We start from the raw sequence: 72,089 nt of genomic DNA on the forward strand, positions 1-72,089 counted from the left end.
ATCTTTCTCTTACATGAAGGTAACAGTCGTCCCTGTGCCAGTAACCTGGCAGTGGCCTGAAGGTCCTGAAGGTTGTTGAGAATAACTGCTGTGTGCTGTGATACACAGATATCATAATATTCATAACAAGCCTCCCAGTTCACATTTGTCTTTGAGCCAGGAGAAAGTAGAACATGACAGGGACAGAGATACCTGAATACTAGTTTGGTGAGGGTAAGATTGTGTGGTCTTGATTTCAAATGCATGAAACCAAATGTAAGCTCATCAAAACACCAGGATTGTTTTGACTACCTGAAAAGATAATATCCACTTCTAGAATGATGATATTTATTTTCTATCTACAAATAGTGGCAAATTGTATCTGTATTATAAGTAACTGTGCAACTTCATGGGTAGCTTTTCTTAAATTCCAAAGTGTTTGCTTCTTATATTATAGGAAGGTCATGTAGATAAGCTGCTGCCAGCACTTTTCCCCCAGTTCAGCAGATACAATCTTGTTTCCTAAATTCTAATATGAGCACGTTTCTACCAGGCTCATCACTTCGACCATACAACCTCTGCTTGTGTGTCTCTGCATTATTTTCTTCTTTCTATCATGCTATAAATACCACTTGATTTGGTCCTGTGCTGGCCAAGATCTACTCTATCTGTATTTTCTTACATCCTTTCAGTCTTCATCTCTGTGGCCTCTGCTATGTCAGGGGACATCATATATTATTGACCATTACACATTCTTGTTTTATCTTTTGATACTCAGTGGCATCAAGGCTTCCCTCCCAAACCATCCTACCCCCCACCCCCTCCAAAAAAAAAAAGCCACTAAATTAATTTATTCCACATCCTTCCTTAAAGCCTCTCTCTCTCCCTGAGGAAATATGAATAGTTTGCTAGTAAGCAGGCAATTAGGTGCTGTTATTTGTATCATAATCACCTGTCCATTTCATACTTTCCTTAGAGGTACTTAGTACTTTCCCTGACTAGATGTCTCTTAACTTTTTGCATACTGAAGCCGAAAAAGGCCAAACAAAACTGTTTAGAGACAGAGTTTGAGTCTTTAAACAGCAAAGGTATTTATTTTCGGATCCGGGGAACCCCCCAGCTTGCGCCGGACAAAGAGTTCCAAAGGGTTAAGGGAAAAGGGGTTAGGGTATTTATACAGTAAAAGGGGGAGGTTACAACATTACTACATTCTTAGTTCTTGCTGACTTCATTAGGTTGTTACAAAGCAATATTGTTACAAGACCCCAGCCATAATTTCTTCTTATCCCTTGGTGATGATATCTTTATAGTCTTCTTGTGCGGATGTTCACATCCCTTACTGTCCAGCTGGCCTTGGCAGTACCTTGCTTTTAGAACAAGACTTGTTTTAAGAAAAGAGTTACAGAAGAAAAGACTTACACTTTAATTATTTGCTAGCTAGAAATTAATCCCGTTAGGACCTTGTATTGGTTACATTGTTCTAGTAGAAAAATGACATGTCTCAGCTGCTTTGTATGGGAAAGTGAAATGTCTCGGCTGCTTTGTTAGCTTCTTTCTCAGTTTAACCCTGAATTACTAGTAGTTATGAACACAAATTCATTAGCATATATTACAAGTCTTAATTTTTCATTAAGTAATTCACATAAACAGTTTGGCCTGATCCACTCTCTTCTTCAATACATTGACTAAATTGCATTGTTATACCTTGGGTTGTTTTTTGGCTTGTTGTTTTTTGTTTTGTTTTTTTTACCTAAGCGGTCAGTTTGAAATATCCTCTCCATAGTTCTGTTCAAGACTAAAAATACTTGGAGGATAGTTTTAAAAAAAACAAAACAAAGGTTAGTTAATAGACCATCCTACCTCACTCCCTCTGCTAAGATACTACCCCCCACCCTCCAGCCACCTAAATTTATGCCAGGCAAAAACAGCAGGAAAAAAAAACCAGGGTAGTTCTCCTTCCTCCCCTTTTTCTGGTCACTGCAGTTCATCCTGAAGCTGCTGAGCTGAAAGCTTTCATTTGGTGAATTTCCAACCAGTAGAATGAAGTAACTGAGGTGTGGATACATCTGGTATTTTGCTGCTTCTCCTATAGGAATAGTAATCTCCAATGGGAGGTGTGAGGTGGAGTGGGGAGAGGAATCTGGAATAGTACCATCTTAAATGACTACAAAAAAATAAGCTTGGCGGCTACATCCATAAGAAGAGCCTGAAAATCAATAATGTTTGACCTGGCATCAGGTTATAATGCCATATCAATTACCATTCAAGGAATATTACTTTGTGGTAAAATTAAAGTGCCTTATCTTCACTGGGAAAGTATCTTGAAATAGCTCGTTCATTATGACAATTTAATTGTGTACCTTTAGGAGCATTAAAAGGAAACTAGCTTCAGACAACAGAGTACACACAATCCTTGGGCACAGATCAGCATTTAATTATGCATACTTAGTGAAATAGAGTCATAATTAATGACTGGAGACTTTAGGACGGACAATAGGATACATATTTTTAACAGTCTTTTAAGAGCAGATTTATCTAGACTGACAATCACTTCAGCTGATGTAATAATCCCAGCCACATGGCCATCCTTGCCTTTTTGCAAAAAATGATCCTGTGATCATGCCACGATGACAGAACCACAGAATAATTTAGGTTGGAAAAGACCCTTAAGATCATTGAGTCCAACCATTAACCTAACACTGCCAAGCCCACCACAACACCACGTCCCTAATCACCAGATCTACATATCTCTTTAAAACCTCCAGGGCTGGTGACTCCGCCACTGCCCTGGGCAGCCTTTTCCAGTACCTGAAAACACTTTGGGTGAAAAAAAATTTCCTAATATCCAATCTAAACCTCATCTGTCACAACTTGAGGCCATTTCCTCTTGTTCTATTGCTCGTTACTTGGGAGACTTACACCTCCTTTCAGGTAGCTGTGGAGAGCAGTAGCATCCCAGAGTCATGGTCTGGATGGTGGGTGCAGATGGCTCCTACCAGTGGGGGAGTTTTGGCAGCTGGGGGCTGGGGAAGCTGCAGCTTTCAGAGGGGAAACTCTGACCTTTCTGAGCTCGACAGGAGCTGGGCCCTTTGTTCCAGGGTGCCAAGATTTCTCTTGCAGCCTCTACTGCAGGTGAAGTATCCATAACTTTCATCGATACGGGCTGTCTCAAGGTTTCACAAGGCAGCTGACCTGATCTAAAAGTTTGCTTCCTGCCGCTGAAAGAGGAAGGCTGGAGCCCCATCTGTCCTGGGCTGATGCATCTTTCCTTCCTCTTAAATTGTGGGATTTGACTGATCCCATCACCCCAGTGGCTGCAAGGCATTGAGCGCTGCCCCGGCAGAGCAGGGAGAGCACGGGGGAGGGGAAGGGAAGGGCCGGGACTGTGGCTTCTGAAGTCGCTGCAGACCCAGCACCAGCCTTTGCCTCCCCGTACTGTAAACAGATCTCTGAACTTTCGGTGTGAGGTCATAAAATGCATTAACTTGTCCTAGGAAATCGACGTAGCACCTATAACATTCCTTGCACTTCAGCATTTTCTGCACCAAGGGGTGGGACAAAGTGTTTTGCCAAGAGCAAGTTATTGATTTTAGTTTTTCATACCATCCTTTTCAGACAAGCAAATATTTAATTATACAATTATTCAGATGAAACAACATCAACAAACAGATGAAGCAAATTGCCCAGCGATTTCAACAAACAGCAAAACTAACTCTGAGTGTCTTGCACCCCCACTCTCCTCTGCATGTCATGAACTCCTGAATACATTTTGCCCCTCCTCCTGGATAGTTTCACTAATTAATGAAAGATTAAAACATAATTCAGGATGACATCCACCACTGAAATCTGTCTTAATGAGAGACAAAGAGCTGAAACCATGGAGGAACAGGAAAAATGCCCTCAGAACAAAACGAATTACAGAATTTGAAATGCAATTTCATTTCTTTGTAGAGGACTACTTGCCAGTGTTCCCAAACATACACAATTCTGCAATAAGCAGCACTTGAAATAAGCAGTGGCATTATTATAACTTGCCATTGGGTTAGCAGTATTAGGCTTCCAGTTAGGGGCTACTTCTACTGGGCAAATACTGGGAGGTCATTTAAAACAGGTTTCACTGTAAATAGTTACACAAGACATGACAAAGGTTGTTATCAGTAAAAATGTGAACTCCTTCCACTGTCAGCACTTTTTCCTGAGCTAATGCAATTAAAAAGCACTACTGAAACCAACCCAACCTGTTTATACAGTAGAAAGGAAAATTACATGACCCTACCTAAAACAAAAACAAAACAACAAAAAAACCCAACAAAAACCAAAACAAACCACAATCAGAAAAAAGAAAAACAAAAAAACCCCACACCTCCACACACACACACACAAAAACGTTACCAAGTGAAGTTTTTACTGATTTTATGGCAGTATGATATTAAATGCATCCATGTCTACTTGGAACACAAACTGTAACACTCCCTTATGACAGGACACTGTTTAAATGCACTGATCTGGGAAAAAAAATCTCCCTAAAGACACCTGCACCTCTGAGGGGGCCTTCTTCAGGTCAGTGAAAAATGTCCATTGCTATCTCAAGCAGCCACATCATAAACTCCCTTCCAGAAATGGGTAAAGTTCTGCACTGAAAGCTGTTAGACCTTTATTTTTGACTCTGTGGGGGAAGGCTCCTCCACAACTTCCAGAGTCAGTAATCAAAAACTTGCTTCTGTAAAAAAAAAAAAAAAAAAAAAAAATTGATTTCATGGGCCAAAGGCCCTGCTGTACCCAGAGGGTGTGGCTATGATGAGGGAAGCAGTGAAGGGTGTTTCAGGTCACACTTGCCAATGTATCTTCTGGTTGTGCAGAACCCCTTGATGCACAACACTATTTAGAGCAGGGACATCTATAAGGGACTCACAATAGCTATTTCAGCATTCTCAAGCTTCTAGGCACTGCTAGACACATTTTCAGGTTTTAGGGTTTGTCGTAGTTAAACCTATTCTGTATGCATGTCCACTTGAGAAAAAGTGGAACTTAAGGAAAGGAACCTGATGAAGCAAAGTTGAGGATTAATCAGAAGCAGGAGTCAAGGGGAAATGAGGAGGAGGAGGAGGTGGTATCCACCTCAGAAAGTGCAAGGAAACTTTATTATGTACTCCTGCAAACAAAAACTTTTTTGTTTGTAAATCCCTTCCCTTCACACCTCCAAAGACTAAGGCTGCATTAAAAAAAAAATAATCAAAAGCCTTATTGAAAAAAACAAAACCAAAGAGTATTTTTGTGTACATGAGTGATTTCTGCAGGTCTTCTTCCCAACAAGCAGATGCAAACAGGAGTTTGGATATTTGTTAATTTTGATGGAAGTCGAAGTTTTCATGGCAGCAGGAGCTGATGCCTTAAAAGAAAAGACTGAGTAGCATGAGGCTTCAAACAAATTTGAGAAAATTTTCATTCTTCAATCATATCATGTCTGGCAACAATAGATATTAGATGGAGGTACCACCAAAGTCTTTATAACTGCAAGTCCCAACACACAGACCCTCAGTGTCAACTATTCTGATGGCAACAAGAGCAGTTAACACTGACATACCTGTGAAGACCCTGGCTTTGAGAATAGTTGCAGTTGCCCTGAAACACCTGAGCTCCTGTGACAAGCAGCTTTTACAGTCCTGAGCTAACCAACCAGGCTCCCCTGGGGAAGGGGAATATCAGCCACCTGTGCAAGAAATACTGTGCTTAGCCAGCTGAGTAGAGTATCTAACATGGGTAAAGAGTGAAAGGTGAAATGTGGGACAGTGAGTAAAGCGTGTGGCATCTAAAGAAACTGACTTTGTATAACCACACCTAATGGACCTGAAATGGCACCTACCTACTTACCTACCTCATCTTGAGATCTTCAGGTATGAGCTCCTCCCTTACTCAGCATCAAAGATTGGTTTGCAAGTACCAGATGAAACACTTTGTTTTCCCATCCTGTACTTGCACTCCTTATCTCTTATTTTTACCCTGTTATTTTATTCCTTCTGTTCTCTTTTGTGCTGACACTCTGTCCTTCCATCTACCCTGGGCTTGTACCCAGCCCTTCAGACACGTGAGCTGGCAAGCCACAGATGTTAGGAGTGATCAGAGCATGCCTGTGGGATCTGGTCTCATTGGCAGAATAGGCAAATGAATGTTAGATGAAGTGGGTGTTACATGCAGTTATCTCCTGTCTTAAAGCACCAGCTTGCTACTTACACTGTCTAATGGTTGTATCACAAGGCTGTTGTTAAGGCAGTCATTCCTGATACTGCATAGCAGGCTTGTGCAGTCCAGGTCGCAGGTTGTCCCTCCTGCCACTTCACACATAGGCTTCAAGCTTATTATGAACAAGTAGCTTCCCCTGGATATGGAGAATCTTGCCTCAGGAGTTCTGGGATTTCATCTCAGGAAAGGGCTATGAGCATCTTGCTAGTGACTGAGCAACATGACAGCAGTGATAACCAGGAGAAACTGGGCTACCTAGTAAGACAGTGGCAGCTGAGTAGCAGTTCAGAAATTATCACTGGTGTCTTAAGTGGTATATACAGACACCAAAGAGGCTGGAGTGCTAAACTGCCATTTATAAATGCCTTGCACAAACAAAGTAATCTGTAAATTCATGACACAGTCCAAGCAGCCATCAGCTGCTAGCTCTTCACTACCAACACTGACCTGGATTTGAAGATTAGGTATGAAATGCCATTGCCTCTGCCATATCTGTGATTATTGTCCTATTCAATTGTATCCACTGAATGGCTGGAGAAACCCCTTCCTGCTACTCTTAGCTCACAACTGCCCTTGGTTTTCAGGTATAGTTTCTCCTTTCTCTCCTTTGGAAAAGTGGATCCTTTTCCTAGCCTTGCCTGTTTGATTCTCAGCAGACAATCCTTTTTTTCTAGGCACTAGAAAAACATACTGCAAACACCCTCTCTCCTTCCACAGATGCCAACTTCTGCACCTGTCAGCCTTATTCATGGATGGCTTCTGTAATTCCCTTGCCCTTTTAGCTCTATAATGATCACTTCCATCCCAGCCACGCAAGAATCTCCTCTGTACTGTGCGGCTCCAGCTGGAGAATACAACCCAGATTCATGCTAACATTGCAAGGAAGCACATAACTGCTTTCCTTTTCTGTCTGTAATTTTAAGGATCCATGTTAAGAATATAGCCCCTGGATGGATGCTGGGTGTTGATGATGAGTTCCCCTTCACAAGGAGCCAGTTGTAGGAGTGAGAATGCAGCACTTCTTTGTAGGGCAATGGAACTGCCCTATGATACAGCTAATTCCACTCTAAGGGCCAAATTTAATGAGACAGCTGAGAAAATCTAGTTACTGCTACAACCAACAAGCATGGGCCTGTTCTTCCAGTCCTTTCTCACAGCCTCACCTCCTTCTCCTTGCTTGAGTAGCTTTTCTAACACCAGCAATGGTCAGTAATCTATTCTGCAGGTAAACCAAGCTGATAAAAAAGCAGAGAGGAGTAATTATTTGCTCATCTGGTGAGCTAAATTAGTTCACTAAGTTGTCAGATGACTATCAAAGCTGGCACAAGGGAATGTCTGGTGACTGCAGAGATGAAAGGGAGGAGAGGGGAACTGAGATTGTTCTTTCTGTGAAATGCTGTTGCTGGCTCATACAGCCATCAGCAAATACAATAGCTGAAATTCAGTGCAAAGAGAGAGAAAATGGAGAGGAATGTGAATGTCACCTCTTTTGGAGATGATCAGCTACTAAAAAGAAGCACTTCCTCATCATTTCAGGAAATCACATCTATTTTTCCTCTTAAAGGAAGTTTACTTCAATCAACACATAACTGGAATGAGTATTAGCTCAGAAAAATAGTTTGCTACAGGACAGATCTGTATTGTCAATCTGATAATGTTCCAGCCAACATTGTTCTTTTACTGCCATTTGCATGTACAATCAGAGTTTGAATAGATACACACCTCCAATATATAAATAATCAGAAATGTATAGCATAAATACTTTTGTAAAAATCTATCACACCATGCAGTCCTCTTCTGGACTTTAAACAAATCAAATCTATCTTGTATGTCTGAGATTTTGCTTCCCTTCTACAGCATAAATATGTAGCCTTAAGTTTGGGTCAACTGTCACTGCCATCAGTTGGAAATAGCGCTCCTTTTTTCTTCTTTCTGCTTTTGTTTTTGTGTCTAGGTGATGTAAACATTCTAGTAACCTCTGAAAGAAAACTATTTGAGGTAAATTGTATTTCTAAGCTCAAGTATCACAGGGACACAAAGATGTGCATTACTGCCCTCTTAAAACATCTTTGCTAAAAATTGTCTCTCCAAAAGAGGAGCTCAGGAAGGTGTGAAATTTACCCTGATAGCAACTGTCATTTGACTTAAGTGCTAAATGTGAAAGCTGTTAAATTGTAACACTGAACAAGACAGTCTTTGAAAATCATTAACCTGAATTAAGGATATTAAACCCAAGCTATTGTTAGCTATTTTTTCCTTTATTCCTTCTTCTTTTCCTCAGTAATGGCTTGCATTTAGTTATCATTATAAAAAGGTAGCAAGAGCATGAAAGCTTAATTGGAACTAGCCCAAGGCTGCTAAAGGAGAAGGGAAAACCCTATCATTGTTTCACTCCATGTGTGCAGATGGGTGGCTCCTCTGAGGCATCACTGGGGTACTCTCCCTGTGGATGCCTGGGTGAGGAAGGGGGTGGTAGCACCTTGCTGGACCTGTCTCAGCTGGGAAGCTGCACACCTTGGCCTCCAGAAGGTGACACGGCCAAGCTCTGCCAGCTGCAGCATAACGAGAGAGCCTGGACTCAAATCTTTATTACTAAATACCTCATGCTCTGAAACTTTGCCTTCTAAAATCCACTGCTGTAATTTCTCTTTGTTGATGAGACCTTAATGACAACTATCTCTTGACTCTGGCAGCTATTTTCAGCATATCAGCCCGATTTGCCTTAGGCTGGTTTAACTAATGTTGATAAGGACAGCTAGCACCAGAAAGCCGAGCAGTAAGTACACAAGTGCCTGTTCCTCACATCGGGGAATGGATACCACTATAAGCAAAGAAGAAAATTATTTTGGCAAAAAATGATTGCACAAGCTAGACCTTACCCTTCTCGCAGCTCTGGCTGTGGTGCCAGAGCAGCTTAAGCTGAGCCCAGCTGATTCATGGTACTGCCCCTTCCCTGCCTGCCACCCAGCCCTCCTATTTTTATGCCAGCTGGCACACAGGCAAATAAGAAGGAAAACAGTTCAGGGACCTCAGCTGGCTGAAAATAAAAGGTACTCCTCTTGGGCCAGCCTGCCTTCCCAAATTAACTTATCAGCTAGTGGCATGAGCTCCGGTTCCAGCACAAGTACACAAGTGGGGTTGGGGGTTGAGCAGCACCTCCAATTTAAACAAACCACCTCCAGGTGAACTCTCACCTGACAACAGCAGCCTGCAACTGCTGAGCAGGAATGGTTGTTCTGTCCTCCTGCCCCAATTGCCCCTCTCCTGGCCAAATAACCATGCATTCCCCTTCCCCTGTGCTGGCTCTGGCTTGAATTACAGAGTAAACTGATGGGAGTCTGCTGATCCAGAAGAAAAAATGTGTCCCAGAAAAAAAATGCAACAGCTCCCTCCTACAAGTAGAAATCCAGACCCAAAGTCACAAGGAGAATATTTGCTCCTTCTCTTTTATCTTTCTTTCTCATTTCCTTCTCTTGCACTTCAGACATGTTACCCATGTTAGGAAATGTACAGCCCTATGGGGAATTTCCCTCAAGAACTAGGAACTGAAACAGAAAATAACCCTTATTATAACTTAATTATATTAACTTATAACATTATCCTTGTATGGCACAGTGAGATTTGTGTGACACAAGAACGGATTATTTCCATTTCATTGCTTCTGTAGGACAAGCCTATGGGTAACTTCAGGTGATGCTTTTCTACTTTCCCCTTGAAAAACTAAACGAATTCCACTTTGTGGGAAGCTACGCAGATAAGGAAGCATTTCCAAAGCAAAGAACACAAATTATTCACAGCCTTAAGTCAAAATTGGTGGAAAATTTCCCTTGAAAAAGTACAGGAAGGTTGCAGAAATACACAAACCGTTTTGTTCAAGTTGTGAAAAGTTTAGTTTTGGATGTACTGAACAGCTCCACCACACCATTTTGTAAACTTAATTTAAAATCACTTCTGAATTTGTGCTTCTTGTGTAAACCCTTTCATTTTTAAAACAAAACCAAACCCAAACAAACCTAAAATTGTATTGATATTGTTGCATTAAAAAAAAACCCAGTACATTTAGGGTAACACTAGTGTGGGGGTTCTCACCCTTAAGTTTTTCTTAAACGTTTGAAATTTTTTTTTTATATTTTACATAAGTCTTTAGATCTCTGAGTATGAAACAGAATTTGCCAAAAAAAGGAATGCGAAACAGTTACCAATTTGCAAAATGTGGGTCTGGATTGCAAGGCTCTAGGCCAGTGGCTACCTCCTCTGTGTCAGCTGGATTATGCCTTCACCCTGCATTCTTTTTTGGGCTTGATCCAAAATGAAGGCATTAGCAGAAATCTGTTCAAAAAGTTTTGAACCTGACCTTTTCCTTTGTGAGTGAAATAGCTTTGGTCATTTTCAGAGTTACATTTTTCCCTTGTTGTGTTTAGTATTCCAGGAAGTACAGGCCACTCAAAAGCTACAGACTGTCACATCCTCTAATAAATCTGGTAGCTTTATGCCTTATTAACCTGACCAGCATTTGCAATGGGGAAGCAGGGATTTTTTTGGTTTTTAAAAATAATTATTAATTAAACATTGTATTCTGGTGTACTCTTAATTTGCAAGAGTGTGAACAATTTTCAGGAGTGTAAACATGACTGCGCACGTGTTACTTTTGGTTTAAATGAGACCAGGAACAGGTCTGTCTAGGCTAGTCAAAGTGCAGACCTCATGTTTCCTAAATGCAGTACGGTATTTATTTTAATTACCAGCTAGGATTTATTTCACAGAAGGGTGAGCATCTCCATTCTAATGACTAATCATTTTCTCTTTCTGCAATGACTGTGATTGCCTCATTATACTTTCCACGGTATATAATTTCTGTGTTGACACAAGTGGATGTAGAGCAAAAAGCCTTGCTCATCCAGTCAGCCTGGGATCCTCAAGGCAAATCACCCTTTAAAGCCTAAGTCTGCAGCATATATTAAGTAACAGAAAAAAAGAAATATCTCAATACCCCACTTTGAGGTTCTGGTTCTTTTAGGTTAATAATACATTAATTATATTTTCTTTCCTTCATAGAAGGAAAAGACAATTCTGTTCTCTAATTAAATCAAATCCTTGAAATCTCCCAATTTGTGTGCTTTATGTATCGTATCCAGCATTTTATAGAGTTGTTTTTAAAAGGAGATCTAACAGACACTGTGAAGTATCATATCCTTAGAAGATGGAAGCGGTACTTCTCTGCACTTTCATGGAAAATGATGATGCATTTACTCTGTTTATCAAAAAGCTAATTCAGACCCGGTAGGTAAATGCTGCTGCTTTACTTATGAGAATCCAATGATTTTTGAAAGGCATTTGTGCACAGTCATATATTCATTATTCCAGCAGAAACAGAGACACTGCCAATTTAATCGCTAGGAATCCTTTATTGCACAACAGGCCTACAACCTCCTTTGTAGCAAATTATTTGGGAAAATACCCTTCGAGCAGTTATCCAAGCTCATTTCCAACAAGGGCATAAAAAACTTTGGCTTTTAAACTCTCATCTCATACATGTAGAACATAATCATATAAAAATATGTATTTATATATCATATAAAAATGTATTTGAACTTTACTTAGCATGGACATCAGAGAAAAATAACACGCATAAGAAGATTCCTGTGAAAGTTTGCTTGGACTGCAAAACCCAGACTACATGGCTTCTGATTTGTGTAAATATTTGGTTATAGGGATGCTTTCTTAATATAGATAGGGCTGTGGACATAACATGGGAAATGGTACCATTCCAGCTTAAGCCTTTATGAGACTACACCTTAGGGACAGAAACAGAATCACAGAATAATACAATTTTCAGGGTTGGAAGGGACCTTTAAGATCATCCAGTTCCAACCCCCCTACCGTGGTGGGCAGGGACACCTCTCACTAGATCAGGTTGCTCACAGCCCTGTCTACTCTGACCTTAAAAACTCCCAGGGATGGGGCTTCTACCACCTCTCCGGAAAACCTGTGCCGGTGTCTCAGCACCTTCACGGTGAAGAACTTCTTCCTTACATATGTTAGTAGTTTTGCTGTACATAGTAATCTATGCACAGCATCAAGTTCACACAACGCACACAGTTATGGAGAATATACCTCACCAAGTCTTGCTTTATCTTCCGATAAGTGCCACAGAGAGTTTTGCTGTCCGTGGAGCACAAACCACGCTTTTCTGGGATCGGGTGGAGCTGCCATTTTGGGTACCGTGCAACTGCGTCACGCTACAGAAGAAACTCTGCTTGTGCTCTTTCACTGAGGCTCTTATCAGCCTTTTGTCTGGGCTGCGAGTTCTCCTCGGTTCCAGATCTTTCAGTCGAAAGCCGTATGCGCTCTGCAAGGGAAGCACAAGACACTCGACTGGCGTTGCTATGGGGACTGATGAAGACACCGCATTTCTGGCGCAGCGGGTGTCAGCAGGAGCCAGGTGCTGCCGAGGGGCGCGGTGCTTCCCGCCTCCCCCCAGCAGCCCGCCCGCCTCGCGTTCTCGGCGCCCCGGGTGTCCTCCCTTAGCCTACCACGGAGCCCCCTCCACCCCCTCACCCCGGGATTATTCGGGCGCTTGGACACGTTTCGCTTGGACACGAGGCAGGACAGGCTCCACAGAGCCCTGCCTGCCAGGGGGCGCCGAGGGGTGCCGGGCGGAGAGGGGGGCCAGCCCTTCGCCGAGGTGTGCCGGCACGTGTGGCCGCGCTGCCGCCGGCCCCGCGGGGTTGATCCCGAGCCCGGGGCGGGCAAGGGGCGGCATCAGGTGCCGCAGCCGGGGCCGGGCATCGCCGAGCCGCCGGCGGGGAGGGGCTGGGGCGGGTGGCGGCCGGAAGTGACGGGCCCGGCTGATTCACCTGCTGGGTGACGCGGGGGGCGGAGGAGGTGCCCGCCGGGAGCCGTGGGGACGGAGCCGCCGGTGCTGGGTGTCCGCCGTTCGCGCCGCGCCATGGAGGCGCCGCGGACGCTGGGGGTGGTGGTGGCGACGACGTCCTTCGTGCTGCTCTGGTCCGCAGGTGGGCGCCGGCCGCAGGTGGAGGGGAGGGGATCGAACCGAGCTAAACTGGAGGGGAGAGGCGGCGGCTCCCGTCGGGTTAGGAGAAAGGGCGGGGAAGGGGGATGGTGGTGAGGGGCTGCTGCCCGCCCCGCCTCGCCCGCGCTGACCGGGGAGCGACTGCTACACCGCACCTCCGCCCCTGTGTCTGTGTGCGAGGAGGGAGGTGGCTGGAGGGGGGGGACTCCCGTCTCCGCCAGCCCTTGTCTCGAGGCGGGGAGCGTCTCTTCTCGGCCCTTGCCCGCCCGTGGGTGCGGCGGGGAAGCGACGCCTGAGGCGCGGTGCCCGGGCGGGCGGGCGCGCTGCGGGGCCCACCTGGGCTTTGTTCGCCGGCGGGGCGGACAGCGCTGCAGCCGCGGGTTATCTCTTTCCCCCTCCCCTCCCCCTATAGCCCCGCCCGCTCCTCCCGCCCCCCTCCAGGGCAGCCCTCGGCGTGGCTGGGGACCACCCGCCCCGGGCTCTGTGTGCTTCCCGTGCCCTGCCGTTCGTCAGGGGCTGTGACCGCGGTGTTCCCGAGGGCAATGTGGGGCCCTGGTGCCCGCCCGGTGCCGTTCTTGGCATCCTGCTTCTGGCTGTGCCCCGGCCCGGCGGGCGGAGCGGTGCCCACTGCGGGCGGAGGGCTCGGGGGAAGCGCCGCGCCTGGAAACGGGAGTGAAAAGAGAAAAGCGAAATAAATAATTAAAAAGATCGTCCACCAAAATGCATGATGCAGCCTTGTTATCTGGGTCTGATTTCCAAGGCCGGTCCTGGTTGAGAAAGGAGGAAGGGGTCAGGTAGGTTCCAGGGAGCCCCTGCAATTGGGTTATCCTGCGCTCTGTGGCTGTGATGGAGCTCCATGGAGAAAATGTGAGAAAATTAGAGGGTGCAGGGAATGGAGATGTATTAGGTGGATCTGAACTCGTTTGTATTTCTTGCTGAGAGAAAACAAAGGAGTAGATATTCTCAACACAGACACACACACAGAGAAACAAAAAACAGACAAACAAAAACCATTAAAAAACCGCAAACCAAGAAACCCAAAACCAAACCACCAAAATGAAGGACAAACCAAACAAAAACCATAGCAAACGTGACAGATCTACTAAAAAGCAGGTGAATGTTTTTCATCTTAAACAAGGTATGCTGCTATGTTCCTGTAGTGATCTTGATTAGAATGTCATGTTCACATTTCCTAAAAGTATCTTTAAAAAAAAAAAAAAAGATCCAAACTCGTGTGAATCTACAAACGATGACAAAACACCAATGGAGGGTCAGGTTCACAGCAAAATGTGTATCAGCGATGTCAAAAGGACAGTTTTTGTTTCCTGTTGATATGTTAATGCTTCTGTTGATATCATTGCTGTTTTGGGAAATTACTTATGGCATCAAAATTCTGTGTCTGTAATGGAATAATGAACTCTAATCTCCTGCATGCAAAGGTATCAGTAGTTCTCCATTAACTGTTTTTTAAGTGTAGTTAGAAACAAGATAGAAGCTGTGTAAGAACTATAAATTACTAGTATTTAGTGGCTAGTAATTAAGATTTATATTAAAACTCTTCGTGTAACTAAAACTGTGAAAAAGGTTTGTGAGCAGAATAAATACATGTGAGCTGGATTGATGCTAGGTTATGAAAGAATAAAGCTGGGAATAATTACTATATGAGGAAATGGAAAATCAGAACAAAATTTACACTTTAGTGAAACTGAAGTATATAGATGTTCTCAGACTTTGCTGTGAAATTCGATGACTTTCTAAAGTAAGTAATATGTTTGTGTTTTGATAAGAAGTATCATTTGCATGGTTATTTGGGTGGCTGTACTGTGGAAGACATACACATTTCACAGTCTTTTGAAGGAAGTAATTTAATAGTCTACATTTCGTAGGAGTTGAAGCATCATGTGAGCTTGCTTGTGTTTTTTTCCTCCATCAGATCGATTTAATAGTATTTCTACATCTGTGTTCCAGGTAGATGTGACTTCCTTCACTGAGGTAATGGATGTCAGTAAGTTGCTGTTCTCTGTATGGACCAAACTTAGAGGAAGCCTAGAGGAAGGAAGCTAATTTGTGTGCAGTTGAATGAAAGCTATTGGCAATTGAGGATTGTGTAGGTGCTAAAGTCTATACTAGAGTTGTTGTACTGGAATAATTTGTCATTATAATTTAGGGCTTGCACTATGTGCTATTTTCACAGCTTCTTTTTTTTTTTTTCCTGTGAGTCTCACTATAGCTGAGAGTAGATGATTCAAGATGACTGATACTGTATAAATAAAGAAGCTTATCTTAACTGTACAAAAGACACCTCCAGCAGGTGATGGAGCTATATCAGTATGTGTTGAAATAGGAAAGTGTTTGGATTTTAGATGTCCCTGAACCCTGCTCCAGGGTTTAATCTCTCTGTTAAGGTCAATTTCACAGTCATAAATAACTGAATTGGGAACTCCTTTCACTTTCAGGAAGGAAGAAGTTAATCCTTGAGCATTTCAGGGTACTAGGGGAGAACAGTTCTTCTGCTCTATCTTTGTAGTTAGTAATTCACTCTAGTGACTGCCTTGGTTTTACATGGCTGTGCAATTGATAAATAACTTGTGGCAGTTTCTCCTTGCATTTGGTGCTTCTGGAAGATGACCAGAAAACAGGCTGGCATAGAAAAATTCAGTCTTCTGCTGTATTGCAGACTGCTGGTAGGAATTTACTTTTGGATGGCTATCTTTGCACTTCTTGCAGCTTTTTCTAGTTATACTAATTCTTTTCTTATCTAAAAATGCAATCCAAGTATGTGGTCACTGAGAACCTGGTCATTTGGTGTGTATAGTAGTTAAGTATGATCTGTCATTTCAAGGAGTTGGGGATTCCCAAAATGTGCAAATTCTGTTTCACTTAATTGAACACAGTATTGCTGTCATCAACAAATCCTGGAACAGGGCAGTAGAAACTATTTACCTCTTCAGATCTGGGAGTATTTTATTGAGATAATTGTTACTAAACTGTTTTCTGAAGGACAGTAGAGAAGAATTCTGGTTTGAAGAGGAAAGCTCAGCCATGATGTTAAGTGCTGCCAAATTATTTTGCTAGGTCTTATGGATATATATATATATATAACTTGATGTATGTTTGGGGTTTTTTTGATTAATTCTAAGCTTTCTGGAATGTGTGGTCATCTAAAGAATGAAGCTAATATAAAAAATATGTTTGTTGTGGCACTGAGCATGTATTTGCCTAGGCTGTGACTTTATGAAGGCTGTGTACATACTGGTTACCTAGTCCTGGCTATACAGTATCAGGGGAATAGTTTCCATTACATTCAGAGAAAATTCAAGTTAGTGTAGGGTTTTGGAAGGCTGAGAATAAATGCAGGTGCCTAACTTGCGACCCTGATCTAACAAATAAGATAGTGACCTATGGCTGTTAAACTCTTAAAAACGTGTAGTGGCAAATTCTCAGTAACTATTGAAACATATTAACATATCTGTATTAGTATGTTTCTTTATATAGGTATAAAACAAGTGATTGTGTCTGTGGTGATCATTTAGCCTTCAGAAATTAGGTTATACAAAATAGTAGTGCCATGCAGATAAATGCTCAAATTGGGGGTAAGAGTTTTAGGAGACTTTTAAGGTAAATAACGAGGCAAGAACTTTTAGTCTCTAGTGGTATCTCTTATTTCTGGTTTTATAGTGGTGAATTTCTTGACGTTGGGTATTTTCTTTTTTTTTTTTTACAATAGTAATTTGAGGTAATTTTTACTTTATTGAAATTCTGCAATGTGTGATGCTTTATTCTATTAGAATATTAAGATTCTGAACGAAAAACAAAGTTCAGGTAAGCTTTGAGAAAACTCTGTGGTTATTGCCCTATCATTAAGTGGTATTAATAAAACTTGCAAAAGTAATTTTAATAAGATGCATGTAGGAGCAAAGCCTAATGCAGACAAGGTAAATAAGCATTTGACAAAGTACACTAAAGTCAAATATGTATAATAAGGAACTTAATCCTGTTCATGTTTTTATACATGCAACAGGATCTTACAGAAACTTAAATTAGGAGAAATTTGACTACCACAGGAGTTAAGTGGTAATTCCTATCCCAGTCTCTTAATTGCTATACCTGGCATACTTCATCTCTTGTGAAGCAGTTGTAACAATTTGATGGATTCATATTCTTCTTAAGTGTCTGTTGACACAAAAAGTTATCTGAGGTTCAAGACCCTTTTCCTCAGTGTCCTGGATCTTAGTGTTTCGGGCAGTATGAAAAACTTTAACCAGAGATGACTCAATCAACTGTTTACTGCTGTGACATAAGATGAGAGATTTGAATTAGTCATTCTGCCTTAACTAATCTTGTGTTTATCAGAAGGTATTTTATGCATTCAGAATGCTGCTGGGGAGATTATTATAGCTCGTCACTTTGGTCTCCTCTGACTGTCCCCTGGTGCTGCCTTCCTCTGTGTTGCATCAAACTTCAGCTGCTTGTCTGTCTTCACTTCCAGAGCTTGTCACAGCCTTTTCCAAAGCAGAGTCCTCTTAATGTGGAGATGAAACTACCACTCCTAGATGGCTGGTTTAGCTTCCATTGCTGCTTTACAAAAAATACCATTTTGTACGAGTATTTGTGTGTTTTGCTATTCGATTCCTTTGCTACTTGATTCTGTTCATGCTTCAGGAAATGCCTTGTAAACAACTTCAAATTTGCCTTGCTACTGGAGTGTTTTAAAACTCATTTGCCATAGTGATGATGGAGATTTGAATGGACTAGGGACGTTGGTTTTGGGGCCAGAATTATTTTATCCTTCTTTCTAACTAAATTAATCGTTTGTTGTTTGTTGCATGCATTGTATGTTTCTAATGGCAAGGATTCCCTTTTTGCTACTGTTGCAACTTGTGATTGATTTTATGGAGCTTTTAGATGCTTGCCATACACCACAAATAAGAATTTTGAATAATTGTGCATCTCACCAGATTGTAAGATGCATCCCATTAACTCAGTTTATTTGTTCTTCCTCTCTTTCCTCTCTTCCTTTTTTTTTCCGGGAATTCCTCTTTTTACTAGTTTGCATATTTCAGGGGATGATTATAAGAAGAGCCACTTCAGCCTGTTGCCATGGGAATAAGTGGCAGTGAAGCTCTAGTTCTGTGGAAACCTGTTTCAGTGGCAGCTTGAATGTATGAAGACCCTGCATCCTTGCTGGTTGTTTCATTTACTGCACAACTCTGCCTTAACTGTGTATGTGCGTGTATTGAATGGGTCTGAGCTGAGGCTGCTTGAAACACAGAATTTCATTATTTCATAAATTTTTTTGAACTGGTTAAATTAGATAATTTAAACAATAAAGAGTCAATAACTTGTCCTGGTAGAGGCCAGGAATAAATGACAGAAAGGATGGGAGAACAGCATTAGGAGGAAAACCCATCCTTCATGATCAGTGTTCTCCCATGGGAGAGGAAGGTCTGTATAACCTTTGCCTGGGGGGACCTTAGCTGGGACCACATTGCTAAATCAGCTGATCAGCTCAATGGCTAGATGTTACCTCAAAGATGATTGGTTTTGCATCCCATTTAATGTTGTGCCTGGTAGTCATTTAGTGACATGATAACCCAATTCAGGAAGTTTGAAAGACAGAAAAATAATGAATTCTTATAACGTCAGTTTTCTACCTATTCCTGATCCAGCTCAATGAGATTGTGTCTGAGTTGTAGCAGAGGAGAGACAACTGCAACCTCAGATTCATGTGTGTGGAGTATATTGCTGTTGATATTTTTTTCTATTACCTAATTATTGCAGCATATATTCAAAATTTAGGATAGATGAAGAAGCAAGGTCTGGCTGTAGGCTAGAGCCATTGCTGTGATGTACTTCAGCTGTTGTTAAGCAGCATCTGAGGTATTTGGTGGTCACAAGTTTTACATTCCTCTTGCTGCTACATATAAAAAGGTATATTTTTCATGCCCTATAGCTAAAACCTGCCCTTAGTATGTTGAAAGATTATTAATCAGCAAAAATATTTGGTGTCTATAGAAGGTAGGGTGAAAATTTCATAAATTTGCAACTGTTTTAACTTGTGCAGAGTAAGAGTGTATAAGGAACTGAAATTTGATTCTTATTCACTGATTCTGCATTTTCAGTTCTTCCATTTAGATGTGTGTGACGAGCTATAATAATCTCCCCACTAGCATAAGCTACAGGGAATGCTTAATATCTGTTGTTTCAAGGCATGTAAAAATAATGTGTGTCTGTTTATATTTTAAAGTCTTCCTGAATGTTTAAATGACAACTTTGTGGCTTTTTGGGATGGATGTTCTGATTCTTTGAGCTTACTCCTTTCTAGCAGTTTCTTACATAGGGGGTAAGGGTGAACAGGAAGGGAAGCAAAAGCAGGCAGATAGCAGCTTCTTTCTGTCATTGTGATGCTTCACCTTTTTATATGAAAAAAACCCCCCAACAGCAACAATAAAAACAAGCCAAACCAAAAAAACTCAACCCTGTACTACTGACTGAAATAATTTTCAGTCTTCTTGCAGATTTTCCATGAGCTAGGAAAAAGCATTGCTTGTTCAGTAGCTCGGAAGAGCCAAAAGCCCTTTACTCAAGTGAAAATAATATGGCTGCTCAGTTAAGTGTTTGATTGCACTTAACTCCCCGATGCATTGACTGACAGATGTGCCTAACGTGTTCACACTGCTAAAAAGCTGCTTTATTCAGTTTCCTTTTAAATGCCATCAAATTGGCAGGAAAAATAAATCGACTCATGTGACTTGATTGCTTAGTGACTGTATAAGCCTTCAATATCAGTTTGTAATGGGAGGGTAGGTGACTTGTGGGGCTGGAAGCAAAACAACCCATGCAATTGGTGTAGAGGAGAGGCAGGCTTTTGTGTGAATAAACTGCATCGGGATTTGGGTTACGATTTTTTAATTTTATTATTTTTTGGCTGGGGAAAAAAAATCTGTGTAATGTTAGGCTCTCATTACATTTTACATTACTGTTTCTAGATGGTTTCTTAATGGATCTGAAGTGCAGTCTGAAGGCACAGCTTCACATTACACCTATCTGCATTACAGGTGTGATGTGGTTACATCTTGAGTAACTTCATGTGTCTGTCGAGCTTGTTGCAGCTTCGAGTGTAGGTGCTGCATTTCTGCTGCCCAAGTCCCTTCCAGCGGTACAAAAGAACCTTCTTCTGGGGTCTGTTGTTTTCCTGCTGGATGAGTTTCCCGGTTGGAAGCAGGTGGTGGCAGCCCAGCACCACTGGCTCCCAGCGCTAGCAGCAGCCAGGCTGGTGTGGGTGTCCACTGGAATTGTCCTCTGTGGGTGGGATTCCCCCCAAGTGCCACCAGGTTCGTACAGCTGTTCTGTCTCTGGCTTTGTGCTCCTGCCACTTACCTTGTGCTTGCAGGGGGAGGAACTCTTTTTCGGAGATCCCTGCCTGGAGAGAAAAAGCAAAACTTCCCGGGCAGTGTGAGTTTTTAGTGCAGCATCCTTTTGTTCTGTGTTGCTGCCTTTTTGTGTCAAGTGTTTTACTGGCCGTAAGGGAGGTGACAGGATCAAACCCGAGGGTGAGGGGGCAGCACCTCATCAAATACATCATTCCGGTTGTCATTCCTTTAGTACTGGAGGCTGAATTAGGTCATGCTGGATCATTGAAATGTGACCAAGAATTAAAACTTGCAGTGATACTCTGTAGGTGTTGGGCTAAGCACCACTCCTGTTGTTAAAATTTTTCAACCAAACCAAATCATTGTTACAAATCCCCTCCCCCTTTACGTTGCACCTAAACGGATCCTTTCCTTCTGTAATGAGAGGGGGTACAAATGCTCCCCTTCTCAACTTGATAAGCACGCCTCTGAGTAAGGTCATCAACTGCTCCAGTTGCTAGGATACTCGGCTGGTGACTTCGGGTTTAGCAACAAAAAAGCTTCAAGAATGTGCTGAACAAGTAAGGAGCACAAGGACAGTTGTAAAAGGAAAAGGATGTTGGATAGAATCTGAAGGCAAGCAGGATACCAAGCAAGAAGTGAAAGCTACAAAGGGTAAAATAGTAAAATACCAGTAAAGCTGTAGCCTGTGATTTTTTGGTTTTTTTAGTTGCATAATTTTTCTAGCTTAACTCAGTGAATTGCTGTTGGGAATGAAAGTAAGCGCATGCTATATATTTGCACAGTTGGTGTTATTTTTAGTTCAGCTTATATGAATCTTAAATTTTTTTATGGTATTGAGAGGATTAGTAACTTCTGGATTAATTGTGCAGTATGCTTTAAACTGGTCTGTGAGTTTGCAACACTGTGAATTAGAGCTATTTAATTATTTAATGCTATCTGTGGCCGTAAAGAGCATTTTTTTCCTGTCTTTGAAGAACTATGCTTGGCCTGTTCCCTATTGGTTTAGGGTTTGGGTTTGTTTTTTTTCTTCTCCCATGCGTGATTTGATAGGGGATTTGTGGAATCTGGTGAACTTTGGTAAATATTTAGTAACTTAACTGTTATTGTTGAATTAATGTCCAGTTTTTCAGGCTAGACTAATGCAGGAATGCTTCAGCCTTGGCTTATGTTCAAAGCAGATAGCCCTAAGGTGGTGTTTGTGGTATTCCAAGGCGGAATGGGTCTTTTTGAGCTGTTCTACAACAATTGTGAGCTTAGAGTGAAAAAATTTCAATTTTTGGAACTGATCTTATTTCAGTGATTGCTGAAAACCATGTTTCTTCTGTGAGTCTGGGGATCAGACAGTAGAAAAGAATAGACGACTTAGTTGAAGTCCTCTTTAATAGTGGAAGCATATGAAAAAAGTCAAAAATAGGCAGGAAGAGAAAGTAAATCCATGTTTTGAAGAAGTAATGTCACACTGGTTGCTTTCAGAGTAAATACTGCTGGGAGGCTGTGCCCAGTAAATGCTCCTCAGAAAAGTGGTGTGTGTGTCCCTCCCCCACCTGCTCAGAAGAGATGAAGTTTAGAAAGGCAAACCCACTGTTCTGAGACCCAGAAGCAGCGGAGTTGACAATCCAAGTGTTAGAACTTCACCAGGCTTATCTTGAGATGGAGCTTTTTCCAAAATAACTTAGAGATTTACAATTAAGGGATTATTTTGTGGAAGATGTACTCTGTATAAATACAAGTTAAAATTGTAGTCAGAGAGGCACACAATTTGTAACACAGCTAGCACTGAGCAAGGACATCCTGGAATAACTAGGCCTTGAAGAAAGCAAGTAATCAAGATGTTTGAGGCTGTTTCATATAAATCATCCGTTTGGCAAAGAAGACTCAAGGTTTATATGGATAATCAGACCTTGGGAATGCAGGAGGTGATAAAGGAGAAATAAAGAAGATAGACTGCCAAGCCAGTTTTAGACAGCTGGAGTTAGAGAACTTGTAATATTGTGTCCTTTAGGTGAACTTAAGCTCATTACCATGTTGATATAATGATAAAAATCCTAGCCCCAGGTCAAAAAGACCACTGCCCAGATGAAGATCCTTCCGCTGAATGTAAGTGATAGTAGAAATAGTAATGTAGCTATACTGTAATTATATATCAATTGCTACACAATCACTGGAAACAGGGTGGATTTGAAAGCTTACTAATTTTCCAGCTTTATATACAGATGTCATAGAAAATCTAGTTTGGTGTGCTGGATTTGTGGAAAGCCACTGAGCTCCCAGCTTTGCACAGACACCAAAGAAGTAAAAGTGTCTCTGCCCTAAATGTTGTCTTTTTTTCTGTGTTTTGGAGTTAAAATGGTATTACTCCTGTTTCATCATTCTTTGCTTTGTAGCATATGGCAGAACTTTCAGTAACCAGAAGAACCAGACTTAAAATCTTTCAGCTGCACCACCTGTGGGAAAAGTGTCCTGAAAACAATCAGACCAGAGCTCTAGAAGTTTGCTATTAGTTCGCTAATAGTTCTGCTATTGGTAAGACAGCTGAGATGAAAAGTGAAAGAGAGGGATTTAAAATCTTGCTTCAATATACTAAGACTAAGGGTCCATATAAACTCAAGCTCTTTTCTCCAGAAACTGGTTCATGGATCTAGCTTCCTGAACTATGGACTAGAGAAGATGTTTTTTTGAGCGTGGGCTGTGAGCCAGATCTCTTCTAGGAGAGTGCTTATTCCTGGGTTATCCTTATGTCTTCTGGCTCTATAAACTATCTTTAATAGATAGTAGAACCACTTCACTAAGATCTGTGACTTACTAGCTTAGAGAGCACTATCCTGGGAAGTATGAAATGAAGGTATGAATTTCTTATCTGAATGTTAAATCTGTCTGGACATTAAACAGTGTTCTGCCTAGTGGGCTGTAGAGAGGCCAAGGGTTTACCCTCTCTCTGACCTTTCTGGATTGGGCCTTTTTGAAGTTTAAGTAGAGGGATACGTAGTATGTTAATGCCAACAGTTTTGAAAATTACAGATTTAGAATTGCTTAATTCTTTTGCTAAGATGGTATGGGTGTTGGTTTTCTTACTTTTTGTGAACTGTGCTTCTTAGCATTGTATAATAACCACAGTTAGTGTCAAGCATGGGAAAAATGTAGTCTGTGGGGCATATTAAACATTAACTGGTTAACAGTTGACACTAACAGGACAGTACTCTCCTTGTTAGAAAAAGCTTTGTGATTTGCCTTTATCAGCAGTGGATTAGTGTAAAAATCTGAATTTTCTGCAGAGTTCTACAATTACTACGTAATAAGACCAAGCCTGCTCTTTGAATGCATATCCACTATAGGTGCAGTAATGATGATCCATTTTTTTCTTCTGTTGTTTTATTCACCGATGTGTGATTATTTAGCTTTTGGTAGTTCATAGTCTGTTGCTAGCTCGCTCCTTTTCCTCATCTCCTGTTCATTCTTACCTCAGGTGATTTTACTGTGAAAGTTCTAAGGTTCTTCAGGACCCAGGTGCCTGACTAAATTTACAGGACATATATTGAGCTAATACATATTTCGTATTCTGTCCTAAAGCACTTGATTTGTGTACTTTGATTGTAAAAGACAATTTTAGGGTTTCATTTTCACATCAGAAGTCTCAAAATCTATTGAATTTGCATTTTAAAAAAGAAAATATAACTGATTTTTTAAATCTTTCTATTAAGCTTCTGCATTTCTTTATTACCATTGTTCCATTATTGTTTACCAAGCTAAAGAATAGTAATTTCTCTTTGTTGTTCTATGTCATGTGTCAGCTGGCTGAAATACTATAATTGGGTCTTTTCCCTCAACTTTCTCTCCCCAGAAGCTGCTCAGCCTGAATTTCCGAAGCCTGATAAAATGTTCTACAGAAACTGAACTGGGGTTAATCTTAGTCTGCCTTAAACTGTGTCTGACTTCATGGGAACCAGAAACTCACTGTTTCCAGGATGTTTTGCAGTACGTTTGCCAGAAGTTGTAGGGTTTATGCCCTACATAGGGCATAATGTTTAGATACCAAGGCTTCATAGTGTTTTGGGCCCAAGTTAATGAAAGCTGTAATGGTAATGGGGTCTTGCTCTTGCTGTTGGAGGACAGATGCTGGGAACTGTGATAACTCAAATTAGCAGTGAGGTTTTGTTTGCCTTTTTTTGGGGTGTGGTGGTGGAGGGGAGTAAGGGGGTAGGGGTCTCACTGGTAAAGCTAAAACGCCCTTTGTGATGCAGTCAGTTATGATAAACTGGCAAAACAGGATAAGGAATCTCTGCAGCTTGTTGTTATCTTGGCTGTGCTGATTTGACTTGGCTCCTGGATGCTGTAAATATCACTGAAATGACTAATGTCAAATACTATTTATCCTTTATTTCTTAAAGGCAGCTTTTAATCCGCTTAGTTCATTAGCAGTACCCTGCCTTGCATAGGCTTGTTTTGGCATCACTTCATGGTCCTGAAGTTTTGTGTGATAAGGAAGCAGGAGAGGATTGCGAGATGGTGGCTTCTTGTGGGGATTTCAGGCTGTGAAGGACACTTAGGTTGGTTATAGTTTGTGCCAGTAAACACTAGGACCTCTCCCTCAGCTAGGCTCTCTCCTCACAGTACCTACCTCACTGTACTCCCTGTTTGTCAAGGGTGTAAATTTGACTCCTTCACTTCTCCAGAGCCTTATTTCAAAAATGTGGTTTTGAGATAAGACGTTGTAGAACTTCTGTTTGAGTGGAGGTGGTAAGGAGGAGAGTTTGGGAGCTTTCCTTTATAATAACATCAGGGCTGCTGAAAAAAGTTGGAGTTTACCTGCATGAGGCATATTCAGAAGTAACATGACGATGGTGGGGAGGTGGTTCTCAAGTCTGTCAAGTGAAAAGATTTGATCACAGCTACATCTCTAACCTGTATTTGAAAGAGACATCTCGTAAGTGAATTTTATAACTTGTGTCTCTCCACGCATAACATGCAGTTATTTACTACATAAGGCCTCATTCTGTGATGAAAGACATTTATATATTTGCAACCATTCCTTGTATACAAGCAAACAAGATGGGTTTTAGAGAGCCTGCTAGTAAAATTGAAATACTCAGCAAATGCAGATTACAGATGGATCATGTATGGCTTTTTAAGTACAGCAATATCTCTGAATTCAGCTCTTACCCATGTAGAATCTGTCTTTCCTTCTTTGCAGTTGTGCTTCTTAGTGATTGCCACTTCAGACATCAGTTTGAACCTGGTGTCAGTCAGATGCACTTTGTGGTGCATCTTCAGCTGCCGTGCCTTCTCCTGTTTGAGCTGAGTTCCTCCTCTGTTATTTGTTCATGGAGCGACTGTGTCTCTTGGGATACAGAACACTTCTGTAACATAGTGCTGTCTGATGCCAAGAATATTCAAGGCAGCTTTATATTTACAGTTAAATTTGTGTAAGCCACTGATGAAGACTTTCAATGTATCCTGAATTTTAAGCTTTTTCTTTTAAATAAGAAAGCACAAAATGCATACATAATTAATTAATAAAAATTTACTGTTATTTGTTGGTATGCATCACACCTCTGTCTCTGTACTGGAGGAGAGAAAGCATTGCTCCATTTTAGTTTGTTGTCAGTCTTCTGTGTTGAAGATTCTTTTATACTAGAAAACAGTTTCCATCAAATTGTATCAAGCATCTAATTTCTCCTGTGTTATTCTTAAAAATGTTAATATCACAGTTTGCTAAGCTATGTTCTGCTTGAGTAGTATTTGAAGGTATGGCCGGATATTCTGAAGCAACTACAGTGTCTCTAAAGATGGTATAGTAGTATGCATTGCTTCAGAAATAATGTGAAAAACTTGTTAAGTCATGTAGATACAGTTTGCAGTGCTCTTTAGGGTCAGTTTCCCAGAGAAGGACTGCTTAATACCACATTAAGCAACATAAATATGAATGCTCAGAATCCAGAATATGTACTGACCTCTTACTTTCTCAAGTAAACTTTTATAAGAGATAAAACTTAAACAAGGAATGGCACTTGTCTCTTCTCACACATTCACAAAGGTTCATTCTTCTGTTCGCCTCAGCTTAATGTGATGTGTGTTCTACTTACCAAATATTTGGAGAACTATATACATGCACGTGGACCAATTGCACTTCTATATTGATCGTTTTCAGTTACTTAATCTGTTGCATGCTTCTGTCTTGGCAGTAATTTGTTTCCTGCATTTACATATTATGTATTTTAATGCTTAACATATTTGAATAAGCAGGATAACTGACTTAAGGAACTCCCATCTTTAAGTTATGTTAAAACAAGTCTGAAAAAGGTCTGAAATTTTATCCATAAGCAAAACAAATACAGATCTTCACTAAGCTTTATAAAATGTCTGTGTCACATATAAGCATTTAGATGCCACAATTGATCTGATGGTGTTCTGAGGAGCATACTAGGGGAGTGAAAAGAAATTAAATCTGCCCGATTTGAGTGGAAGCTGAAGGGAGGTAAGGCTTGGGAAAACTTGGATAAAATTTCATCTTAGCATTATATGCAGCAGCTTCATGTAGATCTTTAGTGCAGTTCCCAAATTGTGTCAAATGTGACCAACCTTCTGCTCCAAACAGAGTCAATGCTGAGCATTTTGATCTTGACTGTGTCACCTTCTAGTAAATCACCCGTTCTATTTTCTTTTTGAGTCTTTACTGCTCATGTACTAGTAGAAGCTTTCCATGTTGCACTTAAGTCCCTTGCTTCTTTCACCTTTTGTTGGGTTTTGACTTGGCTAGCAGAAATGCTGCATGCCTCGGCAATATTTCTGTGTTCCCTCTTGGTAGACTCCTCTCTCCTCCCCTTCCTTAGGCTGAGCTGCCGATTGATCTGTTTATTTTCCCCAAGTGTTGGGTTGTACATTTTGTGTGAATAGAAACTGTAGTCCTTAAATAGCTGCCAAGTTTCTTGAGCTCTTTTGTTTTTCAGAACTGAGTCATACAGAATTCAACTTACTGAACAGGTCAGCCTGCCCCTCTGAAGTGTATGGTCTGTACTGAATGTACCTTCCTCATTTCTCAAGATTTTGAGCTCTGCTATTCCATGGTCATTACAGTCAAGGCTGTCAGTGATCTTATCCCCAGCACGTTTTTTCTTAAAATTTCAACAAACAAAAAAAAGGATCAAATGCATTGACCCAATTAGCAGGCTTTTTACCCCTGAAATCTTCCAGAAGCCTCCTGGGTTGTTTGTGTCCTGCTGTGTTGCCCTTCCAGTACATACCAGAGAAGTTCAAGTGTCTTACAGGAACTAGGCTCTGTGATTTTAGAGACTTTCTGTAACTGCTTAAAAAAGACTTCATCTGCTTTCTTACCCTAATCAGGTGGCTTCTAACAAATTTGGACTGTGATGTTGCCCATATGGATCTCTCTTTTATTCCTGACCCACAAGCTCTCAACCAGAGTTGCCTCTCATAAAATAGCGTTTTTTTGTGGTTTAGCTTGCTCCTTCAGGTAGAGGAGTTCACCTGGTGTTCTTTCCTTTCTGGCTTGCTTTAAAGAGCCTATGTGCATCCATTCCAAAGCTCCAGTTATGAGACTATGGCAGTTAACTTTGGTGTCATGGGACTGTGTAAAGGTAATTGAGATGGTTCCCTTTTCAACGTGTTCTGTGCATGCCAAGGCCTCTCTTCATCCCACCAACCTGACCTGTGTACTTAACATGTCTGAATATCTGTTACCTCCTGTAACTGCAAGCTTCAAACACCATTCCCTGATAGACCTCTCGTTTAAAGTGCTTGTTGCCAGATTTGCTGAGGATGTTCCTAACCCACTTTGTCAAGAGGATCCCATTTCTAACTTGACAGCCCTCATTTCTCAAGGGTACTTGAAGCCATAAAAATTAAAACACTGCCTGTAATGCCAGTCCTGCAGCAAGTTGCTAACTTGAAGGATGTGTCTCCACAAGCCTTTTCCTCTTCACATGAAAGAGCAAGGAGAACAAATGTCCCCTGGGGTCCCATGTCCTTTTCCTTTGCCCCAGAGTTTTCTAGTAGCTCTAGATTTATTCCAGGTCTTTTTTGTTAGTGGCATGAGTGAGTAGGTAATAGTGACAGTTAAAAAAAAATACCACAAACAAACAAGACAATAGTAGTGATTAATAATAATAGATAATAGTTAATATTCCAAGGGCCAGAGAAGCCAACATGCTAAATCTGGCAAAGCCTCCTTCACTTGCATCTCTTGTAGCAGATGCATGTGCCTCCTCTGCAAAAGGGAATCTCCAACTAGTATTGTTTGCCAGTCCCTTGTATTGCTAGTGTCAAACCAAGCTTGCTCAGACTCTTACCTTAACTGAGATGCTTGCAGTTTCTGCCTGGTGTTCTAATGGTGACAAAAAAAAAAAAAAAAAAAAAAAAAAAAAGTGGAAAAGAGCTCCATATGCTTGTGTTATTAATGTAGGAAGGACAACATGGAGTATTAGTATGATAAAAATTAGGTACTGGGAAATGTGCAGTAAGAAAGGAATGGAGGTTTCTGAAAAGCCTTTTGAGGCTCAGAAGCCTTTAGAAGGCTCAGACCAGTGTTTGGATATCTCTCATACCAGCTGATGTGTGCTGCCAGCTGCATGTGTAGGAATGGTTGTTGAGAGCTATCCCTGGGTTCATGAGCTTCATTTTCCATTTACATGTTGTATTGGATGACTTTAAGGGTCTTTTCCAACCGAAATGATTCTATGTTTAAGTGCAATCAATGAACATGAAAATAATACTTCAAGAGTTTCAATTTTGTAACACTTTTCTTTAATGTGGGATAAATGTCCGGCAGGTCACTTTAGGCTGCTGAGTTCTGCTTTTATTTGGCTTGTGGTCATTACATGGTTTCACATCCTTTGGATCAGAGCAATGAGTGCTTTAGCAGATGCTCAGATGGAACTGTTTGCTCTGTGGGGCTTTTAAAGCACTTTAAGCAAGCTGCCATGTGATAGACATAAATGCTGGAGCCTGATTTCCTAGGAGGGTGTTTCTGAAATGTAGTACTTCCAGCTTTTAACACAATTTTTCTTCCCCATTCCCAGTGCAACTTGTTTCCTTTCTCAGTGTTCTACCCTCTGGAGTAGAAACAGTTTTTGTAATGGCCACTTGGAAATTACACTCTTGGAGGTGTCTGGCAGCGAGGAGGCAAGAGATAGCGGAAGAGTCTTTATGCCTCTTTGCTGCATCAGAAGAAATTAATTAACTTCAGGGACTTACAGCTGTACTGGACTGTTATCTCTGCTTTTGTATTTGACTGAAATTGTCAAAGAGATGAAAAAGTTGTTGTGGTTTAGGCCCGGCCGGTACCAACCAGGCCTCTGCCCACTCACCCCCACTGTGGGGCAGGGAGGAGAAAATCCACCCAAAGGACAGGGAGGTTTTCACTCCCTAATTATGGTAACGGGCAAAACCAGACAGACTCCACTTGGGAAGAAAAAAAATCGGTTTAATTTACCAGGAGAAAGAGAAAACATGACGAGATCTTAGTATCTTCCCTCCACCCCTCTTGGGCCCGGATCCCTTCCCTGCTGCCTCCCCCTCAGGGCACAGGGCACGGGGGGTTCAGGGTCAGTTCCCCACACGGAGTTTCTGCCGCTCCTTCCTCCTCAGGGGGAGGACTCCTCACGTTCTTTCTTCCCCTGCTCCAACGCGGGGTCCCTCTCCCGGGAGAGTCCTTCAGGAACCCCTGGGACACGAGTCCCTCCCACAGGTGCAGTCCCTCAGGCACAGACTGCTCCCACCTGGGCTGCACACAGAGTCACGGCTGCTGCGAGAGCAGTCACCTCCTCTGAAACGGGGTCCTACATGGCTGCAGATCCACATCTGACCCTCTCTGAGATCCTGCACGGGCTGCAGCACCATGTCTGCCCACCTCTGACACTTCAGGGCCTACAAATCCACATCTGTCCCATTGTACTTCGTGGAGTGCTGCACTGTGCTCCTCCATGGAGCGGGGGCACAGCTGCCATCTCACCGAGGGCTGCGGGGAAATCTCTGCTCAGGTGCCTTCTCCCCCTCCTTCCTCACTGACCTTGGTGTTTTTGCTCTGGCAATGCTCTTGGCCTCCTCCTCTCCTCTGCTCTGCTCTGCAGGTCTTTTCTTTTGCAGTTTCATTTTCCCTTTCTGAATATGTTACTCACAGAGGCCCATCCAGCTTCCCATATCTGCTGGGAAGGGCCAGGAAGGGAACTGGGGGGGCTTCCAGCAGCTTCTCACAGGAGCCACCCCTGTGGCCCCCCCTGCTTAAACAGTATTAATTGAGATCAGTATAATTTAGGAAATATTAATTCAGCCCACTAGCAGAGCATTAGTTGCTCAAATATTTTTATGTAAAAAAAAAAAAAAAGTCCTGTTAGAATTATGTTTGAAAAGATGTACATAGAATAGTAAGAAACACTGCTCCTAAATTTCTTGTATACATCAAATTAATGTTTCTTGTTTTTCTTTTTCTGGAATGAAGGTATTGCCATGCAAAGTGATACCATGAGTGGTAGGAAGTGAAATTGCCCTTCCTGATTTGTAACTGTGTAATTAACAATTGTGAAGGTCTTTTTTCTTAGACACTTTTTTGTCCGGAGTTCGTTCAGTATCTCAGGTGCTTTCTCTTTTTGAATGTTGTTGTTTTTTGTTTGGTGATTTTGTTGTTGTTTTGATTTTGGTTTTTTTTTAAATACCTGTTGAACAATCCTTTTGTTTTGGCTTGGAAGAAAGAATCCACAGACTTGATACACTGCAAAATTTTAGTAAGGTAGAATGATAACTTGCAGTCTCATCTACTGCAGAAAAGTGCTACACCTGCTCTACTCTATGGTGAAGTACAATTTAGATTGTAAACTCACTGTTGATAGTAATTTCTAGTTTTATTTCATCTGAGGCTATGATTCTACAGATGCACCTGATCTGTCTTCTCAGTGGCCACTGTGCTTGTGGCCCTGACTCTGTTGTGGCTGTGGTGAAATCTGTGTGACTGGGTAGCAAAGACCGGCAGCTGCCCAGACATCAAATGGCTGAAATTCTGAGCTTGGTACCCAGCAAGGTGGACAAAACAGAGAATGTACAAATGCCAAACCTCTTTCCATAATGAGGAAACGGAGCTTTCTACTTCCTGATTACGATTGACTTGCCTCTTGATGAGGGAAGCCTATGTTTGTTGTAAAAAAGGGAGAATTTTGTTTCAGGCTTTTTGAGTAATTTTCTTTGTGTCACTGTACAGCTTCAGGACTGAACTGAGCAAAATTTCTTGCTTGGAAATACTGCTGTGCTTAAAGGGTATAGATAAGGATTGCACAGCATGGTTTTTTAGGAGCAAGACAAGAAAAAAAGAGTGAAGAAATCTAAAAAGTCACTGAAATTTTTGGAAAGGATTAATTTGTCCACTTCCTATAGATAGAACAGCCCTTGTACCTCCAGGCAGAGTAATTTCATTTGATCTAACTCAGGTCTTCACTATAGACAGACTATATGTCTGTTCTGGCAGATTTCATTACTGTTTTAATGCTCTCATTTTACCAGTCAGGTAGTAGTTGTAAGGTGCCTTTCTAGTAATTTGAAAAAACTGATGCTGAAAATTTTGATTTATTTAGCTTTGTATGTGACTTGGATTCTATGAAAAACTACATGGCTTGAAAGATCTAAGTGCCTATTGGACGCGATTCCGAATGAACAGTGTTCATTTGTTGTCTTCACTGACATGCTGCATAGAATCTCCTAAGTGGTGACAAGTCTAACTAATGACATGATTTCTACACAAAAAAAGTCTATGATGGATTTGAATGCATGCCAACATATAGTAGAACACTTACATGCAAAATGTTTTTAAAACAAAAATATATTTTTATAGGTCTAACAGGAAGCCTAGTCATAACTCCAGTTGAGCCATCAATGTTTGAAAAAGCACAAGGAGAGAAAGTTACATTGCCATGTACTTTTGTACTCTCAGAAGAAGATGAAGGCCCACTGGATATTGAATGGGTGTTGATACCAGCAGATAATCAAAAGAAGGAACAAATAGTAAGTAGAGACGTTTTTATTTATTCAGTTGTTTGAGTAGGTCAATGAATGAACTTTGAAAGTGACTTTTTAAACTACCACCTTTTTTTTTGTTGGGATGCTTGTGATCCAAAATTACTTTGAAGCACTAGTCATATGACATATAGAGGAGTCTGTGGAATAGCAAATTCAGTGTGAAATGTGAAGAAATTTCTCCTTATAAACTCATTTCTATAGGAGGAACTCTAAAATTAAAAATGCTTCAGTTACAGATAAAAAAGCCCATTTGTACCTTTATGCTTTTGTACCTGCGTAATGTTCCTGATTTAAAACTAATTTATAAGAATTTGATTTTAAATATATGAATTGTTTTTATTAGTTATTAACTCTTTCCCTTCTTTGAAAACCTTATCAAAAACATTGTTCCTTTCAGTAGGGTGTTTTGGCAGAATGAAGATTACGGCATTTTTAAACAGTTTTCCTTCTGCTGTAAGACAATGCTGACATGCTGCTGCTTGGATAGATGTTTGGTCAGAGTGTTCATTAGAGAACTGTGTGTGGTATTTGAAGACTGAGATATTTGGCTGTGTCTTACTTCTGGGATTTTTAAATTGGTACAAATAAACTGTCAAGAATCTGAAGATACAAAATGTATCTTTGAATGTTTAAATGTCAACTGGATGTATATGTATTTTTTTTTTAATATAGATAATTATGTATGCTGTAGACAGGATTTATAATCATTATTATGCTGCTATGACTGGGAGGATGCAGTTTACTAATCCTGATCCCAAATCTGGTGATGGATCATTGGATATCCTGAATTTAAAGTCAGCAGACACGGGCACTTACCAGTGCAAAGTGAAGAAAGCTCCTGGAGTTCAAAGCCAAAAATTGCAGTTGACTGTACATGGTAAGAACATTTTTCTCAATTTTTCAGTGACACTTTTAATGTGTTTATTCCATCCTGTGTTTGATAAATGAAAGTAAAACATCTCTGAGGAAAAGTTACACTGAATCAATAATGCATCCATTATTAAGTCTTTGCAGGGGGGTGAATGTCATTCTGTTCTGCAGGATGAAGGGAATAATACTCAGAATAATGAGTATTAAAAAAAATTCTATGTTTGTCTATGTAGTTCATAGAATATCTTCTGATGCATAGAAATTCTTTGCTGCATAAGCTTTTTCTTCAGTCAAATGAACTGACTAACTAGAACACAACTAGTAAGCATTTTTATTGTGACTATTATTAATTCCATAATACTTTGTTTTTAGTAAAGCCTGCAAGAACTAAATGTTCCATTGAAGGACCGCAGGAGATTGGAAAAGATGTTATGTTGAAGTGTGCATCACAAGAAGGATCCCCACTTTTGTCTTATGACTGGAGAAGAGTATCTGGCACACAAGAACTTCCTGCCACCTCTGTGCTGAGTACTGTCAAACTTTATTATTTTGAAAACTTAAAGATTGCATTCATAATTTTGTCAAGCAGATCAAGCCTAATTTTAATATAGACCAGACAGAATAAGTATAATTTCTGCTCTCCTACTGGATAATGAACCTGACCTTAAAGCAAATAATTTTTTTTTTAATTTGTTTCTTTGGTTTTGTTACTTTGTTTTAGCTTTTTAATTCCTAGTGGGAAATATTTTAAGCTATAAATTGAGATTCTGAATGTTAAACTGTAGGTTTATGCTCATATGTGCATGAGTGTTGTTGAGTCCTCTTGTTTAGTGATATTGGCTGCTTTTGTGCTTAGATGACAGCAGGAAAAAGTCAGAACAGAGTCTAGAGGGTAAGAGGTGCCTTCATAGAATTGTAGATACAAAGGTTAAATTTTATTAGAGGTTGAGCTGAGGTTGTCACTTTATGATCTTTCTTTAAAGAAGAGTACTTCCTTAAGAAGAGTACAAGTTTTTGGAAGATAAGCTGTCCAGAGTAAAGAAGAAGAGGAGGCTTACACTTTTTTTTTTTAACAAGAATTTTGACTGAAGGATCCCAAATTATTATAGTTGTGATATTGGATTTTTATTGTGAGAACTTAATTGTAGAAGGCTGATTTGGCTTTGTCTTTGTGCAAGTTACTCCTGAATATTTTTTTTGCACAGTACCAATTGTTTTTTATCTTGTATGTAGTTACAAAAACCTTAAAGTTTGGTGTGTTTTCCTTGCAGGTATAGCAGTTCAAGAATCTGCTTACAAGTAGGCATATTTAAAGTCGGGTTGTTCAGGGCATGCCAGACAAAACGTTTGATATGTCTAGAAGTTGCCAGAGTGAATGTGTGGTGGAGACAGCATGAGAGCTTCTGTTGCTCTTCCTCATAGGGTCTCCTTCCTCCCTTATGCCTCAAGAAATTCAGATGTGGTTTCAGTTCAGTTGATTTATAACAAACAAAACCTGAATTCTTTGAACTTCTTCAGTCTTCTTCAGGCTTTTGTCATCTGTTAGAATCTGTGATGTCTTAGAACACAGATCTCTCAAAATGAGCTATGTATAAAGAGCCTTGTACTGTTGTTCGTTTTGATCTTGCCTTAGTGTGGTTTGGTATCTCTTTGTTTTGACAGTGCACAGCTGGTCGCTAACAATATTATCTTTACCACTCAAGAACTCAATTTTTTATTGTTTTTCCTATTCTTTCTTCACATTTCAAATTTGTGTCAAGATAACAAAATCGCTGGACAGTATTAGTACGAGACAAGAATGACTGAGCAAGTCAGCCGTTGGAGTGCAGTGTCTAGGTTAGATCCACCTCATGCTGAACATGGGGTTCTGCAGGCATCTGAGCTGGTTGTGTAGAGTCAATTTAGACAGAGACAAATGAAGGAGGTGCTTCTGGGATCTAGTTAAACGTTTTGTATTTTAGAATTTTATGTTAGAATGAGAGAATTTGCCACTTTAAGCATCTGTTCCTTTCTGTGGATGAAACTATTAGTCTGTAGGCTTAATACTGAAGTCATGCTGGGGAATAAATTTCTAGCATAATAAAAAGACTTCTACAAATAATAGCGTATCACAGAATTACAGACTTTTGGTTTCATTTGGATATTGTTAATACGGCATTTTTTAGTTAAGATATAATCTATATGATGAGTTGTTAATTCTGTAGTGTTTAATATGGAATTGAACTTTGGAAATTAGTAAGCTTTAACCTTCTTTTGTTTTTTTGTAGATAAAAATACAGGGGAACTTCTCTTGAAAAATGCCTCTCAAGACTACTCTGGTACATACAGTTGTCTTGCCTCAAACAGAGTTGGCACGGATGAATGTTCTGTTCAGCTGAATGTCACCCCTCGTAAGTGTTTGCTGTGTAAAGGTCATAATTTTGTGTATTAAAACTGAATGGTCTTGCTTCTTTAAGCTCCTAAAAGGTTAAAAAAAACAACCATCTTGTGTAATTTGATGGTTGCCACTTCAAGTCTTTACTTGCCACAATGTTGCTTTTCATGCAGAAAGCTGTAACTCAGATTATTGATTTAAATGCATGTGATTGAAGAGTACCAGCTGTGATCCAGTGATACACTCTTAACCTGGATCATGTGGAGACATACTGGTTTTGATGTTGAGAGAAAAGAAGCTGGTTATATAAAGTTGATGCTTAACAAACAGTATTGTTATTTATCTATTCTAGCTACAAATACAGCTGGTATAATTGCTGGAGCTATTGTAGGAACTGTGGTGGGTCTGGTTGTACTGGCTCTTCTCGTCTTCTGTTGCTGTAAGAAACACAGAGATAAGAAATACGAGAAAGAAGTACATCATGATATCAGGTAATGACATATCTAATTTCTGAGCAGTATTACTTGAAGATTAACTGTAAATGTGTATTTCTGCAACAGGTGAGACTTCTGTCTTAATCTAGAAAGTTTAGTAACATCCTAATAGCTTGTCAGAGAACTTTTTGAATGTGGTGTAGGCAGTCACGTCCAACTTCAGTGAAGATTTTAAGAGCTGTGAATGCTTTAATGATTTTTTAACTTAAAATTGTATTTGAGCCTCTCCTGGCTACTGCATCAGCAAAGAAAGAAATCTGAAAATCTGTTTCATAAGCTCTCACACAGTAATAGTGATAGTGTTTTGCAACTGTTTTTGTTTATTTCAGAGAAGATGTTCCACCTCCAAAAAGTCGCAGTTCAACAGCCCGCAGCTACATAGGCAGCAATCGTTCTTCTCTGGGTTCAATGTCTCCCTCAAACATGGAAGGATACACCAAAACTCCATATAGCCAAGTCCCAAGTGAAGACTTTGAACGTACTCCTGCTCAAAACCCAACCTTTGCACCTTCAAAGGTAGCTGCACCTAATTTAAGTAGAATGGGAGCTGTTCCTGTGATGATTCCAGCACAAAGCAAAGATGGGTCCATAGTATAAAATACTATTAATTTAAAGGCTGTTATAAATGTTCATTGTAAGTATTAGAGAAAACTACTGCATTCCATCCCTCATTTAAACAATGGCATGCGATTTTCCTTGAAGAAAATGAACAAGTTAGTTTGAAAAGCCACCAATGCTCATTTTAAATTTTAAACTTACTAGTACATGACAGTTGAACTATTTGCTAAAAGCATTGAAGTTCCTAAAAAAAAATCAGACACTGAAGGTATTTGGACCTCTGGTAGGTTGCTGAAGAGACACTGTCAGCTAATGTGCAGTTCTGAATATGTAACAGCAAGACACAAGTGAGAAGTTACAAAAGTATTTCACATGTAGACTATGAAGTTTTTCAGAGTTCCTGAAACTTTATCCTCAATTTTGGTGTAACAGAAATAATTTAACTTGGTCAATGCCTGTTGAAGTTACAGGGGGCTGAAATACTGAGGATGACTTAGAATTCTGTTCAAATTCTGAGTACTTTATGCTGGTCTCTAACCTGGTGATGTTGGGAGCACTTCCTGAGCTCCTATTTTAGAGCTACTAGTTATTTCGTTGGTTCACTTGATTTGATCTATTCTGAATTTTAAATTTCCGTGAGCGGAAATGGACAAGAGACCTTGCAAGGTTTTTGAAACATGAATTTTCTGTAGTAACTTGTTTTAGTCATGTCAGCTGACTCAATACTTAGGTTATGTGATGCAATTGGTCCTATTTCCAGGCTGGTTGGAGCTTTGGGCAACCTGATTTAGTGGCAGGTGTCCCTGCCCATGGCAGGGGGGGGGGTTGGAATGAGGTGATCTTTAAGGTCCCTTCAAACCCTGAAAATTCTATCAACCCTTCTGTAATTCTATCAGGCTGTTGTTAGTGGTATCTGAGCTTTAAAATCAATAGATGACTGCTACTGTCACAGTTACAATGAATATGTATATACAAGTCTTAAGTTAATAGTATCTTGCATTTTCCAAAGTATATTTAGATTTTAATTGTTCCTCTTTTTTCCAAACTGATTACCGGAAAGCTACATGGGATTTTGTTGAAAGCTATTAAGTAACTGGTATTTGATATCTGTCATCTTGCTCTAACATCACTTTGGAAACATCTTTTCTCATAATACATATCAGCAGTAGTTAGTCTTTAATTATGTTGCTAATACCCTTCTGTATGAATTTGCAAGGACTTGAGAGTTTACTTCTCCTATCCTTTTTCAACAACCCTAAATATTCTTATTGCCAGACATCTAGGATTGTAAGAGCAAGAGTTTCATGCACCCAGAATCTGATAGGAAGTAGTTAGCAGAAATATTAATATACATCTCATGTTTCAAGATTAAATCCCTTTCTTTTCAGTTTTGCAAACTTAAAGCATTGGAGAAGGAACAGAAAATCCCTTATCTTACTTTCACATACTTAGGGACTTTTGGTAGCTTCTGATAAATGATCTCGTATACCTGTGGAAGCTCGATTTAAAGCTTATCACAGTTTGAATCGTTCTGGCTTTTTTTTTTTTTTTTCCCTTCCTACTTTCTATTTTATTCCTCATCTTGTACTGCGGGGCAGAAGGCAGAGTCCCTTCATTTTTTTTTTTTTTAGCTGTTTAGATGTTAAACTGCAAGATATTTGGGAAAACTATAAAGGCGTATTAGTGTGTGGCACTGATGTTGATGAAGGAAATTATCTGAATAGCCTGTTGAAAGATGTTAGGATTATATGTATCTAGCAACAATACGAGAGAAAACATTTCCCCAAACTTCTAGGTTTAGTGTCTGCTTTTTTGTAGCTGCTTATAGATCTGTGATAAATTCTTTGGCTTACTACTAAATGTTTTTCCTACCTGTAGTTAGGTGCACAATTTTTGACTAGCACTACTAATGTAAGAACATACCCTTCATACTGAATTTAGAAACTTAAATGGCTACTAAGTATTCTAGACTTAGTTTTACACATTTGGGACTTTTTTAGATTGTAAACTGATACTGCTAGAGATCAGGTTTTTAATCTTCATGTGTGCCTTTTCAATAAACTTTGCCTGATTGTAACTTCGGTTTTTATGAAATTTCTGGTGCCTAAAATTGCTATTTGAACAGGTGCTTAGATGATGGTACAGTTCTTAAAACATGACACTGTGATCTGTTCTTGATTCTTATGTACTATTTATACCTCTTGCTGTCTACTTTTGGATGTAACTTCAGTGTCTCTCTGTATTGTTCTGTGTTTCAAAATGTCAGTTACTCCTTTACTTGCTAGTTATGATCTAAGCATTTATATTCCTGAAAACTATTCAGTTGTTGTACCAATGAGATGGAGGACTGATTTTTACTTGTGTGGTAATAATAGGTTTAGTAACTGTGCCAAACACACGCTTATGAAGAACAATAGATGAGGAGACATCTTGCATCCAATTATTGTGATAGAAGAGACTTCCAAGATTTTAATCATACACTGATTGTTTACCTTGAAACTAAGGCCTTCCTTAATTAAAAGGGTATATAGGTATTATAAATACAAGTTGAGTACAAAACTAAACTGAATCACAGACTGAGAGATAGCTATAAATCTAAGCAACCAGGCAACAAACCTATTGAATTTGGTTGTTAGACATCTGTGGACATATGTAAGATTAGATGTGAGTTTTAAATTTATTTTTTTTCCTTTTTAAAATTTTTTTAATTGTGTTTTTTCGGTTTGGCCTGAGACCTTGTGCTTTCAGTCAGGTAAGCCCTAGGATACTCAAGAACAGAAACTTATCTCACCAAAGTGCACAGAGACGAGTTTACACAGGCTTAATGCTCTGTCAGCTTTTACAAAATAATAAATGGACAGAACAGAAGGACAGCATGGTGTGCCCTCAGAGCCTAGCTGTTAGGCTTAGCAGCCTTGACAGTGTCTGTCTATTTATGTAATTGTATGAAAAATACAAGAAATAGAATTTGACATAGTCCTTACCAAAATAAAGTACCTCTGACTTGGGATAAACTTTGCCTCAAGTTGGTATTGTCATGCTGTTTTGAATGGATAGAACACTACTATGAAAACTGAATACTGCTATTATAAATTATTTTATTAGTAAATAGATTGTTCACTTACACTGGATTATGATTCTCAGAACCAGCTACTATAGTCTGGCAATGATTTTTAGCTGTAGGAGATGAACTGGTTAAACACATGAGGTGTCCGATCTTAGAGATAACTCTGATAACAGAATTCTTCTAGTAAGTGATGGCAGCTGATACACCAGTTAGAAGGTGGCATTTTTAATGTCTCATTTTATTGAAAAGAAAAAGAGGGACTGGGGGGGGTGTGTGTGGTACCATTGTGTAAATACTCTTAAGTGAACTCAAGAAACCTATAGTTAATGTCATGACTGTAAACTTGACTGTTGAGGACTACTATGTATAGAAGAAAAACCTTAATTTTAGCATGGTGTGAATAAAGTGTTAGACTTGTAATACTGTAGAGGTTATGTAACACTTGTCCATACATTAATATCCTTTTCATAAACTTTCTGAAATGGATACTTAAAGATACTTGTGTGAAACTTCCTTATCTCAAGTGAATACTTCTTCCTAAACTGTGTAGTGCACATAAATGCCTTGTTAGAGGGGTAAAACATGACTTTTGAAAGAAATGTACAATGCATACATCTTTATCAGCTCTGATAGTTGCATTCATGTTAGATGTATGCTTCCTGCTTAATAGTACAAGTAAGACATAATTGCAAGTTTTTCTGTAATGCTGAATATTGTATATTACTGGTGTTCATGATAAGCTTTTGGTTTTGTTCTTATCAGTGTATATTCTGCATCACTTTAGATCTCTTTTCCAGTCTAACAGCATAATACTATGTGTCACATAAACCTTGTTTTATACACTTAATAGGTGCTTTATGGGACCCTTTGGTTATTGGTCCTGTAGCATTGAGGCACAGTTCAATTTAAATTAGAGCAATAATACTTCCTGGAATCCAAAATGTTATGATGTTACATTACAATTCTCATGCACAAAGCATGGACTTGAATATTGATACAAATTTCAGTATGAGGTTTTATATTCACACTTTTGGGGAAATGGTATTTTAAAATGCAAGTATTGTGAGTGAATTTGTAAAAACTAAATCGAGAAATTTTAAAATGCTGTAGTTCCATGACAGACTTGTGTACTTTTTGAAATAAAACTGTTGGAGAAAACAGTAGTCTGTCTTTATTTTAAAGCAGCACTTGTGTATGGCTTCAGCTTTCTCTTTATGTAACTGGAAGTGAACTAATAAATAAGGCTGTGTGTACCACACTGGCATTAATAATTTCGTTTCTTGTTTCCCCCCCATTAATTTCTAATAGTCAAAGGGAAGTAAAACTTGAGATATTTTGAAACAAACACATATTTGAGGTTTCAGATAGTAGATACACAAATGTAGTGATCAATTTAAAAAATATGTTGGAGTGATCTCAAATGTTACTCTGAAACATAAGGCTGGGAAGGACCTCAGAGTGAATTTTATCCCTCTTTATTTTTGGTAGAACTAAAAAATTCATGAAACTGATTAATTCTTTTTAAAATTCAAACAAGCAGGTTTACAGCACTCAACGCTTGTTGATGGAATGTTTGATTTATATTGTCAATTAAGGTACATCTTTTTAATTTAAATGAATTTGACTAGGAATACTCTTTGCAAACTGATTACCGTCCTTGTAATTTCACTTCGATTAGTGCAATTTCTCTGGCATCATCTTGGGCACAAAGTTTTAGTGAACAGTCTGGGATGGGCTCTGTTTGCATTAGTGGCATGTATGATGTTTATATCTTTGGAGGCCTAATTAGCTTACATTTGTTCTTAATGTATGCATATCTTCATATGTTAATGTGCACCTGTGGTATGCCAGATGTTTCAGTCACTACTTTGTGTGCATCTAAAAAACCCGTTCAGTACATGTGTTCACAAGCATATGAAGCTAAATGTACTGTTGGAAAGAGCTTTAGGTTGGTTTTTTTTTCTATTTAAAGTTAAGGTTTGTGCTTAACTACAGAAATAAACCTAATGAAAACAAAGGTTCAGATTGTCTCGATTTATAGAGCTCTAAAAAGCCTTCCTACACCCTTTTACCATTAATGTCAAGACCTTCTGTCCATTACTAAGTTGGCAGCTTTGTCACAGTCAGCACAGCCTTAGCTACCCCAGGTCTTTTATCTGGAGATGAGATGACTGTGAATCAGAGAAGCTGGGTACCTCCAGCTTGTCTGTGGAAATTCCAAGCAGTTAGCACTTTCCCCAGGGTGTCCTGAAAGAACAGAAGGCACTTGTTTGTCATAGGGTAGTTCTACAAAACCTTTCTGGTCCTTATATATGTATTAGAACATGCCTTGGATAAAGTTTCTTGACATGTCTTCCTTACTGGGGTTTTTGTGTTTTGTCTTGTGTTTTTTTTGGTTTTTTTTCTCTGTGCAACTTTGTGTATTTTTAGCTTATTATTTCAGATATACTTAGATGGAGAAGCTTGGGTTCTTCCAAGCCCTAAGATAGTGCTGCTAGGCAATGAATTGTTAGACTGTTTTAGAAAATAGTTAATGCCAGTCACTTAGCCTTGTTTTCTTGTGTGTAAAATCCATAAAACAAAGGAGCCTCTAAAGAAAATAGCTAATCAAGGAGGGAAAGCAAGAGTAGAGTGAAAGAATCTATGAATGTTTTCTACCTTTCAAAGTCACAGCTTATTCTAAAATTACCTTGTGGGATGACTGTGGGTGGTTGCCAAACATGAAGACTTCCATCTTAAAATAATGTCTGCATTTGAGTTACAGTGATTGTGTTGCTTTTTGAACATGCTTTAGGCTATTTGCAGAATGGTACAGTGTCAGCTATGAGGAGGATAATGTGAGCCTTTAATTTTATAAAATAACCAGTCTGGCAGAAAACAAGCCCAGAGGATTACATTTTCCCTGCTTGTGACTTCCATACAAAGTCAGATTTCTGAAATCAGACGTCTTCTAAAGATCCTTTGATTTTTCATATCATAAGAATTTTGTCAATGTTAGTGCCACCCTCGTAAGTTGGAATTTTGAAGTCTTCAGCACTCAACTGTTGGGAACTGACCAAGTCACTTTGTATTTGCAAGTGCATACAACTTCACTCACAATTTAGTGCCAGAAGCTTCTAGATGAGTCCTCATTTTTAGTGGATCACACTCACTGAATTTTTTTTTCTTTTTCTTTTTTTGAAAGCATTGACCAGCAAAAGGACAATTCTACCATATTATTCAGGAGACATTAAGAAAGTTATGCAACTCCCATACAGGAATCTTGCGTGGTGCCAGGGTTGCTGGATGATGTCAGGGAGGGGAGTAGCTCTGTAAAGAAGTTGAGCGTGCTGGTTACACAACCTGATTATGTAATGATTTTTAAACATGGCAATATTAGAAGAGACATTAACATCTGAAAGCACATCATTTTACCTTCAGTAATCTAATTTTTCTTCGGGGAAAAACCTCTGGAGACTGTATGTCCACTGGGAAGCTCAGAGGGCTGTGTGATGCAATGAGAGTTGTCCCACTTCTCAGGGCTGAATGCTGTGGTTCTGTGATCTGTAGGCAGGCAGGACAAAAGTTGAGTGCTGTACCTGAAGGGTAGTGAACTCTTTTCCCATAGCCCTTTGCCAAGTTGCAAAATGAGGCAAGGAATACAGCGAGTCTGATCAGTTTGTGGAGAATTGCGTAGCAGGGATATGTATTTTGGAAACAAACTCACTGTCCAACTTCTCGAAGCCTTTCCCCACTCTGGTTTCCAGCAGCACTGAGTTTTCAAACAGTCTGGAAAACCTTTTTGCGTTTAGAGTTGCTGGTGAAGCCAATGTGTCTTTGCTTAGATGGCAGGATCTTGTACTCCTCCTGCCAGGAAGTCATTTCTGCATGTGATGGTTTTGATTACATTATCACTAATAATATTGTATAAAGAAGCAGTCAGGCACTGTACACTAAAGGTCCCTGAACCCCCCAGAGAGGGCAAATGGTGATTTCATGCCTTCTTGGTGCTCTGGGCACAAACATCTCCAGGGGTTGCAGTGTCCATTCAAGTTAGGCAGCAGCTCATTCAGAATGTGGTATTGAGGAATACAAATCAGATGGTAAATAAATAAATCAGATGATAAAGAACTACAGAAGTAATTCAGTACCGTTAACATAATAGCTTGCAATTATGTCAGTTTTGCAGATTATGTTCTGTGTGAAAAGGAAAGCAACCTGAGATAACTGATTCTTGTGACCATTTATTGCTGTACAAGTATTGTACTAAGTAACATAATTTCAAAGCTTGTGATTTGGCCTGCTCTGAGATTTGCAAGTGAAACTATCACTCCATGCAGGAATCTAAATCTCCTCAGATCGTATCACTTGGTGATGTTTTGCTCGTGAAGCAGCAGTCAGAATTAGTCAGATTTGACTGAAGTTAGTGTGCAGCAGAGCATCCCTTCTCAGGGTTTAGGGTGACTGATTGCATGCATCAGCAACTCACAGATGACTGAAGTGGCGATGTTTCTAAGAAAATATTTGCTGAGTCAGAACACTTGAACTGTGCCTTAACTGTAGGAAATCAAAATAAAATTATTACTTTGGATTTCCTTTTACTAGTAGAGTACCTCGTGGGAAGCTGATGCTCTTGCACCAGAGATAAAGGCAACTGGTGGCAGTACTTAAAACTACTGAATTGCTTGTGACTGCTAAAGGAGATGAGAGCTCTGGGGCACAGCTGGTGGTTTGTGGAATATGTCAAAAAGCTTATGTTGTGGCTGCTAGCATTGAACTTCTTATCCAGATAAATAAAATGCCCTTCCCTGTCTCTTCCAATCCTCTAACTGTCAAGACCAGAAATAGTCCATCCAACCTATAGGAGTTTTAGTATCAAGCATAAAACTGACAGCTACTTTAAATATTTCTTCCTCTGTTTCTTGTTGGTGCACAAGACAAATTACACTTCCTGCAATATACTAAAAGGCCACAGCTTCAGATGAACTGTTTGGTCTTGCCCTGGCTTCTTCCTTGTATTCTGTAATTCAATATGAAATTTCATAAGAATTGCAATGTCTTTTTCTTTCGCTTCAGACTTGAGTTACGGTTTGGGTGACCTTGTTAGATAACCTGTTTAATTTTGTGACCTGGTATTTCAATACAAAATGGAGAAAACTCACTGTGTTTAAAGCACAGAACTTAACATTTTAAGTCGTGGTCTTCCATACTATCTCCAGACTAACTGGAAAAAACATTTTGTGGCTAATTTGGAACAAAATACTAAATTTTGTGCTTGGGAATACTGGACGCCCTCTCGTGGCTGACACTTGGGCAGGATGCATCCCCTTTTTTATGATAAATGCAACCCTATGGGTCTACTGTGGTTTGCAGTGACTTACCAGGAAATGTTACATTTTCCAAGAGAAAGCAAAATAACCTCCTTTAGGGCTAGAAAGTTATTTTCTTATTACTTACTCAGTAGAATAATTTAGGTCAGAAAGGGGTTATTATAATCTGTATCAGTTGTTTTTTCTGTATGATAAAAAGCTGTAAACTCTACAAAGATTATTAAAGAAAATGTACAGCTGAGATGAATTTACTAGACAGTTTTTAACAGTTGTGAGAAACAGTATATTTGTATTACCTTTACAGACTACTATTTACACTATGGCTAGACTAGGTGCACATACTACTATGCCCTTTTTATTTACAAAAAAAAAAAAAAAAAAAAAAAAGAAGTGTAACTTAAGCTTGATTAACTAGTGCGAACAAGAGCTTAGTTATGGAAATGTCTGTTTTCCTCAGGTCAGCTTAAGGTCAGCAATTATGTTTCTTTATTTGCAGCTCATTCAGGAAAAAAATCGCTCTGATACATCATAGTTGTATCTGGTGGTTCTCTTTTAGGAGACTGAAAGACTATGAATATTGTGATTCTTGTACAAATAATGTGCAGTTCTGATCTTCCTAAACTTGCATACTTAAAAGGCATTGAAGTTTTAAACATCAATTGCATGTTTTAAAAATCAATATTATGTTGCTACTTGAAATATTTTACGTATATTGTTTTAAAAATTATATATGTGTATCAGTGTGATTTTTTTAATAGTGTGTGAACTGGGTGGGCAGGCAGGAATCTCAGACTAAAATCTTTCATTCCTAGATGAGGGAGCTTGAAGGAATATTAGAGCCGTTATGCTTAGCAGTCCTTTTTGTTGACTGAATTAGCATAATTGCTGTGCCTCTGGTGTTACCTGGCTAAAGCAGGATTTTAATCAGACCTCTGAGTGAGGGATCCAGCTGACAGTGAAAATTAGGTCATTATATTATGCATGTGAGTTTTAGTCTGACAACATCCCATGTCTGTGCCAACTATACTAACCAGTTAACTTGCTGCTAGCTTTATGGTTTAAACATGGAGGGGAAATTGCTGAACATGCAAGGAAGCTTAGGGCATCCTTGATGCTTGGCAGAAACTCACCTTCAGAAACAGTAATAAAGTAATCCCAAGGCAAGGGAGTCGGCTTAACAGAGAGAACTATTAGAGTTGATCTGTTTTGGTTGATTATTATTATTATTATTATTTTCTCTTTAACATCATCTCCTTACTCCTCAGCTTCCACATCTGTTAGAATGGAGATGCTGACTCTAAGGGACTTCTGGAACTAGAGTTTCCCATTGTACTGACATTTTTTAGAGTTATCTTTGAGCCTCTTCAGTGTTCACCAGATGCCCATCTACTGCTTATTTTAATTCTTTCATAATCACAGAAAACTTTCAAATACATGTATTTAAAGATAGTTACCTTGGTAAGAACATCTAAGGTTGTCTCTGTTTGCTGTTTTGTTTTGTTTTTTTTAATTCTGCCCTGACAGTAGTCACTCTTCCTTTCCCTCTCCTAGAAATGTATTTAGATGAGAAGGAGAGTGGAATAAAATCAAGACTGAAAGTATCAGGAGAGTGTGGGCAAAGGAAAGCAGACTATGTAAAGCAGATTGTTTTGTTCCCTTTTGTCTCTCTAGCTCATTTAAGCATCTAATTTTAAAAAACTTTTCCAAACAATGGAGGGATCAAAAGCTCCCACTCCCTCCCAGCTCATCTCTGTGCCATACAGCAGATTTTTTTTCTTCATAAGCAGAGTATGATGCTCGTCTCTTGAGTCATTAATGAAAAGGAGAGAGCAGGACGTGTGTGATGTAGAATTATAATTACATGAGCATTTACTGCATCATCCCTGGGACTAGCTAGATTTATAAATGTTCTGGCTTGTAAAACCTCCTTGGACTTTTCCAATAGAGTGCAGTAGGATGAATTGTGTAGGCAGCAGTTTAGTCTTTATTTAGAAGGCATATGTTTACCAATTATTAATTAGTTATCTCTTTTGAGAGCTATTAATACCAGAGGGCAGAAATAGGAGTATTGTGTTAGCTTTGCAGCCAAGACAAGAATACAGATAGAAAGGTGATTTCAGTATTCAGTCCTAATTAATATGCCTCTTACAGAGTATCAGTGAAGTTGATCAAATACAATTTCAGGCTGATACTAAGGTTCTTGTTCCTGTGATACAAGAGCTGAGGATGGAGGTATTTGGTTAGGGTGGAAAATAAGTTCCAGGAGGAAAAATTCAAAACTCTGCCAGAATCTTTCAAAATGGAGAAACCGTTGGCTAAATGATCCTAAAAACACACTTTTACACTGTTACATTCCTTAACAGACTATTTATATAAACAGTAGCCAGAGTGAAGCTGTAAAACAGATTCTGCTCCTAGAAAATTTCTTTAAAAAGGAAGAAGACAAATGTGGTGATTTAATGCCCATCAGTACTTGAAGCTGATTTGAGCTATGCTTCCAAGCAAGGTTTTGTGAAGGTACTCTATTATTTTTGCTGTCACGTGCAACTGGAAGATTTTCTTTGATGTGTAATTCTAATTGCAATAAGACGCTGGTTGGGAAGAAAGTGAGATGTTGCAGAGGTAGCCTGAGTCAGTTTTTTTTTAATTACTGGTTTTAAAGAGAAACTATGGTGGAGTTGAGGCATATTTTAATATTCTGTGAGGACTGGTGTAGTAATACAAAAGCCTTTAATAATCTGAAGGAGAAAATGAGATACTTCCAGTAAATGCAATATATTGTTATACATTTGTGGGTTATTAATTTGGAAGAACCTAGGAACAGAGCTGGTAACTGTAACTGGAATAAAGAATTGTTTTTTATTATTATTTTTGTACAAAGAAAGGTATCCCCAGAAAAAGTCAACAAAAATAGTCAAGGAACTAGAACTGACTGCTAAGGAAATGGTGAAACAAGCAAGTATGCAAATGGGGATGAGTCACTGGAATCTGAGGAAACTGGGTGCTTATGGCAGTAAATGCCACAAATGTGTGGTTCTTCAATAATTCAAGTTCCAGGTATGAAACTAAGAAAAGAGACATCTAAGCAGCCTTTGACAGATGCTTTTGAACCAGGTTGTAGTCAGTACATGCTGGGAAAGCCATGAGGATTTTCAGATAACTGAAGATAATGAAAATTTGCAACTAAGTTAAATTTACAGTCACCTGAAGTCCAGTGATTAATGGAGTCAGTTTGCTGCACCACTGCACTTGTTTTCAGCAAAACACTGGTAGAAACTCTAATCTCAATGATGATAATTTGGGTGATGATCTGATTTGAGCATTTAATTACTGTATATTACAGTATCTAGCCTCTTGTTAATGTAGATTATTGATATTCTTTCTTTTTGTAGTATGACATCGCACACAAGATTGGTGACATAACAGTGGTATAGACATGAAGAAACAGGCATCATTTTTTGCATGACTTTCAAGTATGGTGAAACTGAAGTACATTATGAAATGAAGTGCTGTTTTTTTTTACTTTAGATTCGTTCAAGATTGTTAAGTAGGCTGTATTCAGTTTTGTAAGTATCAAATTTTTTCTTTTACGTATTTTTACTGCAAAATTTAATGAGTTACTTGTAACTTTTTTCTTGCTAGTTCTATATTTTGAACAGTGTACACAATCATTCCTCTGCCCTCCCCCCCTACTCCCCAGAGGTTCAAAAAATCATGAAGTTAATAAAATCTACAACTCAGGTAGTAGAAATATAGCCTTAAGCAGTAGGGTGTTGAAAGAGATTGTAATCTGAAATAGACTAGCATTGTTTTTTCCTAGCTTTTTGGACTGATGATTTGATAGGAAGTATATCACATATTCAGTTCTGTAGTGGTGCTGATGAGGTCTTAAAACCTGTGTATGAAATGCTCTGTATTTTAAGATTGTATATATTTTATAAGTCTTAATAAAATATACTTGACTATAACAGTTAATGCATGCTTCAGTGTAATCTATTAATGCAGGTGTTGAGGTAACTCATGTCTGTACACTGCCCCATTCCTCCTGCTCCCCAGCCTACCCTGCAGGAGACCCAAGAAGAAGAGCTCACTCTTTAGTCTAGTTAATGGGATCTTCTGTGGTGTGGAGACTTCGGGGTTTGATTTCTTAATCTACCAAACCAGGTAAGGATGAGACCACTGTAGATTGATCCCATGGATTCAAGCTTAGTTACTAATTTTCAGAGCTGCTGGTACTTGGGTGTTTTTGATAACTTGTCACCTGTCACAGTCCACATCAATCAGAGCACACCAGTGGACACCTCAGCATTTAGTTAGTAACAGTGAACACAGACAAACTCGAACCTGTCTTTGATCAACTACAGCTCTTGGTGCTCTTGAGAAATACTGGGCATATGTCTATGTGCTGGGTTTTTTTACTTCTGCAAGTACATAGAGAATAATTTAAAGGTTAATCCAGTCATATCTGCTATGCTGTGCTCTGAAGGCAAACATAAAATCCATTGGTGAAACTGGTGATTATAATACTGAAAAAATATTAAGTAATTTTTTGCTTCTGTTTTCAGAGAAGCTCAGAGAATTCTAGAATAAACTCAAACTCAGATGCTTTTGACCAAAAGATCCATATACTTGGTTTTATCAGTGTACATGAAAAAAACAAGTAAAACCATACTAAGAAAATAGTATATATGTGAGAAAAATGATAAATGTCACAGGTTTAAGCAGCCAATTAAAAAAAAGTTCCAAATTTAAGCTCAATATTGTAACTACAGAAAAGATACTCTGCCTTTAAGAAACACTTGTTTGTATGCTAGAACTTTACATTCCTTATTTACTCCTTTGACTCCATGCTGCCTGAACTTGTCTGTGAGTGAATCTGGCAAGCAACTGATCAGGGTAAAATTCCATTGGTATCAGTATGAAAGTTTCCTAGCCAAGAAGCAGAAACTCCCTGTTTGGCACATGTTCCTTAAGGTAGTGGTTATATAACTTACCTTTTTTCTATAGTGTGCTCCATGTAAGATGAATAGTTGTCTCCCCTCTAGATGATGCTCACCATCATCCAAATGCTTTATTTCTGGTGTTTTAGGAAAGGAGGAGAAAGGTAGGAATTGCTGTGCAAGTTTATAGTGTTGTTTAAAAACTGAGTTTTGCAAAGGAACTCTTTTTTGCAGAAAAATATGCAAAACTTGATGCAGCAAAGTATGTTATTGAAAAATTAAGTGATATAAACTATTTTTTAACTCAAATTCCTACCTAAATTTTGCAAAAAAATTGCATTTAGGTTTTTTTCAAGAAACCAGTAACTGCTTTGCTCTCTGTCTAGTGAGCTGCTTGCCTAATCCACAGGTTATTACCTGGTACCAATTGGTCCAGGTACCAATGCTGAGTCTTTTGAAAGGTATTGTGTATTGGGTACTTAGTCCAGAAGCCTGCCCCCATTAGGTCACAAAGTAAGTGTTGTTAAGTTTAGTTGCTGTGGTGTAAGCAAGTTGCAAGTTTGAAAGCTTGTCTGATTCCACACAGAAAGTCTGGCTTGAGAGTCTGACTCAAGGTGACTTTCTGGCACCTTTCTCAGGCTTGGAAGATAGGATAATTAAGCCTGGAGGTCATGCCTGTGTAGATTATTGTGACCAGGTGACTGATTGTAGATATCAGGAGGTATTTTTACTTGGTTATAGACTTATTTTTCAACCATTTCTCCTTTGTTTCTAATATAGCAAATAGCTTGGGCAGGTATGGTCGGTGGATGGAAAACACCCTGGTTCTTGTGCCAACGCTGCTAAATGAGAAGTAGTGCATTTCACATGCCTTACCTTCTTGCTAGGGCTTGCTTTTCACAGGAAAGTACAAGCAGATACTTACTTGTTGACTGTGTTCTTGTTCATACCCAAAAATATCTTATCTGATGTTTGGATTCAAGTTGACTGCTCTGGACTGGGAGAGTCAGCCTAAGCCTAAATGTCACCAATACTCAGTAGCCTGCATCTCTGCTGCAAAGCAATGAAACTGACTTGGAGTGCTTTGCCACCACCCCTGCACAGCATGTTGTTCTATCAAATGGGAATGGTAAGATCAAGCTGATACTTCTCTCATTTTACTTCAGACCACTTCAGTTTTGTTTCTTCAAAACCCACTGTAATTACAGACATCTGAGGATCTGTGCACTGTGCTCATCCCTTCTCATGTTTACCAGCATCTTCTTTGTGGTTAGCAAGCCTTACACTCATGTAGACCTTTAGGTTTGATGTAGGCTTTGGAAAACGTATTTTGCAAGCTGTTACAAAGGTTGGCTGTGTGGGTTCATACGGCCTCAGTGGAGTCTCACACGCTGTGTCCTGTTTAGGGCAAGCCATAGCAGATGAACTTCATCACTACATGAACTTTCCCATGGTCTAGGGACTGATTCGGATTCAGCTTTTGTCCTATAGCTGAAATAAAGCTGGAACAGACTGAGAACTGGGAAAAATGTCTAAGTGCAAGGCAATTTCACATTTCTGCAGCCGTATCCATGCCTGAATTTATACCATTCTAAGTATTTGCATGAAATTAAGAAACCTCAAACCATGACCCTGGCACATGCATTTTGAATAGCTGAATTCACAATGCTACAAAAAGACTGGGCTCATCCTGCCTAGCTATTGTCTTTTCTTTCCTGGCCTTGGGCTACCTCCTATCTTGTCAGCATAAGCACTGGTGCAGCTGCCCTTGAGCCATGTCAGAGACCATGATATAGTTTAAAATCACTTACATATGGCCTGGTGTAGTTTTAACTCAGGTATGTATGTTCATCAGTTCACCAGGAGGCTGAAGCAGCATTTGTGCTGACAGCAGGGGAAAAAGACAGGGTGACAGTAGAAACAAGGATCAAAGTACAAGAGAAGGGGGAAGGGTGGACAAATGCTTTCTGCAGCCGTGCCAAAAGGGCACTGAGTGCCCTGCTCTAAGCCGGGGGTTCGACCAGGGAAACTCCAGAGGTGCTTGCCACAGCTTTTCTGTGATCCTGGGAAAAAGATACACCTACCCAAGCTCTCTCTGCATCAAAAAGTGGTGATCCTCAGCTGCCACATAAAGCTGAAGGTGCTGAAGGGCTGCGAACACCTCAGTGTTTGACACAGATGTTTCCAGGCTCCCCCAGCTTCCTATCCTGCTCAGTCTGTATAGGATGCGCAGCTCATGCACACCTGAACCTTCATTAAGTGTCCATAGGTATCCAGAGCATATTCCTAGGGCATCCTGCTTTGTCAGTGCTGGGACAAAGCACTCTGGCAACAGTTGCCACTTTTAATACTTAAAGGAGATGGTAGCTGATAATACTGATGCTGTCTTCAGCTATGGGCTTGAAGAAATGGGTGCAGTGTTTTATGTGACTCTGAAGTCCTTCCCATTCTTTCTCTAAGGCATCTTCTGAAGCATCCATAGGGGCAAATCCCCTTTGGCTTCAATGGCTGTGCAGATGGGTCACTGCAATTCTCTTTGCAGGCTCCAGGCCTCCTGTGTTACTTCTGAAATGCACATTGATGAAATATGATGAAATACAAGTGAAGTAGAGTAGCTTACTTCAAGCTCAACTCCAGTAATATGTGGAAGGTGAAGAGGGAAACCATTATATTTAAGCAGAAACCCCAGCAGCTGTCACTGCAGGTGATGCCATGTTCAAAGATTGCTTGCTGCAGTCTGCCCACCTGAAATCTGCACTGCTCCCTGGATTTAGCAAGATTGTAATGTGATGTAGCTGTGACTTCACTGTGGGGTGTTCCTCTTCACTTGTATTCCTTATATGACTTTCACTGTATACAGGAAAACGTTAAGAATTAGCTTAATTACCTTTTCCAGATTCCCTGCATCCTGCAGTGGTGAATGAAAAACTCATGTTTTGATTTTTTTTTTTTGTTTTGTTTTGTTTTTTGTTTTTTGAGCAGCAGGAACGTGGCTTGCATAGCACAGATCTCCAGGGGACCAAGGGGAAAGTGTGGGCTTTCAGAGCCACTTTCCCTGCCTTCTAGGACCAACTCTCCTGATCCCTCTAAGAGATCAGTAAGCCTTGACACTAAGCCCAACTGTTACTTGACTTAAAATAATGTTCTTATTAGTATTCATCAAATGCATTGAACACAAGTAAATTGTCCTATTATATTACACTAAAAAAAACATAATTTGCCATGTCAGTGTGTTGCCTGGAGCAACAAGATGTATGGAATAACATAAATGATACATTGTACACTGATATGGATGGTTGCTTGTCTTCCCTTGTGTTCCTTGAATGTACCAGCTTGGCACTGTGCTTTCATGCAGATAAATATTTGATTTAGATTTGTCCTGCTATGAGATGATTCATGTATAGGGAATGTGCATGTTCAGAAAAAGTGAGATTACAAGAACACAGCACTGAGCAGAGGCTTGTGAAAAGAATCTGTAGTAGCTGAACAGGGAAAATGGACTTAATAAAAAAAATTTAAACTGAAGCTATAATCTTAAGCAATTATGATTGCTTGTCTGACCATTTATTCTAAAGTTGGTGTTCTTCATTATTGTTTTCAAAAATAAATTTCAGAAATACAGCTGATTATTTTATTTTAGGTACTATGTACACAGTTATATATAGTTATATTAGATATTTTGTTTTATATGTACATGCATATATTTTTATAACATGCACTTGCTGAAGTGTTTTTTGAATTTTACTGTATAATTTTGCTTTAGTACAATGTCAACCCATATAACACTAGAATAGGGCTGAATATTTAAAGTTAATATAACAGCAACTAGATGTCAAACTGTTATTTCTTTTATCTAAAAATGTCTAAGATATGGGCTAATATTTAGCAAAATTAAAGTGTTTCTCAACTTTGATATTATTCATGCTTTCTCTGAAATGTAGCCTTGCATGTAGCCATGAATTCTATCCTGCAATGAGCACTGTAGGAAATGCATTATATGTTTGTTATTTGTGTTTAAGGCAAGAGGAAATTTACAGGATATAACAAGCTGTGCATTTGAGTATGGCTGATTTTCTTTCTGTGCAATTAATTTATTCTGAAGGGAAGGGGAACGTCATGCATAACATATTTCTTAGTAGAAAGCTCTCCCTGAAAGATTTCCATTTGGATAAAAATGCCTAATTTCCAAATTGCATGTTACATTAACAAACAAACATTTTCAGAAAATTTGTATTTGAACTGTCTCCTTCAAAAAAATAAAAAAAAAAAGAAAAGGAAATTGTCACTACATAAACATGAAGCTAGAAACAGTTATTCTGCTCAGTTTTCAGCTCTTGTCTCCCATTCATCAACGCAGGCATAACATGGTTCTGGTATACAAGCCCTGAAAAAGAAGACTTACAAAACAGAACTGCAACTGAGACTGTGGTAGGCTTTAGCTTGTCAGTTTGACTTCTGTCTAAGCAAATAAAAGGCAAGTGTTCATATCATTGGAAGACTGCTTGAAAACCCAGATGAGGCTTGTTTATGCCTCTCTTTTAGTTCCCACAAGCCAGGGGAACCAGAGAGGTACCTTCCCTCAGCCACTGCCTAGCCCTCAACAGGCTGTTGGTCATGAGTGCTGGGACATTATGGATTGGCACATAGAATTGAAGGAAATCATGGCAAAAAAAATCATCATCTTTATCATTGCCAACTACTGCATGGGAGTGACTCTCCTAAGCCTCCTGGACTGCTTCTGCTCTTTCCCTTTTCCTCTTCACCTTCCTATCTACTTTTTTTTTTTTTCTTTTTAAATTTTCCCTGTCAAGCAATTTTCTTTATTTGAGTCAAGAAATGCCATAGGTTACAGATGCTGCCAATGAAGCTTGGTGCCTGTAAACTTGTGCAGTAGTTACCCATTTAATTTCTTTTTTATTTCTGCTGAGGCACAACCTGTGGACAGGGAAGGCATTGAATCAAAGGGTGATGAGACTAGAAAAACACTGCACTCACTTTTTGCTGAGCACCATGATGGTTTCCTCACCACCACCCCTCCCCCATTTAATTTGATTGAGTGGAACTGAAAAACAAAGAAATCCAAATCCAAACCATTGTTTCTCAGGCATCAAGTTGTAGCTAAGAATGAAAACCACAGTGTCATTAAAAGTGATGCAAAGGCTATGCTGTAGTTGCCTGTGGAAATCTGTGTTAAGCAAATCCTGAAAACAAACCTGGATGCACTATGAAACCATTGACTTCAGCCTGTTTCACTACAGAAGCAGCAAAGCAATGGGAAGTTGGTTTGCATTTTTTTATATGCATTTGAACACTGCTGCTATTTGCAAGTTAATATAGGGAACATCCATTGACTTTACAGAACAGAGAGATGTGGTTGATGACCTCATAAAATTATCCTCAAGCTAATTTATAATGTCAATTTATTTTAAATAGCTGCTAATATTGTACACCACCCAGAAACTCAGGTGGAGACCAGCACGCTGTATATTCACTAGACATAGCAAAGTGTCATAGTCAGGAATTAAAAACCTTCTGATATCTGGTGTCCTTTTATTTGCTTGGTTTGTAATCCTGATTTCTTATGGATTTAGTTAATGTTAACTTAATCTATGTAACTGGAAAGGGAAAAACAAACCAAACAACCAACCAAACCAAACCAAACAAAACAAAACAAAAAAAAACCCAAACCCAAACCAAACAAAAAAACACATAGGAAAACTTTCTTCTGTAATTATTTATTTTGACGTTATATGTTCTTGATTGTGAAATACCACATACAAATAGGAAGTACTATATTCTGCAGTCTTATTGTATCTCATGATAATTTCAGTTTTTTCCACATTAGTCTCTAACTGTTGGAACTATTTAACAAAAGGGGAAATTATTGAGAGGAATATTTGATAGGAATAGAAAACAATTTTAAGAATGTTAAATATGCTTGTTCTTAGCACTAGCAAATAATGTGCAATAGCTATTGTTGTTGCAGGTTTGAGTCTAAATGTTCCAAACCAGACCAGACTGACTGTGGCTAACACTACAGGCCAAGAGTAAGAAAACTCCTAGAACACAGACCTTACAATCTAAAAGTGGAGATCACAGAATCACAAAGTTGTTCTTGTTGGAAATGACCTTTCAGTTGATCACTAAGTCCGACCATTAACTTATTCTACAAAGTGCAGTATATAAGCCACGTTCCTAAGCACTGCATATATTCATTTTTCAGGTAGCTGTAGAGAGGGATAAGGTCTTCCTTCAGCCTCCTTTAATCCAGGCTAAACAACCCCAGTTCCCTCACCTCTTCCTCACACAACTTGCTCTTGAGACCCATCACCAGCTCTCTTGCCCTTCTTTGGACACACTTGAGAACCTCAATGTCCTTCTTCTTGTGATGGGCCCAGAACTGAACACAGTACTTTAGGTGCTGCCTCACCAGTGCCAACTACAGGGGCACCATCACTTCCCTACTCCTGCTGGCCACACTGTTCCTGATACAGGCCAGGATGCTTTTGGCCTTCTTGGCCACCTGGGCACACTGCTGGCTCATATTCAGCCAGCTGTTGATCAACCCCCAGGTTCTTTTCCTGGGAGCAGCTTTCCAGCCACTCTTCCCCAAGCCTATATAATGTTTCATGGGGTTGTTGTGACCCAAGCACAGCACCTGGCACTTGGCATCGTTGAGTTCCACACCACTGGCTTTGGCCCATTGATCCAGCCTGCCCAGGTCCCTCTGCAGAGCCTGCCTACCCTCAGGCAGGTCAGTACACCCACCCAGCTTACTGTCATCTGCAAACTTACTGAGGGTGCACTCGATCCCCTCATCCAAATCATGGATAAAGACATTTAAGAGAACTGGCCCCACCACTGGGCCTTGGGGAACACCACTTGTGACCAGCTGCCAGCTGCATGTGACTCCATTCACTACAATTCTTTGACCTTGGCCAGCCTGCCAGTTTTTTAACCCAGTGAAATGTACACGGATCTAGGCCATACATAGCCATTTTCTCCAGGAGAATGCTGTGAAAAACTGTCAAGGCCTTTACTAAAATCCAAGTAAACAGCTTCCACAGCCTTTCCCTCATCCACCAAGCAGGGCAGTTTGTCATAGAAGATCAGGTTTGTCCATCAAGACCTGCCTTTCATGAGCCCAGGCTGACTGCCCCTGTCCACCTGGTGGTTCTGCACATCCTGCATCACGGCACTGCAGGTGTTCTGCTCCATAAACCCCCCTGGCACTGAGGTCAGACTACCAGGACTGGAGTTGCCTGGGTAAGTAAGATAACCAAGTGCTGAGAGATGGAAGGGGGAGCAGATGGTTGTCTTGATTTTACAGGGGTGGAACTGAACCAGAGATTGGTTAAGTGAGATATCACAGTTCAAACAGGTGCTGTACAACAGAAAGACATCCCCAAACTAGTTTTCCTGTATCAAAGGTCAATAAATTCACCAGGTCAGCATTCTTCCAGCAATGACAGCAGTAGGAGGAAAAAAACAGAGAAAGAATACATAGGCATGACTGATGGAATTGTGACTCATTAGGTAAAAAGGGGAAACTGGAAGCTGGATTATGGAAAAGCTAAAAGCAAAGCTTTTAACCTGTGAACTTTTCCTTCATATACATTTGAGGCATGGCTGCCAAAACAGATGTTTATTATGGGTTTATTTCCAGTAGGAGACTTTATAAAAATGTGTGAATCTTATTTTTTTAAGTTTTATTTCAATAGCTGTTGGAAAAGCTGTGCTGTCTCTCACTTTTCAGAGAGCAAAATGTAGGCAGTGAAAAATAAAGTAATCTGCCACTTTGGAATAATTTGCAGAAGCAGGCATCCCCAGTTCAAATCAGAGTGCAAATCAGATGGTGAATCTGTGACCTCAAAAGAGGATTAGTTTGGATTAGTTGTCCAGTGAAGTGGGCACTTTGTATAATGCAGCAGACAGTTCCAACATGAGCCAACTAATTTCTTGACTGGTGGTTTGTTTTTTGGGTTTTGTCTTCTTTTTTTTTTTTTTTTTTTTTATGAAGAACATTATTTTACTAAATTAACAGTATTTTGGCAGTGTTTGTCTAGATCTGTCTAGAAGACAGATTACATGACATGCAACTAAGCAACAGAAAATTAATGGCCAGACTTTCAGGAGAAGGAGTAGGTGTGGTAAGAAGCAGCCAAAGCTCCATTTTGGTTGACAGGAGTTTGCGCATAGGTTTAAATTCTGCTTTTAAGTTTCTGGAGAGGTTTTATGTTGCAGCCCAGAGCTTGATTTGTGAGACAGGGAGAAGGCAACACTGCCTGGCCAGGTTTCAGTCCTACTGGGTCTCTAGTTTTAAATATTTCATACTTTGTGGTGCTTAAAGAAGAGCTTTATTACTATTTTACCAATAGTGTATGTTACTAAATTAATCTGCCTTTCTGTCTAGTAACACTTCATGATAGAAGTAACAAGGTGATTAGAAACACCATCTATGTGTATATAAATGTCAATGTCCTGTTTCTGTAGTTTAATGTTTGTGCCTGAAAGGTCATTATTTTACACAATACATCGGTGTGCTACCTCCCTGTTGACTTGGGCTCTGGTCATTTATTTATACAGGTACAACCACTGTTGGCTTCACGTCCCACTTCACAAAGTTGGCTTCATGGATTAAAAAGGAACATCTATCCAGAACCAGTTAGAGAGCAGGGGTGGGGCTGTAAAGGGTTGGGCTGAGGCACGAAGGCCAAGAGCTCACTTGGACATCGTGCACAAAAAGAAGGGAAATTGTGCATATTCTGTGTATGAAATGAGATCTGTTTCAGTATGCAAGGAAGACATTATTTGAAGGAAAGCTCCAATTCTCTGGGCAGTATTAAATCCCTGGGGAAGAAGAGCAGAAGTTGCCAGCTATTATTGTGATGATGAAAATAAATATGGGCTGAAGCTCTAGATCGAGGCAACTTTACAGCAAGTCCAGATCCAGCAGCACTATTGTCTCTTCTGTTTAGAGAGTAACAGCTCCAGATCATAGTCATGGCTGCATCCCTGACCTCTGACACACCAGGGAGAGGTGCAAGCAAACTAAAACTTCAGAATTCACCAATGAAGAGCAAATTTGCACTGTTGCTTGTGTTCAGGGCAACAAGTCCTGGGAAGCTTTGTCCCTCCTCCAGATTAAGGTCAGGTGATTACTTCTGATTCAATCCCAAACTTGTCGCTCTGTCAGAGGTTTCCACCCCTGCGTCATCAGCTTGATTTCTCCTTTGGACTCCAGAGCATGCAAGAAGTGAGAAAGAACAAAATCTCAATCACTTTTGAAGCTTCTTTTGAAACAGGCACAAAGACTGTGTCCCTGGTGCCTACTGCCCTAGGTGAGACATTAGTTTTGGCAGTGAACAAAGTAATATGAAAAATGACAGGAAGACTTACACCTCTAAGCTGCAGGGATGGAATGAGGTCAAGTTTGGCAAAATGCATTACATCAGCTGGATAAATCCTCCTTTGAAGTAAGAGTCTTGCTGGCCATGCTGTACATACATTCTATCCTGTTATTCAAAACCTCCATTGCAAACCTCTTTATCCACTGAGGCTGTGACAAAGATGTTCAGGTGTGTTTCTGCAATGAGCAAGATAAATACTTATTGTCTTTTATGTATATTTGTAGTGCAGCTTTGTATGTTCTCTTTAACTACAGTGTTTCACTACTGGAACACATGAGCCATCTTCTGCCATAAAGCAAAGATCAGAATCTATTTTTTTCCATACAAGAAATAGTTCTTCCAAGACATGGAAATCTGGGATTGCAAGAATTGATAGGAGGACTATGATACCCAGGCTCCTTGGTTGCTTTAGGAGAGCTGTAAATTTAGAATACATTGTTTCTAAATATTAATGACAAAATTAGCATAGAATCATAGAATGGTTGAGGTTGGAAGTGACCTTAAAAATCACCTGCTTCCACCTCCCCTGCATATTCTTATTTAGAAGAATAACAAATAAGACTTAATGAGTTTCCTTCTTGAGACAGATTGGCAACCTATAGACGTGAACATGACAGAGAAAGAGATGACACCAGATTCTTATAAAATATATTTGCTTGTCTTGAAATTTCTCTAAGACATGACAGGGTTCTAAGGGCACCTGGACCTTGGTGTGTGCAATCATTTGTTATAATAATAATAGCAAATAAATGTGCATATAAAATCTTCCTGTCCCTGCAAAGAAGTCCAAGATGCCTTAGTACCAGTATAACCAAGTACCTAACCAAATGTGTCATTTGCTCATATGAACTGGTTTATTGAAGTTACATGTCTGAAGTTCTGCATGTTTTTCCAAGCATGTGTTCATTCATTATTCAGCAAACAAAGCATAAATCTCTATATGCATATGTATATGTAAATATAATCACATATCTCTCTCTCCATGAACAAAAGACACTGAAGTGTATAACAACCTATTAGCAATTGGATTAAACTCTGAGCATTATGTATTTGACTCCAGCGTCTCCTATCTTCTTTAGATGTATGCTCAAAAAGGTACAAATAGGTTGATTAAATGAGAAGGCAAGTTCATTGTTTACAGAATATGATGAATGACAAACCTATAGTAAATACAGCTAAATACCTAATGAGGCAGCCATACTGTGCCTATTTGTGTGACATCTGATTTTTTCCAAACATAACTGGACTGTAGTTGACAGACAAGTGAATATTTTATGCCTGCAAAGAAACAACAGCTTGTGCCTTAGATTTTGGCTCAGAGACAAGTTGATTCCTTGATACTGTGTATTTTTGATCTTGTAGATTATGTTTTGGTTTGGTTTAGTTTTTTGTGTAACATATTCCCAAAAGGAAAACACATAATGATATTATATGAAAGGATAGGAAGATATATGTCTTATACTTTATTGCTACCTTCACTTACTCTATCCTTACTAAACACAAATCTCATGCTGATGTGAACTGAACTCAGAGAAATCACAGGAAACTGTACCTACCATCTATGGCTATCTCTGTCCCTCTTCTTTCCAAGAACATTAGCTTACTTGTAGTTATGCTTTCATGTTCAAAAGTGGCAAATGAATTTAATGATAGCTGCTTAGTGGTCAGGGATATGTATAGAAACTGTATTTGAAAGGAAGCATGTTTTCTACTCCAAGTTTTCTCCTGTTACTGAAAATCACAGAATCACAGAATCATCCGGGTTGGAAGGGACCTCTGAGATCATCAAGTCCAACCCTTAATCCACTACCACTGTGGTTACCAGATCATGGTACTGAGCGCCATATCAGTCTCTTTTTAAAAACTTCCAGGGATGGAGAATGCAATGACCTTATACTTTGATGTAGTAAGAAGTTGTACAAGTGTGAATATGTTAATCATTCAAACAGGGAATAGCTTCTATTTTCTGAGCTCCTGGATGTCTTTGGGCTTAATGATACACTCAAAGCAGTCATAAATTTCAATATATGGAATTTCTCGTTCCCAGTTCACGTTACCATACCCAAGGATATGCGGGTCAGTTCGAACAGGACATAACCTAAGTTTTGTTTTCTGCTGTGTACCAGAAGGTACACGAAGGTACCTTGTAGCTCACCTTGGGGTGAGCCAGCTCACAGAGTGCCCGCATCCGGCTGCGCAACGAGATTTAAAGACAAGGGAACAGAAAAACGCAATTACTTAAATCTACCACCAGAGAGAGCTTTTGTTTTGCTGACGTTAATAGGCACACTACGCAAACCAGAACTTCATCTCTCGTAATGGAAGTTTTCCCAAGCATTAAATTATTCTTCTTGAAGTATCAAGAAGAGAATAAAGAATTGAAATTTAAAGCACCAATAGGAAACATAAATTTTATCTCTGTGTGTGTAAACACGAATAAAGTAATTTTAATTCCTGTGACAATGTGGCTTAGCCCCAGCCAGCAACCAAGCAGCTGCTTGTTCACTGCCCACTGTTGGGATGGAGGAGACAATCAGAAGGGAAGAAGTGAGAAAGAGATCAAGACAGATCAAGAGATGAAGGCAGAAGTGGGTTGAGATCAAGACAGTTTAGTAGGTAAAGCAAAAGTCGTGCATGCAAGAAAAGCAACACAAGGAAGTCCTTCAGTGCTTCCCATGGGCAGGCAGGTGTTCAGCAGGGCTTCATCATGTGTCATGGGGACTTGGGAAGACAAAGGCCTTCATTCCAAGTGTCCCACTTCCTTGTTCTTCTCCCAGCTTCATATGTTAAACATGATATCATATGGTATGGGATATCCCTTTGGTCAGTTGGGGTCAGCTGTCCCAGCTGTGTCCCCTCAAAACTTCCTGTGCATCCCTAGCCTGCTCTCTCCTGGAGTGGGGTGAGAAGCAGAAAAGGCTTTGACTCTGTGTGAGTACTGCTTAGCAGTAAGAAAAATATCTCTGCATTATCAACACTGTTTTCAACAGAAATCCAAAACACAGCCCCAGGCCAGCTACTATGAAGAAAATTAACTCTATCCCAGCTAAAACCAGCAACAACAACTATCAGAGCAGCTTAGAAAATGATCAGCTAGAACTGATGTCAGCTAGTGGGATGCTGATATGAACTGAATGACTGAAATCTACGAGAGTCCTGATCTTATATGGGTTCCTTTGATTTTTAGGTTGATGCCCTGGTATTGCCAGAAATGTGAGAGATATTTTGTAAAGGGTGGAACTGCATTTGGAGTTGAGCTGCCTGAGTGGGAACCTACACAAAATTTCGCAGACATAATCTTTCTCTGGGGATGTAACTTTTGGTTTCCACCACTGACATGTGGCCCAATACCAAAAAAATTCTTAAATATATGCAATCTCATCTTCCTTCAGATTTGAAATGCTATTTTTGATCACTCTGGAATTCTTGAGTAGAAAAACAGCTTCTATGAAATGGACCAAATTTTACAGACATTTTTTTGTTTTACTTTACATTTATATGCTTCTTAGAGCCTGGAATATAGTTTACCTGGTGACTCAAGTTGTTTGTAGCAAAGAAACTAGTGCTGGCTCAGGAAGAACAGCAGCTGGGTCAAAGCACTAAAGCTGTTTCTTGGAAGTGTCACAACCTGGTCGCAGGCTTCCAGGCTTCTTTCCTGGGCATTCACTGTTGCAAAGAGAATACTGAGAAAAACAGACCATAGCTGTGGCCCCCCTCTTTGGCATCCCTACCCCTAAAATCCCTTCTCCACTTTCATTGCAAAAGTATGTTTGCAGTTTTGAAGGTGAATGAGACAGCCTTCACATGAGCCTCATGAGATCTGTGTGAAACTGGATGAAAACCTTTGTTGAAACAATGCTGTCCTTCATTCTCATAGGAAGATGTTATCACTTATTTCTTTTACATGACTTGCCCTCACTGGTCCTTCCCACATTAAAGCTTCAGAGACTGGTGAGGCATAGGCATGTTCAGGCCTGTAAACAAACACTTCTCACTGCACACAGAATAATTGCAGCTGCCTCTATACTCTTCCAGAAACCATCAAGTCCTAGGAATGCCTGACACAGGAATTTCTTAATGTATTTTTAAATCCTCCTTATTGCAATGTCACAGTGTTCTCTCTCTCTCTTTTTTTTTTTTTTTTTTTTTTTTGGTAGGAAAAAAATCAGTGTATTAAAGAGCAACCAAAGCAACACATAATCTCAAAGGCATGACAAAATTCCACACCATCTAATTGTACACACATGTGGTCATCTAAGAAACTCTGAAGAAAAAAGCCATGCTATAGGTCACATGGATTATTCTGGCAGGTTGCATCAAGCCAGCTTTATTATAGGTTGTCTTTAATGCTGTGTCCTGGGTTTTTATTTTCTGTGTGCATGTCACTAAATAAATAACATTGACAGCCAACAACTTTTGGAAGTGAGGTTGTGAAGTCCTAATAAAAGTAAGCTATTAATTGGAATTCATATAAACAAAGCTTAAGTCTTCAGTGGTTTTTTCTAAGAGTTGGTGACTGTGCTCAAGTATCCTACCACAGAAGCAGGCTCTAATTTGTTTTAGTTACTTGAAAAAAAGATCATTGTGGCAGTAGATATATTCCGGTGTAGTTTTCAGGAATTTATTTTAACAGAAATGGGCCTCCTCAATTCATTCCACCTTAATTTTCACCCCAAACTGAGCTCTTTATTCACAAGTGTTGCATTAATTGCTTGCTGTGAATTCTGTGGTATTCCAGCCCTTGACATCAACAAGGACAGACACGTTTCTGCACCTGATTGACTAGATATGTAATTAGGACTCATCATACAAAAAGCTCATCAGCTCTAAGTGAGGTTTTAGAGTTGTTGAAGTTCAAGACTGTGCTTTTGTGAAAAGGTGAAAAGTTGTTATAAGTAATGCAGGATTTGACCCTGCAAGATATTGAACACTTTTGATATTATGTGAAATTTTCCTATTAGTCTTTTTCATAATGCAGAATTAATGATAATTAAAGAAACCTTACTCCTGTCATCAGTCTGACCCTGCAGTATTCTGAAGTCGTTCTCATAACTTAATGAAGGGCTAAGCATATGTACAAAGCACAAATCTTTCCTTTTCATGCCACTGTGTTTGCAGTTGAGAAAGCACATGCTCCAGTGGATGCCTTGTTAGGAAAATCTCTAAGATGCTCTTGGACTTGTCGTAAGGGCACCTGGTTCTTTAACTGGGAAATAAGGGTGTGAAATAAAACATTTATTCAATATCTTTAATCAATATTTCAAATCTTTATCAATGGTCTGGATGAGGGGATCGAGTGCACCCTCAGTAAGTTTGCAGGTGACAGTAAGCTGGGTGGGAGTACTGACCTGCCTGAGGGTAGGCAGGCTCTGCAGAGGGACCTGGTGGGCAGGCTGGATCAATGGGCCAAAGCCAATGGTGTGAAACTCAACAATGCCAAGTGCCAGGTGCTGTGCTTGGGTCACAACAACCCCATGAAACATTATATAGGCTTGGGGAAGAGTGGCTGGAAAGCTGCTTGTTGGGAACTGCTGGGAACTGGGGTTGTTTAGCCTGGATTAAAGGAGGCTGAAGGAAGACTTTGTCACTCTCTACAGCTACCTGAAAGGAGGCACTAGTGAGGGGGGGTTGGTCTCTTCTCCCATGCAGCAAGAAACAGGACAAGTGAAAGGGTGGAGGGTTAGTCTCTCAAGTAATAAATAACAGGATGAGAGGAAATGGTCTGAAGTTGTGCCATGAGAGGTTTCTATTGGATATTTGGAAAAAATTCTTCAATTGAAGGATTGTCAGGCACTGGAACAGGCTACTAAGGGAAGCAGTTGAGTCACTGTCCCTGGAAGTACTTAGAAGACATCTAGATGGGGCACTTTGGGGGAGGTCTTAGTAATGGAGTTGGCAGTGTTACTTTTAGAGCTGAAGATCTTCAATGGCTTTTCAAATCTAATGATTCTATGATTTCATAACTTCAGCAGGCTAGCTATGTCTGTGGATCCATCTCAGCACTTTTGCGATTGTTCTACCACCTATTCCTGTACAGGAAGGGTAAGGTGTGATACTGGTGAGGAGCATTTTCCAGGCCATGGACCCTCCTTCTGCCCAGCAGTGCGTGTTCCCAGGGCCAGCTTTGTGATGCTGCCCTTTGAAGCAGAGTCAGTTCAACCATTTGTCAGGCTGAACTGTGAATCAGCTTAGGGAACTCATCTAGTTAAAAAATAAGCCCATAAAACACAGTGTTGCAGGGAGCTATGCCTTCCCATGTGCAAAAGCAGAGGTGGCTGCACAACAAAGGAGATGGGGAGATACCTGGTAAGTCACAAAGCCAGTGTGTGCACACAAACTGCAGGTTAAAATATACCTCATTGTGAACTGCATGACACAGCTTTGCCTTCCTTCATGTAGGGTAAGCAGGGTGTGAACTGGCAGCACACACCTCCTCAGCTCACCCCATTCCCAGGCAGGGACAGGAAAATTGTCTGAGCAGCTGTACCAATGCACCAACTCACCCCTCTGTGTCCTGATTAACCTTCCTCCACCCTGCCCAGGCTTGGGTGCTTCTCCATGAGCCAGCAAGACCACAGCAAAGGCTGCAGCTGTTTTTCTGTCTTTTTAATGAGCAGATCCCAGAAGGGTCTGGCAAATGCCAGGGCCAGAGCAGTGACATCCCACTGATCTTCCCACTGGAAGGAAGGTGCTCTGGTACTGGGGAGGAGAAAAAAGCTCCATGGAACTCCATCAAACTGTTGGAGTGAGTCCGGAGAAGGGCCACAAAGATGGTCAGAAGGCTGGAGCACCTCTGCTATGGAGACAGGCTGAGAAACTTGGGGAGAAGCCTCTGGGGAGACCTTATAATGGCTGCCTTCTACCTAAAGGGGGCTACAGAAAAGCTCAGAAGGGACTTTTTACAAGGGTTATGTAGCAAAAGGACAAGGGGGAAAGTTTTTAAATTGAAAGAAGACAGATTTTTACTAGATGTAAGGATGAAATTATTTAATGTGAGGGTGGTGAGGATTGGAACCAGCTGCCCAAGGAAATTATGGATACCCCATCCCTGGAAGTGATTGAATGGGGCTTTAAGCAACCTGGTCTACTGGGAGGTGTCTCTGCCCCTGTAGAGAGTGTGGAACTGGATGATCTTAGAGGTCCCTTCCAACCCAAACAATTCTAGGAATTTATGAGTATGATTTGTGAGTATGCTTTTGCTTGTCTCTGCTGGCCATGAAAGCACATTGCCAGCACAAGGTAGGCCACTTTCAAAGCTGCTGCATCTGGAGGCTCCCACTTTACCAAGAGAGCAGGGTATAGGCTGAGTTGCCTCCTTGCTGGCTGAGGGCTTCTCAGGTGAGGACTTCAGTGAGAGACCATCCAGCATTTGGTAATGAGGAAGAAAAGCCCTGAAAACAACGGGGACTTCAGTGCTCAGGATGTCTTTTCAATTATGCTGTTATCTCCTAGTGTGCCTGATCTCTCTTGATATATTTCAACACTTCTTTTCCCTGCAAATGACTCCTCTACCCTTTCCAAGAATTTCTAAAGAGAAAGGGACACACCAGATGCACTGCTCTGTGTTGCTTTTATAAATGATGGTGCCAAACTGAGAGTTTACACTGGATTTTTGAAGTAGGGGACTGAAATTTAATTTTCGTCCTCTTCTGTCAGTGTTTTAGTCCAGGGCTTCCAATTTCAGCATGTTTATTTCAAGACATATGAGTTAAAAAATGGCTCCAAAGAGCAGTAGTTCAGAATGGAAGTGGCATACAGTCTTGCAACATCAAATAGGTGATTTGTATCAGAGGGAAAATAATAGGAATTTTTACAGATAATTTCATGCAGCAGTTGTGGTGGAGGGAGAAGAAGATAATCATCACATTCAAACTACAGAGCTGAACAAGAAGATTTACTTCTCCAAGTCAGTGAAACATCCATCCTGTTATGGGTGATCAGGCATAACAAAAACTTATCCATCAAGACTGCTTTGTACTATGGACAGTGAAAGTAGTTGCCACTGAGTGTCAGCCAGTTTTGAATTTACCAGAGCAAAGACTGCATTGCACAAAACATTTTCTGTTTTGAGCTCTACATTTTCTAAAGAAGCCTGAGAAAACCTGCAGTCCATTTCAGAGACTTTTTGGAAGGACTATCCCCAGAGGCTGAGAAGTACTGAATAACAGCACTCGTGCACAGAGCGTAACTGTACATGGTCTAAGACATAAACAAATTAAGCTTTGCAATCACATTCAGTGTCACTACATTTTGTAGTTGAAGAAACAAGCACAGATAGGTCACTGGCAGTGGATTTGCATATGGTGATCTCCAAAAATCCAGTAGCACAGCTAGAAAAGAGCCCCTAGTTGAGGACAACTTCACAGACTTGCTCTGACCTGCTTTGGCTCCAATGAGCCAAAGGACGATGAAAGGTAGTGCAGCTGTGGCAGGAGGTGACAGTGAAAACCCTGAGTGTGTCTTCAGCCTCCTGGCATCCTGATTAAGATCAGTAGTCATGAAGTGAGTAGCTTTAATACTTTGAAAAAGCTGTAGCCTGAGAGTCCATGGCTGGGCTGCCCAATACAAGAGATGTATTGGAGAGAGTCAAGTGACGTGCCACAAAGATGATTAAGGGATTGGAGCATTGGTCCTATGAGGGGAGGCTAAGAGAGCTGGGGCAGTCCAATGTGGGCCAGAAAAGGGTCAAGGGGATCTGATCTATGTGTATAAATCCTGGAATTCTTTAAGTTGGAAAAGACCCTTAAAAGCATGGAGTCCAAATGTTAACCTAACACTGCCAAATCCAGGATGGTGAGTAAGGAGAGCTAGGATTTTGTCAGTGGTACTTAGTGGCAGGATGATGGGAAGCAACGAGCATAAACTAAAATACAGGGAAATTAATTTAATCTAAGAACACACTTCTCTTCTGTAATCATGTTTGACTTCTGGAAGTGGCTGCCTGGAGTCTTCATCCCTGGAGGTATTCAAAACTGAGCTGGGGAAGGCTCTGAGCAATCTGCTCTGGATGACCCTGATCTGGGCAGGTGTTGGACCAGGTGATCTCCTCATCTTCCTGCCTCAGCCTGCCCTTGACAGTGTGTGTGTGCGTGTGTGTGTGTGTGCGCTTTCAAGAGAGAGACAGCGAGCACAAGGGCTGCTAAGCATCTCACAGTCAGCACATGCTTCTCATTTCTGAGTTATAATTTAGTCCCTGTTTGCTGGGCAAGCCTCAAGCCTGTCTTGGGAATGAGGGCTCTTTCAGAACAGTATGAATCTGCCTTTCCCACAAGTAAGCAAAGCTGTTAGCATGAAATGTGTTTCTGGATAGATCTGATATTGCATCTGAATATGATGTAACAAGGCCATATATTTGGATTTTTTTCTTGTTTTAATTAAACATTTCAAAAAGTGCCTTAAAACCAGCAATAGGACACTATAGGGAATATAGCCCATGCAGCCAAGTCTGCAAAATGAAGTGTTCTGGTTTGCTGTGCCAGAGCTAAACTTTGCAGCACAGCATAGTTTGTCCCTTTGTGGTTAACCATGATGAGGCAGCCCTTGCTGCCTCACATATGGGTATTTTTTTCTATGCTTTCCTCCTCCTCTCCCTCATTCCCACAATAGATGGGATGCACTACAGGAACAACCAGAAGTATTCTCTTTTAGCCTTATTTGGCAATTGATAATCAGTGTATGTGGTCATGTACTGAGAAACAACAGGGACTATTTGGGAGCCCGGGTTGCACCGGCAAGCTTTGTTCATCCTGACCAACTTCTGATCCCATTTTGGGGCAATTCCCATCTGCGTTCACCCCTCAGTCTGATTCCAAGGCCCATCATACAAGACTGCCCAGAAGCAGCTTCTGCAATAAGAAGCAGCTGTTGGTCCTAGCCCATCTCCAGCACCATCAGGTCCTTTCAGTGTCCTCAGTTTGTCAGGGTGACTGCACACCTCCCCTTTTCTGGCATACTTTCTTTCAACGCAACCCAGATTACACCTTTGACCTTACTGAACACCAGGAATTATGGTGGTTGTTTCTGTCATGGGATGGCTATGAATGGAATGGGAACAGTTCTCCCTCGCCCGCCCCGTTGATGTCCAAAGGCCTACATGAGCAGAAGGTCTTTTCACCTCACCAGACCCTGTGCTGAGGTGGCAGGAGGTGGGGCTGACCTACATAGCTCCTTAAACCACAAAGCACACCTTTCTTGAGTTGAGGCAGGACTCAGCCACTCATGGACAGCTTGGCACCAGGGATGGTTCCCTCTCCTCATGCCAACACACATAGGCACAGGAGCTCATCAGAGCTACAGCTACCAGCATCTCGTGGTGAGAAAGGAAAATCTCTGGGACAGACACCTGGTGTTGAGGAGCATACACCAACCAGGTGATGTTTAGCAGCCCAACAAGCCACTGAGGCAGCATGTTATGATCAGACGAGCCTGAAAAGTGTACTGCTAGGCAGTGCTATTTTCCTGACTTTTACCAGCTATGTAAAATGTTTATTTTCTTTTGTTATTGTTGATATTGTTTTTGTTTGGTTGTTTGTGAGGTGTTTTTGTGTGTGTTGTTTTGTGTTTTTCCCCCCCCCAAGAGATAAAATGGATCGGCAAACAAGTTCTTAAAAATCAAGTTTTTAAAAACCGTGATCAGCAAATGAAAATGAAATGTTCACAAAGCACTATAGAAAATGGCACTGTGTGCTGAAGCATTGATGCATGCAAGCTGAAGGTTAACATAAATAATATAAATGATGATTAAGCTGTGAACTTTTAGTTTGGGTAGAAAGCTGCATTTTGCATTTAGCTCTGCACTTTCTGGGGTCTGCCTCTCCAATAACAACATGAAGAACATCAAAGCTACATTGCCAAAGCCTTGAGCTGGCCTTCAACATAAGGTAACACATCCCCACAGTGACTTCCATAGCAGGGCCTCTTTCTGTCTTGTGGAAGATGACACTGAACAGCTCAGCTCGCTGTCAATGCTGGAAGTGTTTTAAAGCACCTTAGCCAGATAAAACAACCCATACACCTGTGACTGGGAATTGCAGACATAGAGGTGTTTCATTTACTCATAAATGCTAACTATTACTAATTATAAATAATAATTTATTAGCAATAAATTATCTGCTTTTAGAAGTATATTTTCTCATGTGATTTTTACTGTGTTGAAAACCTCATCTGGTAAATGATGTGCAGTGTAAGAAAATGAGTAAAAACTAGAGCTAGCAAAGAGATTACATTAACCATGATGCTGCACCAAACATTAAAATGCTTAATCATCTGAACATTAGGCATTTAATTTTGATCAATGCAGTTAATTAACAGATTTGTTGTGACTGAACAGGATACAGCTTCCACTTCTATTTTTCTGGCATTGAAGGACACCACTACATTACTGGCAGCAATAGCTGGTCTGCCTTCCCTCTTGGATCAATGTCTTTGACCCGTATGTCAAAACTTGTATTCTTCCTTAAGCGCTGCGTTATTTTAACAAGTACAAAAATAAATACAAGCCAACGACCTTGGCCAGTGGCCACACTGAAAGAAAACAAGTGCAATTGTTCAAGGGCAACAGGGTGGGTTTGTGTAGTGCCCCTGTGGCCGTGCCGAAGGGCTTCGGGCAGCTCTGCTGTGAGGGCTCTGAGCATGACAGGGTCCACACCCAGCAGAACACCATGTCCTTGGACACAGGGCGCTCTTCACCACCCCTGTCCCTCTCTCCGTCCCTGGTGAGCCCAAGGATAGGCTGTGAGCACAGTGGCCAAGCTGCTGTCAGCCCCTCAGAGCTGGGGGAGGCAGTGCCGTGCCTGTGCCTGCTGCTCGCACACTCAGCTCTGGGGGTCCAGATGGAGACGGCTCAAGGGAGGCAGCTACAGCTTAATTTGGGAATGGTGGGGGCTGGAAGAGAACAGGCTTTCTCCCACTCGTTCGTGTCTTTCTTATCTGAGGGTAAAGTGTTAATGAAGCCAATCACAAAGGTAGCTATGTTGACAGGGGCTCACTGAAGGCCAATGCTTCAGGGCTGTGTGCCGACTGCCTCCTCTGTGATTCTGGGCATCTCTGAGTTACTGTAGTGAGAAATCTTAATACCTTTTTAAAAAAAGCTCTCAGGAAAAAAACCAAACCCCTCCCAAAAAATGCCCTTGCCTTTTCATTCCCTTTTCTTCCCTTTCCTGTGCACCACAGGGCTTTAAAAATGAATCTTTTTTGTTTTCTCAGGAGCTGATTACTGAGAGAATATAGAGTTTCTGAGAACCCAGCAGTTTGGATGGAACTGTTGTAAAGGAATGCTTCATAAGTACACACAGTAATAAAAATAATTGCTCATTTGCTGCTGGGATAAAAGTATAGAAGAGGATTTCAGGCTCAAGGAGACTAGTTTGAACTGCCTGCTGGTTAGTGATGTACATGAGTGCATCTTTCCCATGACTGGATTAAT

General features: G+C 40.2%; 1 protein-coding gene and 1 long non-coding RNA gene across 3 annotated transcripts; one reads left to right on the forward strand and one right to left on the reverse strand.

The window, feature by feature from the left end:
• Positions 1–1,150: 1,150 nt before the first annotated feature.
• Positions 1,151–13,152, reverse strand: LOC115598580. Its single transcript, XR_003987750.1, has 3 exons — positions 13,077–13,152; positions 12,339–12,568; positions 1,151–1,346 (listed from the first exon to the last, which is right to left on the reverse strand). It is a non-coding gene; the product is annotated as an uncharacterized LOC115598580 (long non-coding RNA).
• On the forward strand, positions 13,071–49,089 carry CXADR (CXADR Ig-like cell adhesion molecule). Of its 2 annotated transcripts, XM_030454240.1 has the most exons (8): positions 13,088–13,235; positions 32,459–32,628; positions 33,316–33,520; positions 33,886–34,041; positions 35,781–35,903; positions 36,240–36,378; positions 36,711–36,897; positions 48,708–49,089. In XM_030454240.1, the coding sequence occupies exons 1-8, from the start codon at positions 13,169–13,171 to the stop codon at positions 48,747–48,749; spliced, it is 1,089 nt and encodes a 362-aa protein (XP_030310100.1). In that variant the 5' UTR covers positions 13,088–13,168; the 3' UTR covers positions 48,750–49,089. The 2 variants fall into 2 exon arrangements, with proteins under 2 accessions (XP_030310092.1, XP_030310100.1); XM_030454232.1 differs by lacking the exon at positions 48,708–49,089 and having other exon boundaries at positions 13,071–13,235; positions 36,711–41,259.
• Positions 49,090–72,089: the final 23,000 nt, after the last annotated feature.

Source organism: Calypte anna, chromosome 1, assembly GCF_003957555.1.
Source record: "Calypte anna isolate BGI_N300 chromosome 1, bCalAnn1_v1.p, whole genome shotgun sequence".
NCBI classification, from domain to species: Eukaryota; Metazoa; Chordata; class Aves; order Apodiformes; family Trochilidae; genus Calypte; species Calypte anna.

Bases quoted from the DNA above. Each gene is read 5' to 3' on its own strand.
- CXADR (XM_030454232.1), top strand. From the start codon at position 13,169: ATGGAGGCGCCGCGGACGCTGGGGGTGGTGGTGGCGACGACGTCCTTC. The intron at 35,904-36,239 runs GTAAGTGTTTGC...TATCTATTCTAG, and splicing joins TCAGCTGAATGTCACCCCTC to CTACAAATACAGCTGGTATA. The intron at 36,379-36,710 runs GTAATGACATAT...TGTTTATTTCAG, and splicing joins GAAGTACATCATGATATCAG to AGAAGATGTTCCACCTCCAA.